The sequence below is a fragment of the Aegilops tauschii genome, chromosome 6 (genome assembly GCF_002575655.3).
Source record: "Aegilops tauschii subsp. strangulata cultivar AL8/78 chromosome 6, Aet v6.0, whole genome shotgun sequence".
NCBI classification, from domain to species: domain Eukaryota; kingdom Viridiplantae; phylum Streptophyta; class Magnoliopsida; order Poales; family Poaceae; genus Aegilops; species Aegilops tauschii.
The window spans coordinates 292,170,199-292,242,287 of NC_053040.3; positions in this window are offsets into that span (position 1 = coordinate 292,170,199).

The window sequence follows — 72,089 nt, forward strand, 5'->3', positions numbered from 1 at the left end:
AAACAAGGCATGGAAGTATTCTACTAAATGTATAAGACAAAAGTACCTTATTGACCAAAAGCCAAAAAGTACCAGAAGATATGATGGAAAGCATGTAAACATAGCAAGTTCCGTTATCAGGTTTCAGACTTAGCAGAAAACAGAGCATGGCAGAAACAATAATATGAGGGCAACTTTGTGAGCTTGATGCACTCATCACAAAGCAATGCATGACAAAACAAGCACACCCACAGCAAGATGGCATGTTTATGAAGCTATCCATGGCAAGAACAAAAGCATAGCATGTATGGATCAACTACAATAAGCTTGGCAAAATTGAATAACACGTAAACAATCTGCCAGAAATATTTTATAGCAAAAGTAGAGCAAGATTGAGTCATGCTATGGTTCTCCATAATTGCAAACAAGGGAAGGAATGGATCAATTACAACCATGTCTACAAAACACCCTTACTGAACATCTCCAAAATATGCACGGATCTCTCTGTAGCATCAAGCTTACATGGCAACAAAATAACAGCAGACAAAGACATGGAGAAATCACTGTCTCTGAAATCAGAAACATTACGGAGCCTAGTTTGCATGCTTGTGCTAGTCACCACAGAGAACACAAAAATACATGGCATACACCACTGGAAAGATGGCATGGCATATAACAAAACACATGTAGAGCTCATGCCCATAAGATGCACAGATTGAATGATACAAAAAATGACAAATCTCCAAGTTCTGTTAAGAACCAGCAGATAACAGCAACTAGCACTCTTGCAATAGATATTTGGGCATCCAGATGGCCTCTAATGAACATGGTGCAATTGAACAAAATGTAGAGCATCATGAGAAGAACAATTCGACATATTACACGCGCGAAACAAAGCTACGTGCAGAGAGTTATGCAATGTTGAACAGGGGCACATGCTGTAATAATGCAAAGACTTAGAAAATTCGGGGGGAGGGGGTCTCGGGTCAACCTCTAGCGTTGACCAGGTCCAGATCGAGGGAGCTCGGCTCCCGAGCGGCGGCGCGGGCGGCTCGCCGGAGAGGACGGTGCGGTGGCCGACGACGGAGGGGAGGAGGCGCGGCGGCGGCGGTGGCCGGCGACTGGCACGCGGGCGGCGGCGGAGAAGAGGGGCGGCGCCCGGGCGGCGGCGTGGCCGGACGGTGAGGTGCGGGCGGCGACGGGCGTGGCGCGCGGCGGCGGTGCGGCGACGAGGCGGCGCCGGCCGGCGGGGAGGCCGCGGCGGCGCGGGGGGAGGGCGCCGGCTCGGGCTCGCGGGCCGGGAGGGCTCCCCGCGGGCTCGGGCGGGCCGGCGGCGACGGCGAAGGCGGCGGTGACACGTGGCGGCGGCGGTGGGAACGGACGTGTCCGTCGGTGGACGTTTTTGTCCGGCGGCGCGGGGGGAACGAGGTTAGGGTTTCATCTGCGGATGTATTTCGGGAGAGATGCCTATATATAGGTAGAGGGAGCTAGGAGAGTCCAAATGAGGTGCGGTTTTCGCCCACACGATCGTGATCGAACGACCTAGAGCATGGAAGAGAGTTTGGTGGGTTTTGGGCTGGGTTTTAGGGGTGTTTTGCTGCAACACACAAATGGACTTTGCGGATGCCCGGTTAACCGTTGGAGTACCAAACGACCTCCAAATGGAACGAAACTTGACCGGTGGTCTCCGGGTGGTATACTAAGGCCACTTGACAAGCCTCGGTCCATTCCGAGAACGTTTGACACCCGCACACGAAATAAAACAAGAGGGGTGCACCGGAGGAGATGGGAGCGCCGGATTGCAAAACGGACAACGAGGAAAATGTTCGGATGCATGAGACGAACACGTATGCAAATGCAATGCACATGATGACATGATATGAAATGCATGACATGAAAAAAATACAAAACGAAAGACAAAACCTGACCACGGAAGGAATATCATATCACATAGCCGTAAATGGCAAGAGTTGGAGTTACAAATATGGAAAGTTACATGCGGGGTGTTACAGGAAAACACCATATGATCCGACTATATTAACAAAGCCCGCGATACATCAAGATCATGACATCTCACGAACATGAGAGAGAGAGATTAAACACATAGCTACTGGTACAAACCCTCAGCCCCGAGGGTGGACTACTCCCTCCTCATTGTGGTGGCCGCCGGGATGATGAAGATGGCCACCGGAGATGATTCCCCCCTCCGGCAGGGTGCCGGAACGGGGTCTAGGTTGGTTTTCGGTGGCTATAGAGGCCTACAGCGGCGGAACTTCTGATCTAGGTTAACCCTGAGGGTTTTTGGAATATTTGTGAATTTATAGGGTAAAGAGGGGGTGCGGGAGGCCACCGAGGTGGGCACAACCCACCTTGGCGCGCCTGGGCCCCCAGGCGCGCCCTGGTGGGTTGTGCCCCCCTCGGGGCACCCCCAGGTGCTGCTATGGCCCATTGGTGGTCTTCTTGTCCATAAAAAATCCACAAAAGTTTTGCGGTGTTTGGACTCCGTTTGATATTGATTTCCTGCGATGTAAAAAACATGCAAAAAACAACAATGGCACTTGGCACTATATCAATAGGTTAGTCCCAAAAAATGATATAAAATGATTATAAAACATCCAAGAATGATAACATAACAGCATGGAACAATCAAAAATTATAGATACGTTGGAGACGTATCAGCATCCCCAAGCTTAATTCCTGCTCGTCCTCGAGTAGGTAAATGATAAAAACAGAATTTTTGATGTGGAATGCTGCCTAACATGTCATCTCATAATGTTTTCTTTATAGCATGGACATTTGGACTTTTATATGGTTCAAAGCAATAGTCTAGTTTTAACATGAGACTTAAATACTCAAGCATATCAACAAGCAACCATGTTTGTCAAAATATCAACGCTAAAATAAGTTTTCCCTAGCCCATCATGCTCAATCATTGATCCATTCATGAAACACACTCGCATATTAGCTACACCCAATGCTCAAGTACGATCATAGTGGCTCCTAGTTGGTGCTTTATAAGAGAAGATGGAGTCTCAAATGAAAAATAAAAATTAAATAAAGTAAAAGAAAGGCCCTTCACAGAGGGAAGTAGGGATTTGTATAGGTGCCAGAGCTCAAAGCGAAAATTGAGAGATAAAAACATTTTGAGAGGCATTATTTTCCCACCAACGAAAACGACTTAGAGCTCCCAACACTTTCCATGCTAGATATATCATAGGCGGTTCACAAACAGAAAAGAAAGTTTATTCCCTTTTCCACCATACTTTCACTTTCCATGGCTAGCCGTATCCATGGGTGCCCTCCATACCAACACTTTCCAAGGAATTTATTATTTGACAACATAAAGTAAATTCATTTTTTCATTTCGGGACTGGGCATCCCTAATACCTTTGCCTTACTCTCTTGCAATGACAAGTGAATAAACACTCATCGTGAGAATAACACATCCAGCATGGAAAATATTGGCCACCCCTCACCGCCTCGTGAGCGGTACGAGCACACAAAAGAGAAATTTATTTTGAAAATTAGAGATGGCACATACAAATTTTCTTAGAACGGCAAAAGAATACCGCTAGGTAGGTATAGTGGACTCATGTGGCAAAACTGGTTTAAAGGATTTTGGATGCACAAGTAGTGATCATACTTAGTGCAAAAGAAAGGCTAGCAAAAGATTGGGAAGCGACCAACCAAGAAACGAATAATCTCATAAGCGAGCATTAAGCATAATTAACACCGAATAATGCACCACAAGTAGGATGTAATTTCATTGCATAACTATTGACTTTTGTGCTTGCATAGGGAATCACAAACCTTAACACAAATATTCTTAGTAAAGCATAATTACTCATCAACATGACTCACATATCACATCATCATATCTCAAAACTATTACAAGGAATCAAGTTTATTTTGTCCAATGATCTTCATGAAAGTTTTTATTATATCCTTCTTGGATATCTATCACTTTGGAACTAATTTTCAAGTGTTGCTTTTGATAAGCTCAAACAAATATAAGTGAAGATCATGAGCATAATATTTCTTTCTCTCAAATTAATTTAAGTGAAGCAAGAGAGAATTTCTTCAAAAATACTAGAGCACACCGTGCTCAAAAATATATAAGTGAAGCACTAGAGCAATTCCATAGAAAAGAGCTTCGTTGACGGGATGTGCGTGCCGCTTACCTAGCCTCCCTGTCAACTATTTGAGGACTCTATTTTACTTCAAAACTTTTAGATCTAAGTACTTTATTAAAACATCAAGCAAAACAAAATAAAATGGCATTCTAAGAATAGCACAACTCATGTGAAGAAGCAAAAACTTAGGCTCAAACGATACTAACTGATAATTGTTGATGAAGAAAGCTGGGATGCCTACCGGGGCATCCCCAAGCTTAGATGCTTGAGACTTCTTGAAATATTATCTTGGGGTGCCTTGGGCATCCCCAAGCTTGAGCTTTTGTGTCTCCTTAATTCCTCTCATATCGCAGTTTTCCTAAATCACAAAAGCTTCATCCACACAAAACTCAACAAGAACTCGTGAGATAAGTTAGTCTAAACCAATGCAAAAACCTTATCATTCTCTACTGTAGCAAATCACTATAATTATTCAACATTGCATACTAAATGCCTCTGCATATTTAATACTCCTATCCTAAAATAGAATCATTAAACAAGCAAACATATGCAAACAATGCAAACATAACAGCAATCTGCCAAAGCAGTACAGTCTGTATAGAATGCAAGAGAATCAATACTTATTCAACTCAAAAAATTATGAAAATTTTACCACACTGTAGAACTGTCGGATTCGGGGTTCCGCAGACCCTTGAGTGGTTTGAACTCTGGGGTGCGTGCGAAGAACTCTCTCTTCCCTATCTGCCTGCTCAACGATCCCACAGCCTAACTCGACGAACCCAAGGGACAAGGGACACATCAATTTATCCTGGTTCGGGCCGTGTAATACCCTACTCAAGCTTGGTGGTGGATTGCCTCGAGGGGCTGAGGATGAACTAGTACAGTGTTAGAACAGCCTCAGGAGGTGAGGTCTTCTTGAGCTCGATGAGCTGGTGAGGTGGTTTTGGGTGGAATCGATCCATCCTCGATGAACTGGTGAGGTGGTTTGGGTGGAATCGATCCGTCCTCGATGAGCTGGTGAGGTGGTTTGGGTGGAATCGATCCATCCCCCTCTATGGTGGTGGCTTAGTCCTATATATAGTGGCCTTGGTCCTCTTCCCAAATGTAGGCAGGAAGGGATCCTACAACAGCCAAATTTGAAGGGGGACAACTAGTACAAGCTATCCTGACAAAAGTAGTCTTTGCCTGCAAAAGGCTCTGGTGGTGACACTACAGTGGGCTCCATGATGACCTCCGTCCTGTCGTCCTCGCGTTCTTGGTATCGTTGCACCAATATGGAAACCTTTAGTTGATTCCTCGGGACCATGCGCCTGCGCTTGCCTCCTTGGCACCAAAGAGGGAACTGGTACACTGCACCCGCTGACGCCCGCCTGGCCTTGGTAGTCATGGCTCACATCATGTGAACCTCGCAAGGTGCACCTTGCATTGATATCTCCGCTCCTCGGGAGCCAGCCTAGTGAGGCCGCCCCTCAGGGAGGTCTTGGTGTCGTCCGCCTCGCGAGGCTTGGCCCCTCGCGAGGGTCTTGGGTTGTTGTTGCTGAAGCTGGGCCGTACCGGGCCGTCGACGGAGCCACGCCATTGGCCACAGGCAGGCAAGTCTGGGCACCCCCGTTCCCAGGACGCCGACAGTAGCCCCCGGGCCCAAGGCGCGCTCGAACTTGGCTTCGAGGCGAAGCCATAGGGCAAGGGCCGAGCGCCGCGGGCCCCAACCGCCTGCGGCCTCGGTCGATGCGTGGCGATTGATGGGACGTGGGAGCCCCCACTTCCCCATGCAGACTTGATATTAGCCATGCTTGGTGGTCACCGTCATTGACTCTGCTCTGTGTTCATTGCTTGCCGCGCGCTCCCTTGGCTCCTCCACTTTCTTGGCTCCGACGCTGAGCCCGGTCCTCCCCGGTCGACATGGCACCGAGGTTGACGAGGAAGAAGAAGGGGAAATCCCGCGCCGCGGCCGAATCCCCGCCGGCCTTCGAGCCCACCCTCGAGCGGTCGGTGGTGGTCAATAAGGAGATGCTAGACAAGATCCGTCCGCCGCTCACCGCCAATTCCAACGAGTGGAACACGACGGTGACTTGGCCTGCTTCTCGCGCCATGGTCAACATGGCGGTCACTGAGATCCCCATGGCAGTCTTGATTCCCCCCTTCTCCGGTTTCTTCAACGCCATAATCTCTCATTACCAAGTCCACGCGCTGCATCTGGATCCCCAATCCATCGTTCTCCTCGCGGTCTTCGCCTTTGTCTGCGAGGCCATGGTGGGCATTGCTCCCTCTGTGGCCCTGTTTCTCCATTTCTTCTCGCTTCACCTGCCCAACGCCCATCGGTGCTTGGGGTGCATGACCTTTCAGGCCGTGGCGGCTACGGGTGGCTCAAGGATCGACTTCGAGCTCTCACCAGCCGTGAGCGGATTCCGGAAGCGGTGGGTGTTCGTGGATGTCGGCGTGCTCAACTCCCTGCTCTTGCTTCCCCGGGCGCTGGTTGTACCCATCTCCATGTGGGGGCATGCGAAGCTTGTCAACCCTCGGCTGGCCCACGTTTGGCGCGGGCTGACCAGGTTGAAGGGGCTCGGGGTGAGGACACCCATGGTGGTGAATTAGTTCATCCAGCGCCGCATTGCTCCTCTCCAACGCCATTCTCGTCGGATGTGGTCCGCCGGTAGCAGGGACCCCATGACGCTCCATGTTCCTCCACTTCCTCCTGAGACACTACGCACGGTGCTCGAGCTTCTGACGGGCAACCCCATGCCAGCCACGCTTCCGAAGGAGGGCTGCCTCATGTACTGCTGCTCGAACACGGAGGGGTTCGTGAGGCAGATGCCCCTCTTTGACGAGTGGGGGTTGCGCCCCGCCGGACTTGAGGGGGCCCGTGAGAACCCTGCCCTTGTGGTCCCTCTGCCTTCCGTCCCCACGGCGCTCACCCCGAAGGTGGACGTAGGGGGGCGGGCGCTGTCGGGTGCTGTCGGGCGGCTGCTAACGAAGCAACGCAGCCTGGTGCTCCTGAGATGGCAGCCCCCGAGGCTCGGGCGAACCGTCCTGAAGGGGCGATCGAAGACCTGACGCGATCCGAGGCTCCCGGGGTCGCCGCCCCTGAAGCTCGGGGAAGCAGTCCTGAGGTGGTGGCCGGAGAGCTGACGTGGCCTAGGGCTATCGAGGTCGGCACTCCAGGGGGTACGCAGCCCGCCCCAGACGCCGCCGACCGCGCCCCGGGCTTCGGCCAGCTGCGCCTGAACTTCGAGGCACTTCACAAGAGAAAAGGGGCTCCCTGCTGCAGTGGTGACACCTGCCGGCCGCTGAAGCATAGGAAGTACATACCCATAGACGAGTAAGTACCTCTTCTTCGCGATTTCCTGCCTATTGCATCTTTTCCTGACAATGGCCCTTCAGGATCCCTTCATCTACAGCAGCGAGATCTCCTGAGGAGTGGCCTCCCCCTATCCTCGACTCACCCCTGGTCTCGAGCTCCCCCCACCGGTCCGCCGTGCGCGGTGCAGGGCCTGTCCTGGAGGCGGACGCACCGACGGGAGCCTTGATCCTGCATTCATGTTGTCGCTCCTTCGTGGTCTGCTCGGGGGTGAAGTAGGCGTGCCGAGGGCTCCTCCGTTTGTCGTCACCGGTGGTTGGGCGGTCCCAGCCTTGGCTTCATCTTCGAGTGGCAAGGTCATGCCACCTGGTGCCTCCGCCAAGGTCCATAGGGTGGTGAGGAAGGCGCCAGCCCCCGGCTCCCTGCCAGGGGCAGGCAGGCCGCCTCAAGCTTCCCCAATAACCTCCGGCGTGAGGGATGGGCTCGGCCATGAGCTGGAGCTCGCGCGTGGGCGCGGTGTTGTACGCCACGAGCTCTTCCGGGAGGCAATGGGTGTGCTGAGCCGGCTCGGAGAAGAGCTCGTCGACGTCGATGCCCGCCTCGAGACAGAGGACCTTCGGCTGGCGGACGAGTGGCATCAATTGAAGGTGGCCATCAACCTCGGGCATCTTCAGCACGAGTGCGCCAATGCAAAGGCCAAGGTATCCCTTGCGACTTCCCGTGAGGCCTGCGCCCGGGCCTTGGAAGAGGCCAGGGCAGCCGACCATCGCCGCGAGGCTGCCAAGGAGCGGGAACGAGAACTCCTGGCCTCGAACACTACCCTCGAGCAGCGGATCGAGGCGCGCAGGGCCGTCTTGGCGTCAATGAGGGGAACGCCTTCCGAAGAGAAGGAGATCCAGAAACACGAGGAGGCGCTGATGCTGGGGGCCTCGGAGCGCAGCCTTGAGCTCAAGCGGCTGGAGACGAGGGAGCGCCAGGTAACCATGGCTGAGTATGCTGTCACCATGCGTGAAGCCAAGATCCAGGAGGAGGATGACCGGAGGGTGGCGAAGGCTCGTGCAGATCTTGTCTACGAGCACCGCCTGGCGCTGGTGTTCTTGGAGGCTGAGGCTAAGGGTAGGATCACCGCCCTTAGGACAAAACTGGATGAGGCGGAGCAGCGCGAGAGGGCCACTGTGGCGGCTCAGACCTCTGCCCAGGTTGACCTGGCCTCCGCGTGCGCCGATTGCTCTCCCTCTAGCGTCAGATTGATGGCGTCGCGTCCCTTGCAAAGAAGAACATGGACGAGACATGCCGTCGGCGAACACTGCAGCGTGAGCATGCTTCTATGCTCCAGGACCTCAGGGTGAGAGCCAACCGTGCCCTAAGAACTATCTGCGACGAGAGCGACCCTCACCCGCGCGAGGAAGATTACGCCAGCCACCTCCGCTTCTTCACCAACATCGTGATGCACCTGGAGGACCGGGCCGTGAGGGCTCGTGAGCTCGTTGAGGAAAGGAGTCGAGGCCTCCTCGGGCGCGCATTCTCGCGCGTCTTCAGTCACCTTCAGAACCTCGATCCCCATTTTGACTTTGATGCTGCCATAGCCCCCGTGCCCAGGGTTATCCGAGACAACTTGTCGGACTGGGTGGACAACCACGTGGACGCCCTGGTTGAGGAGTTCACGCCTGAAGATGACGCGACCGTGGTGGTGGTCGGAGAAGGCGACTCGGACGACGACGACGTAGGCGACTCCAGCGATGACTCTGATGATGGGGACGAAGACAGCAAGGTCAGCGAAGGAGACGGCGCCTCCGGCTAACCCTGCGCTTTCTTTTCCCTAACCTTTGTAAGAAGGGGAAACTCCCGGGCGCGGCCCTGTGGGGTGTGATAGTATTTTTAAAATGGGCCCCCTTATTATGTATGAAACATAATGTACGGAATGATCGCGTGCCTTTTGTGGACAAGGCTTGAGGTATGCCGTCACGAGCCAGCAGGGCTCCTGAGCCCAGTAGTTGTCACCCCTTACCTTGGCTCTGCTGGTCTTGGGTGTACCTTCTTGTCCTGGCCGGACCTTCCTCCCGAGGCGAGCCCTTTGGGGCTCGCGAGATTGAGCCTCCTGAGAAGCCTGTGGATCCGCTTCGAGAAAGCCTCGTGAGGAGCATACGTCGGACCACGGCAGGATGCGTACGCGGCAATCTTGCAGCACGTGCACCTTTGGCCTCGAAGGGGTCCTATCCGGGTCACCCGGATGCACCTGGCGCTGTCTGCCGACCAGCCCCCGCTCGCGAGGGTCCCGCGAGGGGGGCCCGAAGGCGTGAGCCTCAAAAATAGAGCACGCAACCAGAACGCAATAAATGGCACAAACCAAAGAAAACTCCGCCCATTTTTAGATAACACAAAAGGACTTCAAATCTCAATCCAAAAAATGGTGAAATCGAGTTACAAAGAAAGAGGCGAAAGCCAATAGCCGCATTCGGCACCTAGCTAGTCTTCTTGTCTTCCCACTAGCGCGGAGCTAAGTGCTTTCACTGGATGTGATCATAGTCATTGGGGGACAGTGTCGACGGCCAGCGCGGAGCATGGTGCTTCCACTTAGACGTGGGCGGGAGCCCCCGAGGCCGAGGTGCGGCGCTATAGAGACTCCGGGGCGTGTACAGCCCCACTCATTATTACGTGAGAGTGTCACGAGCTGAGACCTTCATAGGCGCGAGCCTTGGTTCATATAGCCTGACGAGGGCCCCGCCCTGCGCCTTTCCCCGACCAGCGTTGGGGCGTCCGGAAACCAGGACGAGACCAAGGGGCAAGGGGGACGCTGGCGGTGCCCTCGGCGACCATGACTCCTCTCCCGGGGGAAAGGGCTCAGCGGCGCCTCCCCGGCAGTGGGCCTACCTCCGTGCGACGCATTGCTCCGTGCGGCATGAGAGGAGCCCTACCCTCGGTCTCCGCCCACGCTGGCCCCATTGCGCTGGTCCTGCCGGGGGCGGGGACACCGCCCTGGGGTCTCCTACCGCTGCTGTGGCCTGGTTCACCTGTGGTCCATGCTTAGCATAAGCATGCCCCTGGGGTATCGGCCGTACCCTGTGGTTGTCATCGTCGAAGGGTTCGGCGAAGCTTCCGGGCGGCCCATGGAAAGCCCCGGCCTCCAGCATACCTTCTACCCAACTCGGCTCGGGGAACGATCTTGGGTTTTCCTCAGGCGTGTACTCCAGGTCCATCATGCGGGGCACGTAAGCGTCTGGGACTGATGCGCCGGAGCCTTCGCCTGGGTGCCCCACACCTTGGGCCACCAGGCCTGCACCTGACCCCGGCGGCCGCAGGGTAGCGCGCTAGTGCGACCCCGCAGGGGACCGCCAGAGCTCGCTCGGCCGCAGGACGTGCGGACGCGACAGGACGAACGGCGTCGGGTCCGCGTTGTTGCTGTTGAATCCCTTGGGTGCTCCGGGGGTTGGACGGGCGCGTCGGGGCCCCGCACGCGCTTTTGCCACTACCTGAGGCGCGTACAGGGAGCAGAAAGGTGCTGCACCCCTGCAGGCGGTGTCGAGTAGTTCGGCGACCCGCTCTAGCAGGGTATCGCGATCACCCTCCGCCAACCTGCAGCGCAGTAGCTCTCGTGCCACGATGATCGCGGCCCGCATGTTCGCCTGCTCCTGACGAGTGTGCGGCGCCATCGCTGTGGCGTAGCCCAAGGACCACGCAGTGGCGCGCGTATGCCGAGGTGCGAGGGCGGGCGGCTCCGGCCCGCGCCGCCCGTGTCCGACGGGGTTGGGCGGTGCACGAGCTGCCTGGAGTGCGGAGTGGAGGTCTTCCTGGGTGGATAACATCGCCCAGGCGGGCCAAGCAGCCCAGTGCCCGGCATGAGCCCCCTGATCGTCGGCCATCGGGGCTGTTGGGTGATGACGGGCTGGCCGGAGTCAGCGACGGGGTGGCGGTGCGTCCGTCCCATCGCACGGAGGGGTGCAGTGATGAAGCTTGCTGCTCGTGCCCCGCCGGGCCGGTGGCGGCGTTGGCGGCGGGCGATGGAGAATGATGGGGAGGCCCGCCGACGGGCGCTGATAACGCACAAGTATAGGGGATCAATTGTAGCCTCTTTTGATAAGTAAGAGTGTCGAACCCAACGAGGAGCTAAAGGTAGAACAACTATTCCCTCAAGTTCTATCGACCACCGATACAACTCTACGCACGCTTGACGTTCGCTTTACCTAGAACAAGTAGGAAACTAGAAATACTTTGTAGGTGTTTTTGGATAGGTTAGCAAGAAAATAAAGAGAGCGTAAATAAAAGCTAGGGGCTGTTTAGATAAAGACACAACTAAATTAGTTTTAGTAAAGAGTTTGTTGTCACGAGAAAGTTATTTGTCCCTAGGCAATCGATAACTAGACCGGTAATCACTATTGCAATTTATTTGAGGTAGAGGCATAAGCTAACATACTTTCTCTACTTGGATCATATGCACTTATGATTGGAACTCTAGCAAGCATCCGCAACTACTAAAGATCATTAAGGTAAAACCCAACCATAGCATTAAAGTATCAAGTCCTGTTTATCCCATACGCAAACGACCTACTTACTCGGGTCTGTGCTTCTGTCACTCACGCCACCCACCATAAGCAAATCATGAACATATTGCAAACCCTACAGTGGGAATCCCTCACGCTTGCACGACACGGAGATCACCAATAATAAAACATGCAACTCAAACCAATCTTGATCATCAAATAACCCATAGGACAAAACGGATCTACTCAAACATCATAGGATAGCCATACATCATTGGGAAATAATATATAGCGTTGAGCACCAAGTTTAAGTAGAGATTACAGCGGTTAAGAGAGAGGTTAGACCACTGCATAGAGGGGGGAAGAGTTGGTGACGATGGCAGTGAAGTTGATGGTGAAGATTGCGGTGATGATGATGGCCATGGCGGCGTTCCGGCGCCACCGGAAGAGAAGGGGAGAGGGGGCCCCTTCGTCTTCTTCTTCCTTGACCTCCTCCCTAGATGGGAGAAGGGTTTCCCCTCTGGTCCTTGGCCTCCATTGCGTGGGAGGGACGAGAGCCCCTCCGAGATTGGATCTGTCTCTCTGTCTCTCTCTGTTTCTGCATTCTCTGCTGGTGCCCTTTCACCGTTTCATATATATATGGAGATCCGTAACTCCGATTGGGCTAAAACCTTCGCCGTGATTTTTTACCAAAAATTAGCTTTGTTGCGGCCGAAGGAGGGCATCAACCGCCTTACTGGTGGCCCACGATGGTCAGGGGCGCGCCCAGGGGGGCAGGCGCGCCCCCTGCCTCGTGGCCACCTCGGGCACCGTCTCGCATTGATTCTTCTTCCGGAATTTTCCAAATATTCCAAAAATAAGCTCCATCCGTTTTTATCCCGTTTGGATTCCGTTTGATATGGATATTCTGCGAAACATAAAACATGCAACAGACAGGAACTGGCACTGGGCACTGGATCAATATGTTAGTCCCAAAAATAATATAAAAAGTTGCCAAAAGTATATGAAAGTTGAATAATATTGGCATGGAACAATAAAAATTATAGATATGACGAAGACGTATCGGCATCCCCAAGCTTAATTCCTGCTGGTCCTCGAGTAGGTAAATGATGAAAAAGATAATTTTTGATGTGGAATGCTACCTAGCATAATCTTGATCATATGTCTAATCACGGCATGAATATTAAGATACGAGTGATTCAAAGCAATAGTCTATCATTTGACATAAAAACAATAATACTTCAAGCCACTAATAAAGCAATCATGTCTTTTCAAAATAACATGGGCAAAGAAAGTTATCCCTACAAAATCATATAGTCTGGCTATGCTCCATCTTCACCACACAAAATATTCACATCATGCACAACCCCGATGACAAGCCAAGCAATTGTTTCATACTTTTGATGTTCTCAAACCTTTTCAACTTACACGCAATACATGAGCGTCAGCCATGGACATAGCACTATAGGTGGAATAGAACATGATGATGGGGGTTATGTGGAGAAGACAAAAAGGAAGAAAGTCTCACATCGACGCGGCTAATCAACGGGCTATGGAGATGCCCATCAATTGATGTCAATGTGAGGAGTAGGGATTGCCATGCAACAGATGCACTAGAGCTATAAGTGTATGAAAGCTCAAACTGAAACTAAGTGGGTGTGCATCCAACTTGCTTGCTCATGAAGACCTAGGGCATTTGAGGAAGCCCATCGTTGGAATATACAAGCCAAGTTCTATAATGAAAATTCCCACTAGTATATGAAAGTGATAACTCAAGAGACTCTCTATATGAAGAACATGGTGCTACTTTCAAGCACAAGTGTGGTAAAAGGATAGTAACATTGCCCCTTCTCTCTTTTTCTCTCATTTTTTTGTTTTCTTTTGTTTTCTTTTTTTGGGCCTTCTCTTTTTTGGCCTTTCTCTCTTTTTTTATTTTATTTATTTTTATTTTTATTTTATTTTTTCGTCCGGAGTCTCATCCTGACTTGTGGGGGAATCATAGTCTCCATCATCCTTTCCACACTAGGGCAATGCTCTAATAATGATGATCATCACACTTTTATTTACTTGCAACTCAATATTACTACTCGATATCTAGAACAAAGATATGACTCTATATGAATGCCTCCGGCGGTGTACCGGGATGTGCAATGATCTAGCGTAGCAATGCCATCAAAAGACGGACAAGCCATGAAAACATCATGCTAGCTATCTTACGATCATGCAAAGCAATATGACAATAATTGCTCAAGTCGTGTATATGATGATGATGGAAGTTGCATGGCAATATATCTCGGAATGGCTATGGAAATGCCATGATAGGTAGGTATGGTGGCTGTTTTGAGGAAGATATAATGAGGCTTATGTGTGACAGAGCGTATCGTATCACGGGGTTTGGATGCACCGGCGAAGTTTGCACCAACTCTTGAGGTGAGAAAGGGCAATGCATGGTACCGAAGAGGCTAGGAATGATGGAAGGGTGAGAGTGCGTATAATCCATGGACTCAACATTAGTCATAAAGAACTCACATACTTATTGCAAAAATCAACAAGTCATTGAAACAAAGTACTACGCGCATGCTCCTAGGGGGATAGATTGGTAGGAAAAGACCATCGCTCGTCCCCAACCGCCACTCATAAGGAAGACAATCAATAAATACCTCATGCTCCAACTTCGTTACATAACGGTTCACCATACGTGCATGCTACGGGAATCACAAACTTCAACACAAGTATTTCTATGATCCACAACTACCCACTAGCATGACTCTAATATCACCATATTTATATCACAAAACTATTGCAAGGAATTAAACATATCATATTCAGTGATCTACAAGTTTTATGTAGGATTTTATGACTAACCATGTGAATGACCAGTTCCTGTCATCTCTCTAAATAGATATAAGTGAAGCAAAAGAGTTTAATTCTTTCTACAAAAGATATGCCAACGCTCTAACAAATATAAGTGAAGAAAAAGAGCATTCTACAAATGGCGGTTGTCTAAGTGAAGAGAAACACGCAATCCAAACTTCAAATGATATAAGTGAAGCACATGAAGCATTCTATAAAGCCATACTCAAAAGATATAAGTGAAGTGCAAAGAGCATTCTATAAATCAATCAAGGACCATCTCATACCAGCATGGCGCATAAAAGAAAAATGAAAACTAAATGCAAAAGACGCTCCAAGATTGCACATATCACATGAATGAAACGGATCCGGAAACATACCGATACTTGTTGAAGAAAGAGGGGATGCCTTCCGGGGCATCCCCAAGCTTAGACGCTTGAGTCTCCTTGAATATTTACTTGGGGTGCCTCGAGCATCCCCAAGCTTGAGCTCTTGCCTCTCTTCCTTCTTCTCACATCGAGACCTTCTCAATCATCGAACACTTCATCCACACAAAACTTCAACAGAAAACTCGGTAAGATCCGTTAGTATAATAAAGCAAATCACTACTCTAAGTACTGTTGCAAACCAATTCATATTTTGTTTTGGCATTGTAGATACTGTAATATAACTTATTCATGGCTTAATCCACTGATATAAATCGATAGTTTCATCAAAACAAGCAAACTATGCATCAAAAACAGAATCTGTCTAAAACAGAACAATCTGTAATAATCTGAACATTCACCATACTTCTCATACTTGAAAAATTCTGCCAAAATTAGGAAAAATAAAAATTTGTATAGAAGGACAGTGCAAAAGAATCAGAACCATTTGACGTTCCAGCAAAGAATGTAAAATCGTGCACTACAGCCAAAGTTTCTGTCCTGCACCGTACAAACCAACAAGCATTGTAAACATCCTAAAGGCAAACCTTGGCACATTATTTTTATAATACAATGGAATTGTACAAGGGGATAATTATTTTTGTTTAAAAGTTTCTGTAATCAAGATTCACAAAGTTTCCGTGAGCATGAACAAAGTTCAAGGCTAGCTACCACTTTAACAATGCTTGTCTTTCTCACTTTCGCTTTTGTTTTTGAAAAAGTTTTGAGTTCCCCTCATTATTTTTGTGTTTTTAAACTATATAAAAGCACTCAACAGAAATAAATGACTCTCTAAAACTTCCGGGTTGTCTCCCTGGCAGCGCTTTCTTTAAAGCCATTAAGCTAGGCATATAGTGCTCGAGTAATGAATCCACCCGGATCCCAAGGTATATCAAAGCCAATTTTAATTAGCAATGATTTGGCATTTAGTAGTGAGCACAAGCCAACATATATCAAGCAACAACGAAGTCTAACTCTCTTCCTATGCATCGGCATGTCGCAAAAGAACAATTCATGCACACATAGTAAAGGCCAATGCATAGTATAAACAGTTTCTTGCATTTTTTTCGTGTTGGAAACATAAAGAGGCGGAGATGTAGTTCCTCTCTCATAATAATTGCAAGTAGGAGCAGCAAGCACATGCATATTATACTCATCAAAATCATCATGTGTAGTAGTAAAAGGCAACCCATCAATATAATCCTTAATAAGCACAAACTTCTCTGATATAGTGTAGTTTGGAGAATTCAAAAAGATAATAGGACTATCATGTGTGGGTGCAATAGCAACAATTTCATGTTTAACATAAGGAACTATAGCAAGTTCATCTCCATAAGCATAATTCATATTGGCATCTTGGCCACAAGCATAGCAAGCATCATCAAAAAGGGATATTTCAAGAGAATCAACGGGATCATAATAGTCATCATAGCAATCATCCTTCGGTAAGCACGAAGGGAAATTAAACAATGTATGAGTTGAAGAGTTACTCTCATTAGAAGGTGGGCACGGGTAGCTAATCCGCTCTTCCTCCTTTTGTTCTTCGCTCTCCTCATCATCTTTTTCATCCAATGAGCTCACAGTGTCATCAACTTCTTCTTCCATAGATTCCTGCAAAATATTAGTCTCTTCTTGGACAGCGGAGACTTTCTCAATAAGTGCATTAATATCTGAATTGTATTCATAATTCTCATAGCAATATTTGAGGATAGCTAAATTTTCAGGTCTATAAACAACATCATCAAACTCTTCAAACTCTTTAAACATAGATTCAATTTCATAAGCACCCATAAAAGCAACAAATTCTTCTATTTGTTCCACATCATAGTAATCATATATACCATTAGCATAAGAAGCTAAGGTTTTATTATCATTAAATTTGCATGAAAAGGGAAGGTGTGGAGCCTTCATCCTAGAGCAACAAGTATAATCATAACTTAAGCATAGTTGCCTAGCATACCACTTCAATATATGAATTTGATCCCATAATAGTTTCCCTTTTTATGTCAAACGGTAATCCCTAAAGTATTCACGTTGAACCAAGTTTACTCCCATTACATAATTGAATGGGGTTTTCTCAGGATTATTAAAGTAGTACATAATATCTTTCACATAAACAGCATCGAGGGTTTTAGGAGGTTCCCCATCTCCATGAGCAGAAAGTACACCTAATTTTTTGGTATTTCGTGTTCCATATCCATAACTAAAGATAAAGAACAACAAATAAAAATTACTTAGTGATAAAGCAAACAAGCACACACGAGAATATTCACCTCGCGCTATTGCTCCCCAGCAACGGCGCCAGAAAAAGGTCTTGATAACCCACAAGTATAGGGGACCAATTGTAGCCTCTTTCGATAAGTAAGAGTGTCGAACCCAACGAGGAGCTAAAGGTAGAACAAATATTCCCTCAAGTTCTATCGACCACCGATACAACTCTACGCACGCTTGACGTTCGCTTTACCTAGAAGAAGTATGAAACTAGAAATACTTTGTAGGTGTTTTTGGATAGGTTAGCAAGAAAATAAAGAGAGCGTAAATAAAAGCTAGGGGCTGTTTAGATAAAGACACAACTAAATTAGTTTTAGTAAATAGTTTGTTGTCATGAGAAAGTTATTTGTCCCTAGGCAATCGATAACTAGACCGGTAATCACTATTGCAATTTTATTTGAGGGAGAGGCATAAGCTAACATACTTTCTCTACTTGGATCATATGCACTTATGATTGGAACTCTAGCAAGCATCCGCAACTACTAAAGATCATTAAGGTAAAACCAAACCATAGCATTAAAGTATCAAGTCCTCTTTATCCCATACGCAAATAACCTACTTACTCGGGTCTGTGCTTCTGTCACTCACGCCACCCACCATAAGCAAATCATGAACATATTGCAAACCCTACAGCGGGAATCCCTCACGCTTGCGCGACACGGGGAGCACCATAGGACAGCACCAATAATAAAACATGCAACTCAAATAAATCTTGATCATCAAATAACCCATAGGACAAAACGGATCTACTCAAACATCATAGGATAGCCATACATCATTGTGAAATAATATATAGCGTTGAGCACCATGTTTAAGTAGAGATTACAGCGGGTAAGAGAGAGGTTACACCGCTGCATAGAGGGGGGAAGAGTTGGTGATGATGGCGGTGAAGTTGTTGGTGAAGATTGCGGTGATGATGATGGCCACGGCGGCGTTCCGGCGCCACCGGAAGAGAAGGGGAGAGGGGGCCCCTTCGTCTTCTTCTTCCTTGACCTCCTCCCTAGATGGGAGAAGGGCGTCCCCTCTGGTCCTTGGCCTCCATGGCGTGGGAGGGACGAGAGCCCCTTCAAGATTGGATCTGTCTCTCTGTCTCTCTCTGTTTCTGCGTTCTCTTCTGGTGCCCTTTCACCGTTTCGTGTATATATGGAGATCCGTAACTCCGATTGGGCTGAAACCTTCGCCGTGATTTTTTACCAAAAAATAGCTTTCTTTCAGCCGAAGGAGGGTATCAAACGCCTTACTGGTGGCCCACGAGGGTTAGGGGCCCGCCCCCCTGCCTCGTGGCCACCTCGGGCACCGTCTCGCGTTGATTCTTCTTCCGGAATTTTCCAAATATTCCAAAAATAAGCTCCGTCCGTTTTTATCCCGTTTGGATTCCGTTTGATATGGATATTCTGCAAAACATAAAACATGCAACAGACAGGAACTGGCACTGGGCACTGGATCAATATGTTAGTCCCAAAAATAATATAAAAAGTTGCCAAAAGTATATGAAAGTTGAATAATATTGGCATGGAACAATCGAAAATTATAGATACGACGGAGACGTATCAGGCGCCGTCTGGGCGGCACGAGCGTCTCGACGCTCAGCACGGGCTCGACGAGCATCAGCCATGGAGACAGTGGAGCAGCGGCGAGTCAATCGACGGAAGAGAGGCTTCAACGCACCCCTACCTGGCGCGCCAAATGTCGGATTCGGGGTTCCGCAGACCCTTGAGAGGTTCGAACTCTGGGGTGCATGCGAAGAACTCTCTCTTCCCTATCTGCCAGCTCAACGATCCCATAGCCTAACTCGACGAACCCAAGGGACAAGGGACACATCAATTTATCCTGGTTCGGGCCACCTTGCGGTGCAATACCCTACTCCAGCTTGATGGTGGATTGCTTCGAGGGGCTGAGGATGAACTAGTACAGTGTTAGAACAGCCTCAGGAGGTGCGGTGTTCTTGAGCTCGATGAGCTGGTGAGGTGGTTTTGGGTGGAATCGATCCGTCCTCGATGAGCTGGTGAGGTGGTTTGGGTGGAATCGATCCGTCCTCGATGAGCCGGTGAGGTGGTTTGGGTGGAATCGATCCGTCCTCGATGAGCTGGTGAGGTGGTTTGGGTGGAATCGATCCGTCCCCCCTATGGTGTTGGCTAAGTCCTATATATAGTGGCCTTGGTCCTCTTCCCAAATGTAGGCAGGAAGGGATCCTACAACAGCCAAATTTGAAGGGGGACAACTATTACAAGCTATCCTGACAAAAGTAGTCTTCGCCTGCAATAGGCTCTGGTGGTGACGCTGTAGTGGGCTCGGTGGTGACCTCTGTCCTGTCGTCTTGGCGGTCTTGGTCTCGTTGCACCAATATGGAAACCATTAGTTGATTCCTCGGCACCCTGCGCCTGCATGTCAGGGTTCAAGAACGACACCTATGGGATCACAAAGAATCCCTACTACGGTTGGTGGGGCGCGGGGCTGTGCATAGAGCGGGTTTAGAAGATCAACACGGGGGAATTTTATCCAGGTTCGGGCCGCAAACGATGCGTAATACCCTAGTACTACTTTGGTGTATATTTGTTGTTCTTGAGCTCTTGAACTAGCTGCGGTGCATGCCTAGCCCAAAAAGTCGGAATCCTTCCTCAATACGCCTCGGGCCTCCTTTTATATGTCAAAGGGATCGCCACAGTGGCACACAGAAGGTGGAAAGTATGTATAGTGTACAAGTTTATCGCCTGGCACCGTACGACAAACGCATTTAATGCGCTGCTGACATGCCCTCTTGCTTTATCGGGGATGACAAGGAAGCTCGTCTCGTCTGTCGCCGCCTCGCCTCGCTTCGACGAGTGTCCAAGCTGACGAGGCATGCAGCGCCACGCTGGCTGGCTGGCTGCTGCGCTGGTGCGGTGGGAGGGTCTTCACGAATATCTGCATGCCACCACGCAGGTGCTTGGCTGGTTGGCCTAGAAGCTGCATGCTGCCACGTAGGCGCGTGCCTAGTTGGCAGGCTGGCTGCTGCATCAGAACGGCCATGGGGCAGCGAAACCTTGGTAAGTGCGGGCCTGGTTGTGGCCCCGCAGATGTCCCCAGCAAGGGCCTTGCCGGGGCCCCGGAAAAGGCCTTGCGGGGTCTTTGTGGGCGTCCCCGGCAAGGGTCTTGCCGGGGGTTTTCGTCTTCTGGTTCTCCTCTAGTCTTGCAGGCCTTCGATCTTCACAAAGATCTGCATGCCACCATGCTGGCGCCTCTCGAGCCTTGGTTCCAATATTGTCGATGGTGTCAGAACTCTCAGGCTCAAGGGTGGCGGTCTTGCTAGTGTTGGGTAAGTTGCCCCGGCAAGGTCCTTGCCGGGGCCACGTAGGCCGCCCCGGCAAGGCTCTTGCCGGGGCAAGCCCACCTTGTCCCTTTGCTCTTCGCGCCCCTGGCTTGAGCGATGCTTTGATAGTCTTGTATCTTTGCTTCATCTGCCCTGCCAAGCGTGGCCGCAGGTGTGGCTACAACTGCCCGTGCACAAGTAAAGGGGTACAGAAGGCCCCAACATTTGTACACCGACAGGAGCCCCCGGGCCTGGGCCACACATAAGCGTAGAGCGTTGTTGGGCCAAGCCCAGAACAGTGTGCGGGCACGCGTGGCAGAGTTTTTAACCGCGCTAACTCCGTCGCCAGTTGTGCTTCCCCACGACCCGCATTGAGCGCGTGACGTGTGGGTCTTGCGTGGGGCGGTTGCTGCACGCTTGTGTCACGTCGTGGTAAATAGTAAAGAGGCGGCCCGCGTCTTCCCCATAAAAAGGAAAAACCGTAGGGGCGCTGCTCATTTACCCTCTGTGCCTTTTCCAATCTTGGAAACCGACGTTCCCCTCTTCTTCTCCAAACGCAAGTCGAAGCTCTCGCCCCCGCTTGCCGCCTCCGCGCCCCCATTGCCTTCGATCCCTCACCCCCTCTCAATCGCCATGGCACCCAAGACGAGCAAGGGCAAGGGAGCGACCAAGGACGCTGGGCGGAAGGAGGCGCCGGAGAGCGAGCTGGTGGAGATGCGGACGCAGCGCGCCCTCTTCCCCTCGACGGTCCATGCGCTCACCTCAGGGATATGTTCAGGCCCCTGTGGGGAAGGGAGACGCCGGGGCACCTTGCTACCCGCATCATCCCCGCCGCCTTTGCCGAGCCCGATCCAAACCGGTACCCCTTCTTCGTCGATTACTTCTCCTGCGGGTTGTGCCCCCCTTTCTCTGATTTCTTCAACAACATCATGCACACCTATGGCCTCCACCTCCTGGACCTTACGCTGAATGCCGTGGCGTGTATGGCCTTCTTCGCCCATCTCTGCGAGGGCTTTACCGGAGTGCACCCTAGCACGGCGCTCTTCCGCCACTACTTCTATCCTCGCATCCAGCCAGGGGGTGCCATCTCTGGCTGCATCACCTGGATCCCGAGGACCCAGGGCAGGGGCACGTACCCGGAGGGTGCCCAGAAGGAGAGGTGGGAAGAGTGGCGGGGCCGGTGGTACTGGATTGAGGAGGCAGATCCGCAGGAGTTCTGTCGGGTCCGTCGGGCGCCGCCGGTCCGCAGAAAAGACTGGGGCGATGTCGACGCCAAAGATGAAAATCTCACGGTGGCCACCACCAGGATCCATCACCTCACTTCGGCCGGGATCACCCTCGAGATGATTGGGGCTGACTTCATCCGTCGCCGGATTGCCCCACTGCACAACAAGGGGAGGCCGGCCTGGGACTTCGGGAAGGCGGCCGGCGTCATGAGGCTCCACCCTGGCTTGAAGCACAATTTGACGATGCTGCAGCATGCCCATCTTTACCAGATGCTTTTCTAGCTCAAGGTCGATGAGGCCGGCAGGGTCGAAAGGACCGGCATGGCCGAGAAGGCCGAGAAGGCTGGCAAGGCCGTGAAGGCCCGCAAGGCCGTCAGGGCTGGCGGGTCTCTGTTTGGGTTGCCAGCGGGAGTGGTCCCGTTGAGCAACAACTCTTGCCAGACCGCCATCATCGCCATGATGCCGGACATCAACGCGCATGGCCTGGATCCAAGCTGGGCTGAGCTGGAAGCGGAGCGGGTGCAGGCCTTCTTCAACAACCTGTCGGAGAGGTACATTCGTGACGAGCCATTGCTCATCCACGACACCACTCGGGAGGAGCTGGCATATATTGCCACCAGGGTGGAGGAGGCGGCACTCGCCAAGGAGGCCGGCAGCGTCGGCACCATGGAGGACGAGGCCGACACGGCCGCAGAGGGGAAAGAGCTCGCCGAGTGGGTGGGGTCTGCCGGGGAAGCCAACGACGTCGGCGCCGGGGCTCCCCTTGTTGAAGACATGGTCGAGGAGTCGACCGAAGAGGAGACCGAGGCAGACGACTCCTCAGCCCCGGGGAGGAAACGCGTCCTGCGGCGGGCTAGCTCTAGCGAGCTGGTTCGGCCCGGCAGGGCCACGCAGCGGCAACAGGCCCAGGCGTAGCCTGTGCGCCAGACGAGGGCCGCGGCAGCGAAGAAGAAGGCGGCGGCCGCCGCTTCTTCCTCATCCAAGCGGCGCAGGATGCCTTCGCCTTCTCCTCCCCCCGCGGACGCCTCCCCGGAGGTGGACTTCGATCTTGGGTCCTTCAGCCCAAAGAGGAAGAGGAGGCCAGCGGAGGAGGATGAGTAAGTATCTTGCCCCTCGTCATTTCTGACTCTCAACCCGTGCCATTTTCCCTGACTTAGTCTTGTCTTTGCGGCGACACGGAGACGCTGGCCCAGAGGGTGGTGAAGAGAGCCAAAGCTTCAACGGGTGATAAGCCCCCGGCGAGCACCCCGCGCACGCCGGCACTGGTGGTGATTATCCAGGACAACAGCCCCCAGCACAGCCCCCGCTCTAGCCCCCAGCGTGAGTCCGTTACTCACTCCCCATCGATGGGCGTTGGGGCACGAATCCTTGGTGCTGACCTTGTCGGGTTTGTAGGAGGAGAGCGGCAGCAGGAGGAGCCGCTGAGGGCCACCCCCAACACGCCGCCCCCATCGACCATGCCACCCAGAGGGGCGTCCCCGGCAAGGGCATCCACCGCCGAGCCCACGCACATGGAGGAGGAGGAGGCGAGCTTGGGTGCTGGTGGCTCCGTCCCGGCAACGAATGTTGGCGGGGAGGGAATCGCTTCTCAGCTTGGCACGGGTAAGTGGCCTGCCTCTCATCCCTGTCTTTTTTCTTTTGTTCTGGACCTTGTCCTTGGCCTCGTTTCATTCTCCTTTCTGGCTTCCAGACCCTCCCTCGATGGACCATGAGGACATCGACACTGTCATCGAGGAGGTCGCCAAGGATGCCGAGTCAGAGGCCGCCAGGATCGCGGCTGAGGAAGCCGCCAAGTCCGCCACCGGGGAGGCCGGCAAGGCCACTGCCGAGGAGGCCGACAAGGCCGCTGCCGAGGAGGCTGCCAAGGCTGCTTCCGGGGAAGCCGCCAAGAAGCCTGCCAAGGAGGAGGTGGCCAACGACCAACCTTCCTCCCCCGCAGCCCCCACGCCTCCCAAGTACCTGAAGGTGGGCGATGACTTGTTCGTCCGTCTCCCAGGGACGGCGGACACCAGAGCGCCTACCGAGGGGGAGGTCTTCTATGACGAGGCGCTCGCCACTGCTGGGCTCCAGGTTGTCCATGAACCGAGCGCCAGGGGCAGCGGGTCCCAGGAGGAGCAGCTCCTCCGGGCCATGAACGCCAACTTCCAGAAGCCCTGGCACTCCACCGTGCCCGCGAAGACAAAGTGAAATCCAGGATGGCGGCGGTGGACAAGGCGGGGGCGGATTTTGAGGAGCGCGTCGCTCAGACGCGAGTCTGGTTTGGCGAGGCCCGGGATGAACTGAGGGCCGCCCAGGGGTGAGCTGGATGAGCGCAAGCGCGAGCTCATCCTGAAGTAGGCCGATATCGAGAAGGCCCAGGAGGTGGCGAAGGATCAGGCCGCCAAGGACAAAGCTGCTCGGCAGCAGCAGCAGGCCCTGCTGAACAGCCAAGAGGAGGACCTCGTTGCCCATGAGCAGGCGCTTGCCGCCACGCTCCACAGCAAGGACAAAGAAATCGGGAAGATCATCGCGCAGCGAACCCACGAGCTGGAGCAGAGGCACAAGGAGGCACTCGATGCCTTGGCCCTGGACCACGCCGGCAAGGTGGAGAAGCTGGAGCCGTAGCTGGGGCAGCCGAGGAAGGAGATCTTGATGCTGACGGTGGAGAGGGACACAGCCAACCGCACTCTGGCGGATTCGCAGGTCGCCATCTCCGACAAGGCCAAGCTGCTCTTCGAGGCCAACGACTCCATCAATGACCTGAAGCTGAAACTGGACGGCTTGGAGGGGACGCTCTCGGAGGTCAGGGCCCGTGAGGAGACCCTGAACAAGACCCTTGAGATTGAGAGGCAGCTGCGGAAGGATGATGTCGCTGCCCACAACGAATATGTGGATCAGCCGCCTTGTCGACGTCGCAGGGAGGCTCACCGCGTAGCTAGCCGTCATGGGCATGCCGGGTGTCAGGTACTCCCAGGAGCCGAACGTGAGCCCCAATGCCAGGCTGACCTTGTTTTTCGAGCGCGTCCTCGACGCCCTGGAGCAGCTCCGCTCCAATCTAGCGACTCATCTGGCCAACGAGTCCCGAAGGCTCTGCCGGGGCGCCCTGACCAAGGTGCTCACCAAGGTGGCGTTCTGGAACCCCAGCGTCGACTTCGCCGATGCACTGGAGAGTTTGCCGGAGGGGACGGACCTCGCGGCGCTCGAAGAGCGTATCGAGCCCATCATCAGTTGCGTCGACGGAGTCCATGAAGGAAATATGCCCTAGAGGCAATAATAAAGTTATTATTTATTCCCTTATATCATGATAAATTTTTATTATTCATGCTAGAATTGTATTAACCGGAAACATGATACATGTGTGAATACAGAGACAAACATAGTGTCACTAGTATGCCTCTACTAGACTAGCTCGTTGATCAAAGATGGTTATGTTTCCTAGCCATAGACATGAGTTGTCATTTGATTAACGAGATCGCATCATTTGGAGAATGATGTGATTGACTTGACCCATTCCGTTAGCTTAGCACTTGATCGTTTAGTATGTTGCTATTGCTTTCTTCATGACTTATACATGTTCCTATGACTATGAGATTATGCAACTCCCGTTTACCGGAGGAACACTTTGTGTGCTACCAAACGTCACAATGTAACTGGGTGATTATAAAGGTGCTCTACAGGTGTCTCCGAAGGTACTTGTTGGGTTGGCGTATTTCGAGATTAGGATTTGTCACTCCGATTGTCGGAGAGGTGTCTCTGGGCCCACTCGGTAATGCACATCACTATAAGCCTTGCAAGCATTGTAACTAATGAGTTAGTTACGGGATGATGTATTACGGAACGAGTAAAGAGACTTGCCGGTAACGAGATTGAACTAGGTATTGAGATACCGACGATCGAATCTCGGGCAAGTAACATACCGATGACAAACGGAACAACGTATGTTGTTATGCAGTTTGACCGGTAAAGATCTTCGTAGAATATGTATGAGCCAATATGAGCATCCAGGTTCTGCTATTGGTTATTGACCGGAGACATGTCTCGGTCATGTCTACATAGTTCTCGAACCCGTAGGGTCCGCACGCTTAAAGTTCGGTGACGATCGGTATTATGAGTTTTTGTGTTCTGATGAACCGAATGTAATTCGGAGTCCCGGATGAGATCGGAGACATGACGAGAAGTCTCGAAATGGTCGAGACGTAAAGATCGATATATTGGACGACTATATTCGGACATCGGAAAGGTTCCGAGTGATTCGGGTATTTTTCGGAGTACCGGAGAGTTACGGGAATTCGCCGGGGAGTAGATGGGCCTTATTGGGCTTTAGGGGAAAGAGAGAGGAGAGGCTGCGCGCCCCCAAGGCCTATTCCGAATTGGACTAGGGGGAGGGGCGGCGCCCCCTCCTTCCTTCTCTTCCCTTTTCCCTTTCCTTCTCTCCTACTCCTACTACTTGGAAGGGCTCCTAGTTCTACTAGGAAAAGGGGAATCCTACTCCCGGTGGGAGTAGGACTCCCCTAGGACGCGCCATAGAGAGGGCCGGCCCTCTCCCTCCTCCACTCCTTTATATACGGGGAGAGGGGCACCCCTTGGAGACACACCAATTAATCTCTTGATCTCTTAACCGTGTGCGGTGCCCCCCTCCACCATATTCCACCTCGATCATATCGTAGCGGTGCTTAGGCGAAGCCCTGCGTCGGTAGCAACATCATCACCGTCATCACGCCGTCGTGCTGACGGAACTCTCCCGTGAAGCTCTGCTGGATCGGAGTTCGCGGGATGTCATCGAGCGGAACGTGTGCTGAACTCGGAGGTGCCGTACGTTCGGTACTTGGATCGGTCGGATCGTGAAGACGTACGACTACATCAACCGTGTTGTGCTAACGCTTCCGCTTTCAGTCTACGAGGGTACGTGGACAACATTCTCCCCTCTCGTTGCTATGCATCACCATGATCCTGTGTGTGCGTAGGAATTTTTTTGAAATTACTACGTTCCCCAACAGTCCAGAGGGTGGAGGGCCAGCGCTGGGACTAGCCACCCCGTTTCTCCTTGCCGCTGCGAGTTCATGCCCAAGAAAATTTATCTTAAGTTAGAACCACAGCAATTATTGATGTAATATAACTCTATAGTACTTTGAAATGAAGCATGCTATCTTCCTGTTCGACCTTTCCTTGTATGTACACACCCTACGCCTAGTTGGATAGGTTTGCCGGCGCGTAAACCCATGCGATGGTGCTTTGAAGGACGGATCCTTAGCAGCCTGCCGAGGGGCACTTGCTGCCGGGCAAGCCACCTTGCCATTCTCAGCGCAGCTGCTTGAACTGTTGAGCAGACTTGAAACAGAACAAGGGCGTTGCCAATAGCGAAAGGGTTCCATTGCGCACAGGTTTCCATACAATGGGGCAAGATTTTTTGAGGAGAATAACCTTATAAAAAGAAGAAATTGCTCAAGGTTTTGCGTGACTTAGCTTTTCTGTTGGCATGAGGCTGGTTATTGCGGCTACGGATGGTACTAGAGTGTGGCTGATCGACGTCGCCTTCTTCTCTCGAGCCATTCGACGAAGGAGTCGATGAGCCGACTTAAAAACCGAATTTTCACAACTTGTGCCCCCTACCTGGCGCGCCAAAGATGTCGGGGTTCAAGAACGACACCTATGGGATCACAGAGAATCCCTACTACGGTTGGCGGGGCATGGGGTTGTGCAAAGAGCGGGTTTAGAAGATCAACACGGGGGAATTTTATCCAGGTTCGGCCCGCAAACGATGTGTAATACCCTAGTCCTGCTTTGGTGTATATTTGGTGTTCTTGAGCTCTTGAACTAGCTGTGGTGCATGCCTAGCCCAAAAAGTCTGAATCCTTCCTCAGTACGCCTTGGGCCGAACCTGGCACACAAGGGTTGCCACAGTGGCACACAAGAGGTGGAAAGTATGTACAGTGTACAAGTTTATCGCCTCGCACCGTACGACAAACGCATTTAATGCGCTGCCGACGTGCCCTCTTGCTTTATCGGGGACGACAAGGAAGCTCGTCTCGTCTGTCGCCGTCTCGCCTCGCTTCGACGCGCGTCCAAGCTGACGAGGCATGGAGCACCACGCTGGTTGGCTGGCTGCTGTGCTGGTGCGGTGGCAGGGTCTTCACGAAGATCTGCATGCCACCACGCAGGTGCTTGCCTGGTTGACCTAGAAGTTGCATGCTGCCACGTAGGTGTGTGCCTAGTTGGCAGGCTGGCTCACTACTAGGAAAAGGCTGATACATAGAAGTTTACCAGTAGCGTGTGTTATGGACCCCACGCTACTGATAATTACCAGTAGCGTCTGTTATAAAGCGCGCTACTGGTACAACATAGTAGCAGCGTGGGTTTCTGGAGGCCATGCTACTGGTAAGTTTGCCACAACACACCACCCGACCAAAAAATATTAGCAGCGTTTGTAGTCTAACTAGCGCTACTGTTAAGAAAGTAGTTGTAGCGCATGTGCAGCTAGACGCACTACTGCTATTTCTTCTATGGGTAAACTTATACCAGTAGCGTTGTTTTTGTACAAGCGCTATAGCTAGTTTTACGTACCAGTAGATATTTTGGCTGGCACTCATAGCAGTAGCGTGCTTTGGCACCCCGCGCTACTGCTATGGTCGCCAGCCACCTACCACCTTTCCCCTCCTTCCTCCCCTTTCTTCTTCCTCTCCCCCTTCCTTTCTCCCCCTTTCCTTGCACCTTGCTTGTTCCTTTGAATGCTCCCCCTCCACCACCCCTCCATTAGAGCCCTCCCTCCCCCTCTTCTTTTCCCTCCACCACCCCCCTCTTCTTTGCCCTCCACCACCCCCTCTTCTTTGTGCCCTCCACCACCACCCCCTCCATTAATGCCCTCCCTCCCCCTCTTCTTTGCCCTCCACCCCCTCCATTAATGCCCTCCCTCCCCCTCTTATTTTCCCTCCACCCCCTTCCATTAATGCCTTCCCTCTCCTCTCCCACTATCTCCCTAGCTAGCTCTCTATCTCTCTCCCTAGCTAGCTAGCTAGCTAGTTAGAGCTATATATCTAGAGCTACTAGGTAATTAAGAAGAAAGGTGCTTGATATCCCTCTCAACACATAGGTGAGCAAAAAAGGTGTTTGTGTGGATAGGACTGCAACTATATATATATGGGCGATATGAGAATATATATATATATATATACCGAATTGTGTGTGGCATAATTTGAGTTGCCTACATTGTGTATTTGATGAAATAATGTGGGTGACATGAGTTGCCTATGTTTTGCCGAAATGTCGATTCAATTCCGTTTCGGCGAATTTCGGGCAAACTCAATATGTCCTATGTTTAGGGAAGGTCATGCCGAATTTTTGTATCAATTTGATCCATGCATGCATATATACGTGGTTGTAATATTTGCTCCGCGCGCAGGTGATCATGAAGGTCAATGGAAGGATGGTGGAAAGATACTGGCAATCCGCTGTGGACGACATGTATAAAAGAGACTGAAGGATGTTTTATGTCCGTGTCGAAAATGCAAAGGAATAGTCAGGCTCGACCCCTTTGAGGGTGGCACATTCAAGGTGCACCTGCTCATGCATGGTTTCATGCATGGCCACACTCGGTGGATAAGTGAAGATGATGATGATGAGGATGTCGACGGGACAGGAAATAACGATATGGGGCCACCAGATGAAGAGATGACCGATTATGTGCCCGAAGAGGAAGATGGCCTCGGAAATGTCGATGGCGAAGAGGCAGTTCAAGGCGGAGAAGACGCGGACACGCCGCCGTCTTCGTTGCTACTAAGTTCAGCCATGCGGGACCCGCATGTTCGAGACCTGCTTCGCAAGAAGATGACTAGCGACAGAGCTGCTTCTAGAGAGGAGGCCAAACTGGCGCGACTGGAGGTAGACTCGATGACTCCTTTGTATGATGGTTGCAATCCCGAGGTGACCCGCTTGAGTTTCACACTAGAACTTCTAAAGACGAAGGCAACAAACAAATGGACAGATACAAGCCTGGATGAGCTTCTGAAGTATCTAAAGAAGGTTCTTCCCGCGGGAAGCCTGTGTCCTACTAGTGTCGAGGAGGCAAAGAAAACCGTGTGCCCTCTTGATCTGCCACACATTAGATATCACACATGCATCAATGATTGCATCATATATCGGAACGAGCACGCGGAAAAAACCATCTGTCCAAAGTGCAATGCTTCACGATATAAAAAGGCCGGAAAGAAAGCTCCACAGAAAGTTGTATGGTACTTTCCGATCACTCCGCGTCTACAGCGGTATTTCGTAGATCCTAAGGAAGTAAAGCTTATGCGCTGGCACGCGGAGAGGGTGAAGCCAGATGACAGAGATGAGCCGAAGCTGAGACACCTCGCAGATGCTAGCCAGTGGAGAGCATTAAATGCTAAATTTGATTTTTTCGCAAATGATCCAAGGAACGTCGTGCTTGGCGCTAGTAGTGATGGCATGAATCCATTTGGCAACCAGAACACCAATCATAGCACATGGCCCGTGTTTGTATGGATGTACAACCTCCCCCCTGGTTGTGCATGAAGGAAAAATACATACACATGGCTATGCTTATTCAAGGGCCGAGACAACCGGGAAATGATATAAATTTGTATCTCGGGTTACTGAAAGAGGAGCTACATACCTTATGGACAACGCCGGCCAAGACATGGGATGCAAGCAAAGGAGAGTATTTCTACATGAGAGCCGCGCTGATCACGACGGTGCAGGACTATCTCGGTTACGGCTATCTCTCCGGCCAGGTGTGCCACGGATATTGCGGATGCACGAGGTGCATGGATGATACAACTTCTCTGCAGCTATCGAAAGATGGCGAGTCTTCGAAAATCGTTTACATGGGGCATCGAAGATGGCTCGAGAAGGATGTCCCATGGAGAAAGTGTGGAGATCTATTCAACGGTAAGGCTGAGCATCGAGGTCCTCCACGTAAGCGTAGCGGTGCAGAAATATATAAGTTATTGAAGAACTGGGAAGAGTGCCCCTCGCCAGGAAAGACGAAGAAAAAGGCATCGGAGCCCCTGCTGAAGGTATGGAAGACGAGATCTGTTTTCTGGGACTTGGAATACTGGCCCATACTCGACACGCCTCATAGGCTTGATCAAATGCATATCACAAAAAATATCCTTGAGAGTTTTCTTGGAACATTGATGAACATGCCGGAGAGGACCAAGGATGGGCCGAAGGCAAGAAAAGACTTGGAATTTTTGAATATCAGGAAAGATCTCCAAATGCCCGGTAAAAGGTCGTCAGAGGAGACCGAGACGGAGACAAAGACGGAAGATAGGGGCAAAAAGTAAACAAGAAGGAAGAACAATATTGCCCCCCCTCTTGCTTCACCTTAGATCTGAAGGAGGTCGATCAATTGTTCAAGTGCCTTGCCGGAATCAAAGTTAGTTCTGGAAACTATGGGAAGATAAGCAGATATCTAGACACTAAGAAAAAAAGGTTTAGTGGGATGAAGTCTCACGACTGTCATGTGATGATGACGCAGTTACTCCCGGTTGCACTTAGAGGGATTATGGACACACATGTGCGTGAGACGCTTACTGACCTATGCCACTTTTTATGCTATCTCTCGAAAGTCGATCAGTGTGAAGCAACTCCATAGGCTACAGGAATAGATCGTTGTCATACTGAATGAGCTAGAGATGTACTTCCCGCCCGCGTTCTTTGATGTCATGGTGCATCTATGTATCCACATCGTGGACGACATCATCGACCTAGGGCCAACATTCCTGCACAACATGATGCCGTTCGAGAGGATGAATGGCGTCATCAAAGGATTCGTTCGTAACATGTCCCGACCAGATGGAAGCATAGCCCAGGGATATCTGACCAAAGAGTGCATCTCTTTCTGTGACAGTTATCTAGTAGGCACCAGAGACCCTGTTGTTGGTTTGCCCGTCAACAAGCACTGTGGAAGGCTTGAAGGCGAAGGTCACACCAACGGTCATAGGGATGTGAATGTGTTACGCTCCAGCCGACAAAATGACCTTGACAGGGCAAACATAGTAGTGCTACAACACCTAGATGTGCTAGAAGATTTCGTGATACTGCAAAAGAGACCATCGGAAAGAAGTACCGTGACTGTGGGGTGCACAGGACAGACGCTGAAGTTATTAGAGAGCACAACTCCACTTTCTTGCGTTGGTTCAAAGAGCGAGTTCTGGGTAATCCCCCGGAAGAGGGTTGTCTCATATACGCCTTAGCACATGGCCCCTCGACCAACCTCATGACTTATCAAGCATACGATATCAACGGATACACGTTCTACACGGAGGAGAAAGATATAAACAGTCATGACCAAAACTCAGGGGTGACGATGGAAGCCATGACCGGGAATGTAATTGAAAGATATTACGGAAGGGTCGAAGAGATATGGGAGCTTAGCTACTCTGGATTGCATAGCGCGACGATGTTCCGTGTCAGATGGGCTAAGAATGTACAGAGAGAAAACCGACATTTCCCTACCATGTGTATACCCGACTCTGATAGCGGTACCGTCAACGCCATCGCCAAAAATGAGCCATGGGTACACGCTAAACACGTGACACAATGTTTCTTCATAACTGATCCGATCAATCCCAGCCGTGTTGTTGTGAGGAGAAGCAAAAGGAGCACCGCCGGAATGGATGGAGTCGCCAACGAGGAAGACTACGACCAGTACGGTGATCCGATGAGGGAAGATGATGCTGATGACGATGAAACATACGTCAAAAGAAGAATGAAGACTACATTACCTACGGAAGATCGTAATCCCTGGAGAAGGAAAAGTCACGACCATGGGCTCAATTATTCGACAACGAACAAAAGAGGGAAGAAGATCAGTCTGAAGCGTCGTCGTCGCCCAAGCTGACAAACTAATCCACAAATTTTGTGTGTGTCTAGCTATTTTGTATACCGCCGATAGCGGCCGGTCAAATGATGTAATATATATCATACTAATTATTATCCGGAGGGTAACAGTGGTATTGCTCCAACGACAGACCAAATTAAACCCTAGCTAGCTAGAGCTATATATAAATAAAATAAAAAGGAAGAACGTTTGTGGAATATGAAAAAGAACAAGAAAAATAAAAAGAAAAAGAAAAGTGAAAAAGAAAAAGAATAATAAAAGTAAAAAGAGAAATAAGAATAAAATAAAAAGGAAGGAAGTTTGTGGAATATGAAAAAGAAAAAGAAAAAGAAAAAAAGAAAAAGTTAGCAGTAGCGCGTTTTGGCTTGGCAAACGCTATAGCTAAGAAAAAGAAAAAGAAAAAATTAGCAGTAGCGCGTTTTGGCTTGGCAAGCGCTATAGCTACGCGCTATAGCTAAGTTGTGTATACAGAGCCACTGCACCCATCTCTTTCCTCTGTCTCACTCTCGCTCGATCCGATCGATCCCCTTTCTCTGTGCCGCCCCTCCCCCGCCGCTGACGCCGCACCGCCCACGCCACCGCCGACGCGGCACCACCCCCGACCTCAGCCCCGACCCTGACGCCGGCCTCAACCCCGACCTAGACGCTGTCCTCAGCCCTGACCCCGACGCCGCCCTCACCCCGACCCTGACGCCGGCCACTCCCCCGACCCCGACGCCGGCCACTGCCCTGACCCCGACGCCGGCCACTGACCCCCTCCCGCTCTGGTACGACCCCCCTCCCCCTCTTCCTCCCGCTCATGTTCAAGTAAACCAGAGCCAGAGAGGAAGCTAGGTGTCTTGCTGCTGCTAGGTGTCTGTTCTTACAAAATCTTTAGGTGGTATACACTGATAGATCATCATCATAGAACAGAATGTGATAGCTGCAGTGCTACTGCAATTTTGAAAATAAACTTCTGATCCCTCTCTAAGAGGGAATTTTTCTAGGTTTGATAAGTACAGTGAACTTTGGTCATATTGCTATAGGTAGTGAAGCTAAACTAATGCTTTGGCTAGCTAACTAAACTAAACTTATTACTTGATCTAAGGTTGTGAAACATAGCAACCATATTTTATGTTTTGGCATGTGGCAGCCATTCCTGGTATCTCCATTGCATTCTCCTATGGGCCAACCAGTTGGTAACCATCAGGGCTCTTTTTGTGGCAGCCATATTTTTTGTTTTTTGGTGGCTTTTGTTCATGGACTGCAATAATGTAAGTTGCAGTGCAGGGCTCATTTTGTTAGTACCTGAAGTTTACTTGCATTGTCCATGACAATGACATAACTAGTGGCTGTGTGGTACCTAGATTGGCCAAAGACAAGTGTGGATGATCATGCTGCTTTGATTATGACTGCTCTGTTGCTACCATGACAGCGATAAATTTGGTTGTTGATTCATTTCCCGATTGCGAGTGACCTATGTTTTCCCAGAAATGTTGATTCATTTCCATTTCGGCAAATTTCAGGTGCTCTATATGTGCACTTTCTAGCAAAGGTCATGCCGAAATTTTCCGTGAATTTCAGCATGACTTGTGCTAGAAAGTTGGACATATCGAGTGCTCGAGATTTGTTGCGACGAGAATGAAAAGACATTTCCGGCAAAACAAAGGTCACTTTTTTTCATTATTCACTTTATTATATAAAGCTCAATAATTAAACAACTACGACATTGAACCCTAGGAAACATGACCGACACTGATGAGGCCGGAGGTTCTCAGTCCCCATTAGGTCGAGCACACGCCTACCTTGACTTTATGGCGGATCAGGAGAGACATCAAGCTGGGTGTCCGGACCCCCTTGTCATGACAGATGATGATGGTGGTGGTGCCGGCGCCGACACTGATGCCACCAACGACACCGGCACTGAGACTGGCGCTGATGATGTTCCTAACTACAACACGGAAGGTGGGACCTCCCAAGCCAGTGAGGGAAAGAAGGAAAAGAGGACACGACACCCAAATGAGCTCGGCACCGAAAGACTGGTGGTCACGGCGGTGCACCCTGGCGAGTTCGAGCCAATAGAGCCGCGGGAAGTGCCAGCGTGTTACGGCAACCAACTAGCCTGCATCCTACGGGATACAACTAACATCAACACCACGAAAATACGGAAGAATAAAAATTTGAAGAAGCTGCTCCTAACTAGGTTGCACCCAAGATTCCTGTTCCCCGGTCGGAATGACGATGTCGACCCATGGGATGATGATGCCATGAAAAAAATCGACAACAAAGCCCTAGGGAAGTTCAGCAACGCATTGAGCGCTTGGAAAACTAGGGTGAAAAAGGCGATTGAAGTAGACCATGAAACCTACGCCGAGATTGTTGCAGACAATCAGAAAATTACGATAGAGAACTTTGAAAAGTTCAAGGAGACTTGCAATGAAGAAGCTGCCAAGGCCAGGTCGGAGAGAGATAAGCAGCTGCAGGCAAAGAACATGGGGAACCACCGCCTTGGAAGTCGTGGTTACACGGGAAAGAGGCCCATGTGGGCTAAGGAGGACGCAGAACATGAACGGCAGGGGATCCCAGACCCATTGGCTGAGTTCACCGACCAGCAGGAGCACGACTTCATCACGGCCCGATTCTCTTGGGACCCAAAAAAAAGATTTTCTTCATCGACGGGCCGACTAGGAAATTCATGAGAATACTGGTAATTATCCTTTTACCACATTACATATTAGCTTATAATCAATGAAGTCTAATACATTCTAGTCGCATTCGTAAATGATTCACGGTCCATTTTGCAGAGAGAGCAACACAAGCTTGCGGTCGAAAGCGACTCGTCGACTCAGTCGTCGGCGAAGTACAAGTGGGACACTCCTTTCAACCGGGCCATGAACATAATGATGGGACACCCGCCCGGCCAGCGGCCGCAATATGGATGTGTGCACGGCGCCGGGGATGGCGCCACGTGGAAGTACTATTATAACGAGGACCCCGAGGCCAAAAGACAGAGAAAGAAGTTCAGTCAAGTGACTATCGACGAGAAGGTGGCGCGGGCGATGGATAAAGCAAAAGCTGAGACCAAAGCTGAGATAATCGCTACCTGTAGACATGACATGGTGGCTGCCTTTACAAGCTTGATTCCAACAGTGGTCTGCTACCTCTTGAGCACTGCGTTAGTTTTCCCATGAAGAGGAAAGGGTGATGCAGCAAAGTAGCGTAAGTATTTCCCTCAGTTTTTGAGAACCAAGGTATCAATCCAGTAGGAGGCCACGCACGAGTCCCTCGCACCTACACAAACAAATAAATCCTCGCAACCAACGCGATAAGGGGTTGTCAATCCCTACACGGTCACTTACGAGAGTGAGATCTGATAGATATGATAGGATAATATTTTTGGTATTTTTATGATAAAGATGCAAAGTAGAATAAAAACGGCGACAGAAATAGCTTGTTGTCGAGAGATTAATATGATGGAAAATAGACCCGGGGGCCATAGGTTTCACTAGTGGCTTCTCTCAAGAGCATAAGTATTTTACGGTGGGTGAACAAATTACCGTTGAGCAATTGACAGAATTGAGCATAGTTATGAGAATATCTAGGTATGATCATGTATATAGGCATCACGTCCGAGACAAGTAGACCGACTCCTGCCTGCATCTACTACTATTACTCCACACATCGACCGCTATCCAGCATGCATCTAGAGTATTAAGTTCATAAGAACAGAGTAACGCTTTAAGCAAGATGACATGATGTAGAGGGATAAACTCATGCAATATGATATAAACCCCATCTTGTTATCCTCGATGGCAACAATACAATACGTGCCTTGCTGCCCCTACTGTCACTTGGAAAGGACACCGCAAGATTGAACCCAAAGCTAAGCACTTCTCCCATTGCAAGAAGGATCAATCTAGTAGGCCAAACCAAACTGATAATTCGAAGAGACTTGCAAAGATAACCAATCATACATAAAAGAATTCAGAGAAGATTCAAATATTGTTCATAGATAAACTTGATCATAAACCCACAATTCATCGGTCTCAACAAACACACCGCAAAAGAAGAGTACATGGAATAGATCTCCACGAGAGAGGGGGAGAACATTCTATTGATATCCAAAAAGATAGAAGAAGTCATATAGCTAATAACTATGGACCCAAAGGTCTGAGGTAAACTACTCACACATCATCGGAGAGGCTATGATGTTGATGTAGAAGCCCTCCGTGATCGATGCCCCCTCCGACGGAGCTCCGGAACAGGCCCCAAGATGGGATCTCATGGGTACAGAAGGTTGCGGCGGTGGAATTAGGTTTTTGGCTCCGTATCTGGTAGTTTGGGGTACGTAGGTATATATAGGAGGAAGGAGTACGTCGGTGGAGCAACGTGGGGCCCACAAGGGTCGAGGGCGCGCCTGGGGGGGTAGGCGTGCCCCCTACCTCGTGGCTTCCCGGTTGATGTCTTGACGTAGGGTCCAAGTCCTCTGGATCACGTTCGTTCCGAAAATCACGTTCCCGAAGGTTTCATTCCGTTTGGAGTCCGTTTGATATTATTTTTCTACGAAACTCTGAAATAGGCAAAAAACAGCAATTCTTGGCTGGGCCTCCGGTTAATAGGTTAGTCCCAAAAATAATATAGAAGTGTAAAATAAAGCCCAATAATGTCCAGAACAGAAGATAATATAGCATGGAGCAATCAAAAATTATAGATACGTTGGAGACGTATCAAGCATCCCCAAGCTTAATTCCTGCTCGTCCTCGAGTAGGTAAATGATAAAACCAGAATTTTTGATGTGGAATGCTACTTGGCATAATTTCAATGTAATTCTTCTTAATTGTGGTATGAATATTCAGATCCGAAAGATTCAAGATAAAATTTCAATATTGACATAAAAATAATAATACTTCAAGCATACTAACTAAGCAATTATGTCTTCTCAAAATAACATGGCCAAAGAAAGTTCATCCCTACAAAATCATATAGTTTATTCATGCTCCATTTTCATCACACAAGAATGCTCTCATCATGCACAACCCCAATGCAAGCCAAGCAATTGTTTCATTCTTTAGTAATCTCAAACGTTTTCAACCTTCACGCAATACATGAGCGTGAGCCATGGATATAGCACTATGGGTGGAATAGAATATAATGATGGGGGTTATGTGGAGAAGACAAAAAAGGAGAAAGTCTCACATCAATGAGGCTAATCAATGAGCTATGGAGATGCCCATAGATTGATGTTAATGCAAGGAGTAGGGATTGCCATGCAGCGGATTCACTAGAGCTATAAATATATGAAAGCTCAACAAAAGAAACTAAATGGGTGTGCATCCAACTTGCTTGCTCACGAAGACCTAGGGCACTTGAGGAGGCCCATTGTTGGAATATACAAGCCAAGTTCTATAATGAAAAATTCCCACTAGTATATGAAAGTGACATAACAAGAGACTCTCTATCATGAAGATTATGGGGCTACTTTGAAGCACAAGTGTGGTAAAAGGATAATAGCATTGTCCCTTCTCTCTTTTTCTCTCATTTTTTGGGCCTTCTTATTTTTTATGGCCTTTCTCTTTTTTTATGTTTTTTATTCCTCACTTGGGACAATGCTCTAGAAAATGATGATCATCACACTTCTATTTATTTACAACTCAATGATTACAACTCGATACTAGAACAAAGTATGACTCTATATGAATGCCTCCGGCGGTGTACCGGGATATGCAATGAACCAAGAGTGACATGTATGAAAGAACTATGAATGGTGGCTTTGACACAAATACTATGTCAACTACATGATCATGCAAAGCAATATGACAATGATGAACGTGTCATGATAAACGGAACGGTGGAAAGTTGCATGGCAATATATCTCGGAATGGCTATGGAAATGCCATAATAGCTAGGTATGGTGGCTGTTTTGAGGAAGATATAAGGAGGTTTATGTGTGAAAGAGCGTATCATGTCACGGGGTTTGGATGCACCGGCATAGTTCGCACCAACTCTCAATGTGAGAAAGGGCAATGCACGATACCGAAGAGGCTAGCAATGATGGGAAGGTGAGAGTGCGTATAATCCATGGACTCTACATTAGTCATAAAGAACTCATATACTTATTGCAAAAATCTAGAAGTCATCAAAAACCAAGCATTACGCGCATGCTCATAGGGGGATAGATTGGTAGGAAAAGACCATCGCTCGTCCCCGACCGCCACTCATAAGGAGGACACTCAAAGAACACCTCATGTTTTAAATTTGTTACATAACTTTTACCATACGTGCATGCTATGGGACTTGCAAACTTCAACACAAGTATTTCTCAAATTCACAACTAATCAACTAGCACAACTTTGATATCACTACCTCCATGTCTCAAAACAATCATCAAGCATCAAACTTCTCTTAGTATTCAACACACTCATAAGAAAGTTTTTACTAGTCTTGAATACCTAGCATATTAGGATTATTTAAGCAAATTACCATGCTGTTTAAGACTCTCAAAATAATATAAGTGAAGCATGAGAGATCAATAGTTTCTATAAAACAAATCCACCACCGTGCTATAAAAGATATAAGTGAAGTACTAGAGCAAAAACTATATAGCTCAAAAGATATAAGTGAAGCACAAAGAGTATTCTAATAATTTCCAAATCATGTGTGACTCTCTCAAAAGGTGTGTACAGCAAGGATGATTGTGGCAAACTAAAAAAATAAAGACTCAAATAATACAAGACGCTCCAAGCAAAACACATATCATGTGGTGAATAAAAATATAGCTCCAAGTAAAGTTACCGATGGAAGTAGACGAAAGAGGGAATGCCTTCCAGGGAATCCCCAAGCTTTGGCTTTTGGGTGTCCTTAGATTATCTTGGGGGTGCCATGGGCATCCCCAAACTTAGGCTCTTGCCACTCCTTGTTCCATAATCCATCAAATCTTTTACCCAAAACTTGAAAACTTCACAACACAAAAGTCAGCAGAAAATCTCGTGAGCTCTGTTAGGGAAAGAAAACAAAAGACCACTTCAAGGTACTGTAATGAACTCATTCTTTATTTATATTGGTGTTAAACCTACTGTATTCCAACTTCTCTATGGTTTATAAACTATTTTACTAGCCATAGATTCATCAAAATAAGCAAACAACACACGAAAAACAGAATCTGTCAAAAACAGAACAGTCTGTAGTAATCTGTAACTAACGCAAACTTCTGGAACTCCAAAAATTCAGCCAAAATAGGAAGACCTAGATAATTTGTTTGTTGATCAGAAGAAATTGGAATCAATATTTTATCACGTTCTGGTGATTTTTAACAATTATGTTGGTGAACAGAAAGTTTCTGGAATTTTCTGCAAGATCAAATAACTATCATCCAAGAAGATCCTATAGGTTAAACTTGGCACAAACACTAATTAAAACATAAAAACACATCTAAACAGAGGCTAGAACAAATATTTATTCCTAAACAGAAGCAAAAAGCAAAAAACTAAAAATAAAATTGGGTTGCCTCCCAACAAGCGCTATCGTTTAACGCCCCTAGCTAGGCATAAAAGCAAGGATAGATCTAGGTATTGCCATCTTTGGTAGGCAATACATAAGTGGCTCTCATAATAGATTCATATGGTAATTTTAATTTCTTTCTAGGGAAGTGTTCCATGCCTTTCTTTAATGGAAATTGGAATCTAATATTCCCTTCCTTCATATCAATAATTGCACCAATCGTTCTAAGGAAAGGTCTACCAAGAATAATAGGGCATGAAGGATTGCAATCTATGTCAAGAACAATAAAATCTACGGGCACATAGTTCCTATTTGCAACAATAAGAACATCATTGATTCTTCCCATAGGTTTCTTAATGGTGGAATCCGCAAGGTGCAAGTTTAAAGAACAATCATCAAAATCACGGAAACCTAGCAAATCGCACAAAGTCTTTGGAATCGTGGAAACACTAGCACCCAAATCACACAAAGCATATCATTCCTGATCTTTAATTTTAATTTTAATAGTAGGTTCCCACTCATCATAAAGTTTTCTAGGGATAGAAACTTCCAAATCAAGTTTTTCTTCATAAGATTGCATCAAAGCATCAACGATATGTTTGGTAAAAGCTTTATTTTTACTATAAGCATGAGGAGAATTTAGCACGGATTGCAACAAGGAAATACAATCTATCAAAGAGCAATTATCATAATTAAATTCCTTGAAATCCAAAATAGTGGGTTCATTAATATCTAATGTTTTGATCTCTTCAATCCCACTTTTATCAATTTTAGCATCAAGATCTAAAAACTCCGAATTTTTGGAATGCCTTCTAGGTAAAGGTGAATCATATTTAGTCCCATCATTATCAAGATTAATATTGCAAAACAAATATTTAATAGGGGACACATCAATAACTTTTAGATCTTCATCTTTATTTTCAAAGAAACTAGAAGAACACGCTTATTTCATAAAGCAATCTTTCTTAGCACGCATCCTAGCGGTTCTTTCTTTGCACTCATCAATGGAAATTCTCATGGCTTTGAGAGACTCATTGATATCATGCTGAGGAGGAATAGATCTAAGTTTTAAAGAATCAACATCAAGAGAAATTCTATCAACGTTCCTAGCCAATTCATCAACTTTAAGCAATTTTTCTTCAAGCAAAGCATTGAAATTCTTTTGCGAATTCTTAAATTCCTTAACACTAGTCTCAAATTCAGAGGGCATCTTATTAAAAGTTCCATAAGAATTGTTGTAGGAATTACCATAATTATTAGAGGAATTACTAGGATAAGGCCTAGGATTAAAGTTTCCTCTATACGCGTTGTTACCAAAATTATTCCTACCAACAAAATTCACATCCATAGGTTCATTTTATTCTCAATCAAAGTAGACAAAGGCATATCATTAGGATCAGAAGAAACATTCTCAGTAGCAAATAATTTCATAAGTTCATCCATCTTTCCACTCAAAACATTAATTTCTTCTATCGCATGCACTTTTTTATTAGTAGATCTTTCAGTGTGCCATTGAGAATAATTAACCATACTATTATCTAGGAGTTAGTAGCTTCTCCTAAAGTGATTTCTATAAAAGTGCCTCCTGCGGCCGAATCTAAAAGATTTCTAGAAGCAAAATTCAATCCGGCATAAAAAATTTGTATGATCATCCATAAATTCAAACCATGCATAGGGCAATTACATATCAATAATTTCATCCTCTCCCAAGCTTGTGCAACATGTTCATGATCAAGTTGCTTAAAATTCATAATATCATTTCTAAGAGAGATGATCTTAGCGGGAGGAAAATACTTAGAGATAAAAGCATCTTTGCACTTATTCCAAGAATCAATACTATTTTTAGGCAAAGATGAAAACCAAGCTTTAGCACGATCTCTAAGAGAAAAAGGAAATAGGTTCAATTTAACAATATCATTGTCCACATCTTTCTTCTTTTTCATATCACACAAATCAACGAAGCTATTTAGATGAGTAGCAGCATCTTCACTAGGAAGGCCGTCGAATTGATCTTTCATGACAAGATTCAACAAAGCAGTATTGATTTCACAAGATTCAGTATCGGTAAGAGGAGCAATCGGAGTGCTAAGGAAATCATTGTTGTTGGTATTGGTAAAGTCACATAATTTGGTATTATCTTGAGCCATCGTGACAAGCAAGAAATCCAACACACGAGCAAACAAGAAGCAACCGGAAAAAGAGGCGAACGGCAAAGAGAGGGTGAATAAAACGGTAAGGGTGAAGTGGGGGAGAGGAAAACGAGAGGCAAATGGCAAATAATGTAATGCGGGAGATAAGGGTTTGTGATGGGTACTTGGTATGTTGACTTTTGCGTAGACTCCCCGGCAACGGCGCCAGAAATCCTTCTTGCTACCTCTTGAGCACTGTGTTGGTTTTCCCTTGAAGAGGAAAGGGTGATGCAGCAAAGTAGCGTAAGTATTTTCCTCAGTTTTTTAGAACCAAGGTATCAATCCAGTAGGAGGCCATGCACGAGTCCCTCGCACCTACACAAACAAATAAATCCTCGCAACCAACGCGATAAGGGGTTGTCAGTCCCTACACGGTCACTTATGAGAGTGAGATCTGATAGATATGATAGGATAATATTTTTGGTATTTTTATGATAAAGATGCAAAGTAAAATAAAAACGGCGACAGAAATAGCTTGTTGTCGGGAGATTAATATGATGGAAAATAGACCCGGGGGCCATAGGTTTCACTAGTGGCTTCTCTCAAGAGTATAAGAATTTTACGGTGGGTGAACAAATTACTTTTGAGCAATTGACAGAATTGAGCATAGTTATGAGAATATCTAGGTATGATCATGTATATAGGCATCACCTCCGAGACAAGTAGACCGACTCCTGCCTGCAGCTACTACTATTACACCACACATCGACCGCTATCCAGCATGCATCTAGAGTATTAAGTTCATAAGAATAGAGTAACTCTTTAAGCAAGATGACATGATGTAGAGGGATAAACTCATGCAATATGATATAAACCCCATCTTGTTATCCTCGATGGCAATAATACAATACGTGCCTTGCTGCCCCTACTATCACTGGGAAAGGACACCGCAAGGTTGAACCCAAAGCTAAGCACTTCTCCCATTGCAAGAAAGATCAATCTAGTAGGCCAAACCAAACTGATAATTCGAAGAGACTTGCAAAGATAACCAATCATACATAAAAGAATTCATAGAAGATTCAAATATTTTTCATAGATAAACTTGATCATAAACCCACAATTCATCGGTCTCAACAAACACACCGCAAAAGAAGATTACATCGAATAGATCTGCACAAGGGAGGGGGAGAACATTGTATTGAGATCCAAAAAGAGAGAAGAAGCCATCTAGCTAATAACTATGGACCCGAAGGTCTGAGGTAAACTACTCACACATCATCGGAGAGGCTATGGTGTTGATGTAGAAGCCCTCCGTGATCAATGCCCCCTCCGGTCGAGCTCCGGAAGAGGCCCCAAGATGGGATCTCACGGGTACAGAAGGTTGCGGCGGTGGAATTAGGTTTTTGGCTCCGTATCTGGTAGTTTGGGGGTACGTAGGTATATATAGGAGGAAGGAGTACGTCGGTGGAGCAACGTGGGGCCCACGAGGGTGGAGGGCGCGCCTGGGGGGGGGGGGGGGGTAGGCGTGCCCCCTACCTCGTGGCTTCCTGGTTGATGTCTTGACATAGGGTCCAAGTCCTCTGGATCATGTTCGTTCCAAAAATCACGTTCCCGAAGGTTTCATTCCGTTTGGATTCCGTTTGATATTCTTTTTTTGCGAAACTCCGAAATAGGCAAAAAACATCAATTCTGGGCTGCGCCTCCGGTTAATAGGTTAGTCCCAAAAATAATATAAAAGTGTAAAATAAAGCCCAATAATGTCCAAAACAGAAGATAATATAGCATGGAGCAATCAAAAATTATAGATACATTGGAGACGTATCATGATCACATGGGTGCAACAAAATCCAAACGCGGCACCAAGTGATTTTCCCATGCGCAGCTTCACCGGGAGCAACTCAATGAACACCGCACCCATACTCGTACCTACTATGGCAACCGCACCCGCACCTCCTCCAGCAGTTGCTCCTGCACCCAGCTCTCACAGCAGCCCTAGCTCCGTCCCTGGCTTGAATGTCGGGCCGTCGACATTGGCTGAGCTCGACGCCCTCACGGTAAATACGCGTCGCACCTTCATCAACTCAACTAATTAATTAATCTTCAGTTACCGTTCTTTTTGGATCTCTGACGCCGCACGTATATGTCTTTGTAGGTCGACTCCACTCCGTGCACCCTCCTTTACCACATGAAGGGCGGGTTGGTGGATGTGGGGAAGGGTACTATAGTCAAGCCTAAGGATCAATTTTTTCACTGCCGGCAGATGCCTGATAACGCCTTAAGGGTCTCCGTGGCGAGTGTGAAAGCGGGCTACGAGGGTTTCCCTCGTCCGATGCAAACCGATGGAGAGGATGACGGTACCCCGACGCAGCTTGGCCAATGCAAAAATTGGCCGATCCTATGGAAAAAATCTTCTTCGTGTCGAGGTGGCCGGGAGCACACCAACAGGACCTCAGGAAAGTATGACCACAACACCACCTACACAAGTACAACCATCGTCTGTGCTGCTTGCTGAGATCGAGAGACATGAGGAAGGAGGGCCAACCGTTCCGGCAGATGATGCCATCTGCCCCATGGAAGAGGATAGGGATCATGACATGGAGGAGGCCGATGACCCTAACCAGTATTTCAATACTGCCTTTGACAACGAAGTAACAATGAGTCAACCATATGAATATGAGATGCATGTACCAGAGCCGGAACGTCCTCGGGAGTGCAAGAAGTCTTTGTTCATGCAATCCTCGCAGGACACACCTCCAGATGCTGGCTCCTCCCGAGCTCAACTAATTAGCCAGATTCATCCAATGCTGAGCCCGACAACACTAGGGGTGGTGCTCAGGGAGGGTCTGACAGACCCACCAGCACCTGAGCCCACCAAGAAGAAGCAGAGGAAGAGACCGGCGGCGAGAAAATCCAATAAAGCTGGCAATGTTGGTTCTAGCAGCCAGCCGCCTTCGACCAAGGTTGACCGTGTGCCGATGAAACATGCGCCATTAATCCATGTCGCGGGAGAGCCAATGGTACCAACGAATGCACTAGCTGCCATAGTAGGGGATCTCAGGAGACTCCATGACCATGTGCTTTCGACTGAGAGAAGCCTCCTCGCCTCGGATGATCCAGGATACCCACTTTATACGGTTCCTGTGTCGAGAAGTTGCAAGATGTATGTCCACACATGCCCCGCGGACCTCTTCTTCCTGAGGTTTGATTACATCCTCCAGATGTTTCAAATGAGGACACTCAATTTTACGTTCGTCCGCCTGTATGCGCTGCACATGAACTACATCATCAGGAGAGAGCAAGTTACCGGTCTTGCGGTCGCGGACCCATACTACATGCATGAGGGTTTCTTGTCAATCAACGACGCCAACTGTCAATATGCGAGTCAGTACATCGAAGAATTCTTGGTCAGCAATAAGGACAAAGAAACGATTCTCCTACCTTATCATCCCAGATAAGTCATCCGCGGATAGCACTATAACACATACGTGCATTTCAATAGTTACTTTGCACGCATGGAGGCTAACTTGATCATGTATTTTGTGCAGCGGGGGGTGTCGTGCCGTTCTCATCGTTCTTTACCCGCGTTACTCCCGTGCTCTATATTTGGACCCGTCAAAGAACATACAGAAGAAAGATTACACACACATAAAGTATGTTCTGGACAGAGCTATGCTGGGCTTCAGCATGTGGGGTGGCTACATCCAATGCAAAAAAACAAATAAGGCCGGGCTTTGTTTCGGCCACAAGACTGACTTCTGTTGCATCCAGCAACCGGCAAGAAGTGGGAATGATGGATTCTACGTCATCCATCTAATGATGGAGTACATAAGGGATGTGCAATCACTTTGCATGAAATCTTCATCCGATACCCATATCCAGACATGGGCCGAAGCCTTTGGAGCCGTGCCGGATAATCGACTTCAAAATGATTTCTACCGGATCCAGCAGGAAATTGCGTCCATCATCATGAAAGATGTCCTCGAAGAGAATGGGATGTTCTACAGCGGCCCAATATCGCGAGCTGATGTCCGAACCCGCATTGCCCTACAACGTCAGGACATGACGCCTTTCACTAAGCTTGGGTGCACCCTTCCAGATATGGACAGATGGGAAGAGTGCACTGCTTAAAAACAATGTGTCTGTTTAGTTACTTGTTACTTTCTGTACGACGAAACTATTAGATGTATGGTGCCGCGCTCTAGTTAATTACTTTTGGTACAATGAAATTTGTTAACTATGTTTACTATATATGTTGCTTTTATTTCATAACTGTTTCATTGAATTCGCTTCATGATATATATATATATATATATATATATAGGGAAAATCCATCCTACCACCCGGTGGTAGTTACCCCACATGTCTCATATACTACCATGTGGTACTATATATACTATTCTATTATTTTAAATATGTTCATATACTATATCTAAGATATTTCAAAGCAAGTTACATGAAAAAATTGCATATGAGCCCATAGTTTTTGTTATATTTGTGAAATACGTACATATTTGTACATAAAAAAGAGCATATTAAAAAAATGGTACATACTACCTAAAACTTAGTATATATACTAGCTAATCATTGTTATATACTACATACTACACGTACATACTCTCGGTTTCGACAGATACTACATACAACATACAAAACGCAAGTGGTGGTAACTACCACTGCTTGTAGGAAACATTTGTCCTATATATATATATATGTGTGTGTGTGTGTGTGTGTGCATCTCTGACATGTATATAGATCAACGATAGCGAGGAAGTGGTATGCCGTGTATGTAGGGCATGTTCCGGGTGTGTATGATGAGTGGCCAGAGTGTCAGGCCCAAGTCTCTGGCTTCTCCAGCAGAAGCCAGGAAGGGTTTGATAGCAGAGCGGAAGCCGAAGCTAGTTACTTGAGATTCATAGCACAACAGGGGATTCAGAACCAGCCCCGCTGCAAAAACTACTACATAATACCGCTTTTGATCATCGTGATCGCTCTTATCTCGTATGTCATAGTTTAGGTAGATGATGAAACATGTGTCTACGGTGACAATGTAAGAGACATGTGATCATTAACTTGTATCGCTATTTCGAGATGATGATGAGATCAACATCATTTGTGTTGAGACTATGTTGATATGATGAGACTATGTTGTACCACTTCGATGATGATGATGAGACATTCCTTTTTCATATAGTTTCAGTGTATGTGTATGTTGTAATTGTATAAAACCTGTGAAAATACGAATACAGCAACATAAAAAAAAGAAAATTCTAGCAGTAGTGTGGGGTTGGTTACCCATAGCGTTGGTTGTAGGGGCACGCTACTAGTATTAGCAGTAGCGATGGACAGAGGCGCGCTACTGCTAGATATAGATAGCAGTAGCGCTAGTTCAAACAAGCGCTACTACTAAAAATAGCTATAGCATTGTAGCAGTAGCGCGCCTGCCCGCGCTACTAATAGCCAAAAAACCAACGCTACTGGTAAGGGTTTTCCTAGTAGTGGCTGCTGCGTCGGAACGTCCATGGGGCAGCGAAACCTTGGTAAGTGCGGGCCTGGTTGTGGCCCCGCAGATGTCCCCGGCAAGGGCCTTGCCGGGGTCTTTGTGGGCATCCCCGGCAAGGGTCTTGCCGGGGGTCTTCGTCTTCTGGTTCTCCTCTAGTCTTGCAGGCCTTCGGTCTTCACAAAGATCTGCATGCCACCATGCAGGCGCCTCCCGAGCCTTGGTTCCAATGTTGTCGATGGTGTCGGAACTCTCAGGCTCAAGGGTGGCGGTCTTGCTGGTGTTGGGTAAGTTGCCCCGGCAAGCTCCTTGCCGGGGCCACGTAGGCCGTCCCAGCAAGGCTCTTGCCGGGGCAAGCCCACCTTGTCCCTTTGCTCTTCGCGCCCCTGGCTTGAGCGTTGCTCTGATAGTCTTGTATCTTTGCTTCCTCTGCCCCGCCAAGCGTGGCCGCAGGTGTGGCTACAACTGCCCGTGCACAAGTAAAGGGGTACAGAAGGCCCCTACTTTTGTACACCGACACTATGCTTGCCTCCTTGGCACCAAAGAGGGAACTGGTACACTGCGCCCGCTGGCGCCCGCCTGGCCCTGGTCGGCATGGCTCGCGTCATGTGAACCTCGTGAGGTGCACCTTGCATTGATATCTCCGCTCCTCAGGAGCCAGCCTAGTGAGGCCACCCCTGGGGTAGGTCTTGGTGTAGTCCGCCTCGCGGGGGTCTAGGATTGTTGTTGCTGTAGCTAGGCCGTACCGGGCCGTAGGCAGGCAAGTCTGGGCACCCCGTTCCTAGGACCCCGACAAGAACATTTATTAAAGCTTATTTTGCAAAAAGTTTCAACATTTTATCACATTCTGACTTTTCTAGGGAATTTTTGCAACATCGATAAACTTTCTGTTTTGAAACAGCAACATGTAGACATGTAAAATAAGCATATTAAAGGCTATCAATGCAACTTTTATTGAAATAAAAGATGCAAAACATTATTATCAATAACAGCAAGAAAATCCAAACAAAATAAATTTACGCTCCAAGCAAAACACATATCATGTGACGAATGAAAACATAGCTCCAAGTGAGGTTACCGATAATGTTGGAGACGAAAGAGGGGATGCCTTCCGGGGCATCCCCAAGCTTCGATGCTTGGATCTTCCTTGAATATCACCTTGGGGTGCCTTCAGCATCCCCAAGCTTAGGGTCTTGTCACTCCTTATTCTCCTCATATAGACATCTCACCCAAAACTTGAAAACATCAATCACACAAAACTTAATGGAACTTCGTGAGATAGGTTAGTATGAGAAAGAGCAAACCGTTTCACTTTGGTACTGTCAAAGACAAGATTTATAATTGTTTCCACACAATGCCTACTGTAGAATATCATTTCCACAATTTATATTGAGCAATATAAGCCATAGAAACTAGAAAACAAGCAAACTATGCATTCAAAACAGAATCTGTCAAAAACAGAACAGTGTGTAATGATCTGGATAACTACCATACTTATGCTACTCCAAAATTTATGAAAAATAGGAAAACCTGGGTAATTTGTATATCTACAACCTTTAAAAAATTCAGAATTTTATCACGCGCCAGTGAATTTTCAAAATTCCTGGACTGAGCGCAATAGTTTCTGTTTTTGGACAGAATCAAGTCAACTATCATCCACACTATCCCAAAGGCTTTACTTGGCACTTTATTGAAATAAAAGCTATAAAACATTATTACTACAGTATCTTAATCATGTGAACACATAAAAATAGTAGGTAAAAGTGTTGGGTTGTCTCCCAACAAGCGCTTTTCTTTTATGCCTTTTAAGCTAGGCATGATGATTTCAATGATGCTCACATAAAAGATAAGAATTAAAACACAAAGAGAGCATCATGAAGCATATGACTAGCACATTTAAGTCTAACCCACTTCCTATGCATAGGGATTTTGTGAGCAAACAACTTATGGGAGCAAGAATCAACTAGCATAGGAAGGCAAAACATGCATAACTTCAAAACGTTCAACACATAGAGAGGAAACTTGATATTATTGCAATTCCTACAAGCATAAGTTCCTCCCTCATAATAATTTTCAGTAGAATCATGAAGAAATTCAACAATATAACCATCACATAAAGCATTCTTTTCATGACACAAAAGCATAGAAAACTTATTACTCTCCACACAAGCAAATTTCTTCTCATCAATAGTAGTGGGAGCAAACTCAACAAAATAACTATCATGAGATTGAAAACTAAAATCATGATGACAAGTTTCATGGTTATGATTATTCAATATAGCATTCATGTCATCACCATAATCATCATAGATAGCAACTTTGTTTTCATATTAAATCGAAACCTCTTCCAAAATAGTGGATTCATCACTAAATAAAGTCATGACCTCTCCAAATCCACTTTCATAATTATTACAATAAGATTCAACACACTCCAAAATAGTGGGATCATTAGTACCTAGAGTTGACACTCTTCCAACCCCACTTTCATCAATATAATCATCATAAATAGGAGGCATGCTTTCATCATAATAAATTTTCTCATCAAAATTTGGGGGAGTAAAAATATCATCTTCATCAAATATAGCTTCCCTAAGCTTATGGCTTTGTGTATCATTAGCATCATCAATATTCAAAGAATTCATACTAACAACATTGCAATCATGCTCATCATTCAAACATTTTGTGCCAAACATTTTATTGACTTCTTCTTCTAACAATTGAGCACAATTTTCCGAACCATCATTTTCAAGAAAGATATTATAAAGATCATCAATAATTTGATGCAACCTCAATTCCATTTTTATGTAGTTTTTTTTTATAAACAATACTAGTGATAAAACAAGAAACTAAAAGATTCAATTGAAAGATCTCAAGATATACCTTCAAGCACTCACCTCCCCGGCAACGGCGCTAGAAAAGAGCTTGATATCTACTACACAACTTTATTCTTGTAGACACGTATTGGGACTCCAAGCGCAGAGTTTTGTAGGACAGTAGCACTTTTCCCTCAAGTGGATGACCTAAGGTTTATCAATCCGTGCGAGGCGTAGGATGAGGATGGTCTCTCTCAAACGATCCTGCAACCAAATACAAGAAATCTCTTGTGTCCCCAACACACCCAATACAATGGCAAATTGTATAGGTGCACTAGTTCACCGAAGAGAGGGTGATATAAGTGTAATACTGATGGTAGAAATATTTTTTTATAATCAGAATAAATAAAAACAACAAGGTAGCCATCGATAAAAGTGAGCACAAATAGTATTGCAATGCTTGAAAATGAGGCCTAGGGTTTGTACTTTCGCTAGTGCAATCTCTCAACAAAGCTAATATAATTGGATCATATAACCACCCCTCAAAGTGCGATGAAGAATCACTCCAAAGTTCCTATCTAGCGGAGAACATAAGAATTGTTTGTAGGGTACAAAACCACCTCAAATCTATTCTTTCCGTTCGATCTATCCTAGAGTTCATACTAAAACAACACCAAAGCAAATTCATATTCATAATACTCAATCCAACACAAAGGACTTCAAAGAGTGCCCCAAGATTTCTACCGGAGAAACAAAGACAAGAACGTTCATCAACCCCTATGCATAGATTACCCCAATGTTACCTCGGGAATCCGTGAGTTGAGTGCCAAAACATATATCAAGTGAATCAATACGATGCCCCATTGTCACCATGAGTATTCAATTGCAAGACATATGTCAAGTGCTCTCAAATCCATAAAAGTATTCAATCCGATAACAACGAAATCTCAAAGGGAAAACTAAATTCATCACAACAAGTTAGAGAGGGGAAAACACCATATGATCTGACTATATTAACAAAGCCCGCGATACATCAAGATCGTGACATCTCAAGAACACGAGAGAGAGAGAGAGATTAAACACATAGCTACTGGTACAAACCCTCAGCCCCGAGGGTGGACTACTCCCTCCTCATTGTGGTGGCCGTCGGGATGATGAAGATGGCCACCGGAGATGATTCCCCCCTACTGCAGGGTGCCGGAACGAGGTCTAGATTGGTTTTCGGTGGCTACAGAGGCCGGCGGTGGCGGAACTTCTAATCTAGGTTAACCCCGAGGGTTTTGGAATATTTGTGAATTTATAGGGTAAAGAGGGGGTGCGGGAGGCCACTGAGGTGGGCACAACCCACCTGGGCGCGCCTGGGCCCCCAGGCGCGCCCTGGAGAGTTGTGCCCCCCTCGGGGCACCCCCAGGTGCTGCTCTGGCCCATTGGTGGTCTTCTGGTCCATAAAAAACCCACACAAAGTTTCACGGTGTTTAGACTCCGTTTGATATTGATTTCCTGCGATGTAAAAAACATGCAAAAGACAGCAACTGGCACTTGGCACTATGTCAATAGGTTAGTCCCAAAAAATGATATAAAATGACTATAAAATGATTGTAGAACATCCAAGAATGATAATATAACAGCATGGAACAATCAAAAATTATAGATACGTTGGAGACGTATCAGGAGGCAACCCAAATTTATTTTTGTTCTGTTTTTTTCAATAAATTTTTCATCTAGCCTCTGGTTAGATGTTTTTTTGTTTTAGTTAGTGTTTGAGCCAAGTAAGACCTTTGGGATGGCTTACGGTGATAGTTGATTTGATCTTGCTGAAAAATAGAAACTTTTGCACCCAGTCACAGAATTATTTAAAATCACAGAAGCACGATAAAATTCTGAATTTTCTACACAAGATTGATATACAAATTGCCCAGGTTGTCCTAATTTTTCACGATTTTTGGAGTAACGGAAGTATTCGAAGTTTTAAGATTGCTACAGACTATTCTGGTTTTTACAAATTCTGTTTTCTTTGTGTTGTTTGCTTATTTTGATGAATCTATGGGTAGCATCGGGGGGTATGAACCATGGAGAAGTTGGTATACAGTAGATATTACACCAATATAAATAAAAAATGAGTTCACAACAGTACCAAAAAGTGATGATTTATTTTCTTATACTAACGGATCTTATGAGTTTTCTGTTGAGTTTTGTGTTATGAAGTTTTCAAGTTTTGTGTAAAAATTTGATGGACTACGGAATAAGGAGTGGCAAGAGCATAAGCTTGGGTATGCCCAAGGCACCCCAAGGTAATATTCAAGTACAACCAAGCATCTACGCTTGGGGATGCCCCGGATGGCATCCCCTCTTTCGTCTTTATCTATCGATAAATTTACTTGAGGCTATATTTTAGTTCACCACATGATATGTGTTTTGCTTGGAGCTTCTTGTATGATATGAGTCTTTGCCTTTTAGTTTTCCATAATCATCCCTGCTGTACATACCTTTTGAGAGGGACACGCATGAATAGTGAATTTATTAGAATACTCTATGTGCTTCACCTATATCTTTTGAGCTAGGCAATTTTGCTCTAGTGCTTCACTTATATCTTTTTAGAGCACGCCGGTGGCTTTATTTTATAGAAATAGTTGAACTCTCATGCTTCACTTATATCATTTTGAGAGTCTCTCTAAACAGCATGGTAATTTTCTTTGGTTATGAATTTAGTCCTAATATGATGGGCATCCAAGAGGGATATAATAAAAACTTTCAGATAAAGTGCATTGAATACTATGTGAAGTTTGATTCTTTATGATTGATTTGAGATATAGAGATGGTGATATTAGAGTCATGCTAGTGAGTAATTGTGGATTGTAGAAATACTTGTGTTATAGTTTTTGATTCCCGTAGCATGCACGTATGGTGAACCGTTATGTGATGAACTCGGAGCATGATTTATGAATTGACTGTCTTCCTTATGTGTGGTGGTCGGGGACGAGCGATGGTCTTTTCCTACCAATCTATCCCCCTAGGAGCATGCGCGTAGTGCTTTGTTTCAATGACTAATAGATTTTTGCAATAAGTATGTGAGTTCTTTATAACTAATGTTGAGTCACTCGTGCAGAGGCCTGCTACACAAACGGTTTTTAACCCCTTTCCGAGATGGCGTTTGGAACCGTCGCCAAGTGAGTGTGGGTGATAGGGGGGTCCTTCCCACACGACCCAGAAACCGTCGGGGATAGGCCCTCCTGGCACACAGGCTGGGGCAAAATGAGCTCGTGTGCGGTATCGCGAGGCATCGAAACCCAATCGTTTCAGTTTGTATGTACATCCCACACGGCGAATTCCAGAAAAACATTTCCGTTCATATGTATATCACACACAATTTTTTGTGTGGAAACGTTTGTGCAAGGTGGCCTAACGCAAACAACTCTCTGCCGGAAGCCGAGTGTGATTGTTAGTTAATCGAACACGCCTACTTTCTAGAAACCATGTGGGTTGTTTGAGTTCATCGCCCATGATGATGTCTGAGTAACCGTTTGCAATAGAAAACCCCAATAAGCAGGGTAATTAGCCTATTATTGATAATCCATGTACTGATCAAATTGATATTTCTTATAAAACACACCCGATATTTCATACCGTATAACGGCAACCAGGATTTCATAATCGAATTACATGAGATAGCTTCGGTACTCAGTTACGCCATTACACAACAGCACCAAGTTTCACATGCAACATCAAAAACCTTTGGAAAGTAGCATCATACATGGTAAATAGACAGATGAATCTCATCCGGGAAACTGCAGAAGTGGAAGGCAAATATTGAGCCTTCAGTGATGTTGATTGTCCTTGCAACTTTAGGCCAGTGGCTATGGATAATTGCCCGTCCAACCTTTGTCCTCTTCAGGAAGACTTCAATATTGTGTCGTGGGTGTTGAATGAATACCTTCCTCGCCTCTTGACCATGCAGGTGGTTTGAGAGGTAATCATCGGTGAACTAATTTGAAAAGTACTAAAAACAAAGATATGCATAAATCGCTGTTATAAATTTTGAAATGGCGCAAGGGGTAAAAACTAGGTAAAAGAGTTAGTACCATCCTATAGTTGACTGATGTCTTCTTCATTGTGCAAACAAAGATCTTGCTGTTATTCCTCGCAAGTTTCTTCATCCTAACAATCTTTCCGAGTTTCTTGACTTGACTGATATTCATGGACATCTCATTTCCCCATATGCAAAATGGGTCGAACAGTGGGTCTAAGCCTCTGACAGCAGCACCTACATGTGCAAGACCAAATTGTAAGAAACCTAAATATTAGAATGATTCCTGCAACTGCACAATAATGTGCTATTAGCAAAGGACCATGCATGATCAAACCTTGATGGTAAACCACAGTGTCTCCCATTGTTTCTCTGCAACCCACATAAGGAAGATCATGATCAGGTTAACTGAGAGTTGCCATACTATCAGTACAATATGTATTGAGTACAGCCAAATTCGATTTATTTCACAAGAATAATAATACAAAATTGTACCCACAACAAATGAAAATCAAATTGCAGAATTGAACCAAACAGTTAAATGGACAGCAGACCAAATGAACCAAAACATTTAACTGAGCACGACATTGCAGAATAGAAACATGTACTAGAAGATAAGACAGTTAACAAAACAAATAATGCTTGAGAAGAGTACTACTAAATGTAGCAATTGTTGGACCAAACTGTTAACTAAACATTACATTTCAGAGGACCAAACTGTTAACTGAACATCAGATTGCATATTAACATTACATAGGACAAATCACTAGAAGGCACTGGCGGTGGCCTCGGGAAAATAGCACGAACTGTATTTTAAAGTAGACAACCGCGTGGCGGTGTCGACGGTGGCCTCGAAGACGAGATGCTCCTCCAAGATCTGGTGGTCGGCATGCATGGCAGCCATAGCGACTTCGTGCGCGCGTGCGGCCGCGATTTGCTTCTCCACTGCCAGATGCTAACGAGCACCATGTTATACTGTGTGCAAAATGGCTGTGGGCGGCGCTTAATTGGAGGAGGGGGACAGTGATTTTGGCGGAAGGTGTCGCGCCATCGGTCGGGGCATGTGGGACGGGGAAGGAGGAGGATGGTGTGGGTGGGGTGTGGATTACCTGACCATATCAATGAGGCCGCGCAGCAAGAAGAAGGGTCGGCGTCGAGGAGGCCGCGCAACAAGAAGAAGGATCGCCGGCGAGGAGGCGGCGCTGCAAGAAGAAGGGTCGACGGCGAGGAGGCTGAGCCGCCATTAAGCAGCAGTGAAGGTTTAAACTTGGAAAGCAAGGAGGAACAGTGGAAATGTGGCTTTTGGTGGGAGGAAGGGGGCGGGGAGATAGATATTTCTGCGGTGGCAGAAAAATTTCGCTCGGTGCCGCGAGAAACTGGCGCGCAACTGTGGTTCAAGCGGGGCGGTGGACTATAGACGACGAAGCTTCTTGCGTAAGCCAGACAAGACGGTGCGCCAAGATATTTTATATCGCATCCCACACGATTCTTTCTAGTAAACTGTTTGTGGTATACCTGATTTTTTCATTATGTTTTGAAAGACAAAATGGTGTTACAGAGGGAAAGGATGGTGTTTGAGTTGCTAGAACATTTATGTAGAGTGAACATGCAACTACATGAGTGTTGTGTTTAAATTTAGAATTATTCCGGGTTCGTTTGGCATTTTTATGCATTAATTGAGTTTCTAGGCATTTAATGTGCATAATTCAAATTTGAACTACAATCACATGCTCTAGTGCACCAAAGTTGGTTGAAAAATCACATGTGTGTCTTTCAATGAATTCATAGGTCCCATGCAAGAAATGGGAATGAAATTCAAACATCTGGGCATCGTGGCTCGGCCGGGAACATTGAGAAACTTGGTTTTTAAATTCATGGAAATTCAAAACTCGCCTGAAAATCATGAAACTTGGCGTGGTGTCATTTCATGGCACCAACATGCTGTGGTAAAAAATTGGCCACATTTGGACAAGTTTTTGGTATAAGCTTCTTGCAAACCGGAGCTTCTCTCGAGAAGACCCGTGGTTCCCGAGGGGGGCGTGTCACCTTTGTGTGCGAAACGATATACGCTGCCTCCCCCCCTTGATTTTTTTACAGAGGCAACATAGAACTATATGAGTGTCGTGTTAAAATTCGGAATTATTCCGGGTTTGTTTGGACTTTCTTATACATTAATTGAATTTTTGGTCATTTAATGTGCATCGTTCAAATTTGAACTACAAGCACATGCTCTAGTGCACCAAAGTTGGTTGAAAAATCACATGTGTGTCCTTGGGTGAATTTCTAGGTTCCATGCAAGAAATGGGAATGAAATTCAAACACCTGGGTGTCGTGGCTCGACCAGAAAGATTGAGAAACTTGGTTTTTTAATTCATGTAAATCCAAAACACGCCTAAAAATCATGAAACTTGGCATGGTGTCATGACATGGCACCAGCATGCCGTGGTAATTTTTTTGGCCGAATTGGGACAAGCTTTGGTACAAGCTTCTTGCAAACCGGAGCTTCTCTCAAGAAGGCTTGTGGTTCCGAGAGGGAATGTAGCGACCAGACCTCAAATGGTATGTGCTGCTGTGCACCAGTGTCATCCCTGGATCAGTAATGCTGACATGCACAGTACAAATGGAGGATTTATAACAGAGTAGCAATCACACACTTATTACATCGAATATATCCAAAGAGAATAAGTATGATAAATATGGCTTAAGGCCATCTAAATACGATAACAGCGGAAGACTTGGAAGATAAGTGAGTCCATCAACTCCAGCGGCATCACTGAGTATAAGACCACGACTTAAGGCACCTTACTCGTCGTCTGAAAAGTCTGCAACATGAAACGTTGCAGCCCGAAAACGGGTCAGCACATAGAATATGCTGGCAATGTAACACATAGAGAATAATGAACATAGTGATGCTATACTACATGCATATTTGGCTGGTGGAAAGCTCTATGGTTATGGTTTTGCGAAAAGCCAATTTTTCCCTACTGCAAAGGAATAAATTTTATTTAACTATCATGGTGGTTGTTAAACATTGAGATGGTTGACAGCATCTCAATCCCAATTAAGAATCATCATTAACCCAGCAAAATTAATTAAAAGTAACATGGTGATGAGATTCAAATGATAATCCAGGTACTAGATACTCAAGTTGTCCATAACCGGGGACACGGCTAACCATGATTAGTTTGTACACTCTGCAGAGGTTTGCGCACTTTTCCCCACAAGACTCGATCGCCTCCGCTTGATTCTCGCACTACATGATGTTTGAGAAACGGATGACCGAGACACAGTCTTTCAGAAACAATCACTCTTTACTCCGGATGGACAGTTACACCTACTTTCCCCTACATATGCTAGCCCGCCTCTTCAAGAGATCATGTAACCTACTGAACTATGCTAGAGCCCATAATAGCTTTTGGCTGCACACGGAAGTTTCTAGCATGAATGATCTTATGATCCCTTTGTGCCTGGGTGGCGGTCCTTATACAAACAGACAACACTGGATTCTCCAGGTGCCTCAATCCACCCAGATGTGATTTTTAGTTGCCACCTTAGGTAAACCATTATTAACAATCTCACAACTGTCATGAATTTCACTCAAACCCAATCCATGTCTACGAGCATAGCATGGCAATATAATAGCAACGTAGAAGTAACTCCCAAGGGTTTGATAAATAAAACAGGTAATGGGTACTACCTCAACTACTTCCCAATTCCCACAATTTAATTAGATCCTAATCATGCAATGTTTGAGGAAATAGATCTAATGCAATAAAAACTGGGTATGGAAGGTATGATCAAAGTGTTACTTGCCTTGCTGATGATCCGCGAAACCTAGCGATTCGAAGTAACAAGCGGCACACTCCGGGTACTCTATCGCAAACAAACAAGCAAACAATAAGTACTCATCTAATGCACAGGTAAAACTCGAATGAAGAATCCAACCAGAAAGTTCAACTTAAGAACTCCGGTTTGCAAAAAGAATCAACTCGAACGAAGCAACGAAAGTCAAACGGCGAAAGAAACAAGCTTCGTTTACTAATCTGAATCTAGGTCAAATTTTACAGTAGCAAAAACTTGTTTGAGTAGGTTAAACGGAAAGAGAATTTCGAGACGAAATTCTAGGCGCTTGAATCACCTGATTCCGATAAATGAGCGAAAAGTTAAACAAAAACGAAGATTCGATCAGAAATCGAGATCTGAGAAAATCGCGGAAAAATCTGACGGAAAAGAAAAACGGACGAACGGTTAAAGAACGGACGTTCGTTAATAGAGAAAATCCGACGAACGCGTTCGTTAAAACGAACGAGTCGGTGAACGCTCACAAAATAACAAAACCGAAGAAATAAACCGATCTAGGGTTTTTTTTAAACGAACGGTTTTTTTTTTAAAAACCGGCAAACGGCATCGGATCGGTACCTCGTCGGAACGGAACTCCGGCGGGGTCGGCGGGCTCCGGCGGGGCTCGGCGAGGGGCGGCGGGGTGTGGCGGGGCTCGGGCGGCGAGGTGTGGCGGGCGGCGGCGCTAGGCGGCAGCGGTGCGGGCTCCCAGCGGCGGCGGCTCGGGCGGGCTCGGGGTGAGAGGGAGGGCGGCGGCGGCGGGGTATTTATGAGGGGGGCGCTGGTGGCGTGGGGGAGGGGCAAGGCGGCGGCGGCCGTGCTCGAGGCGGACTCGGGCGCGGTGGCGGTGGCGGCTGCGTGAGGGAGACGCGGGGGTGGGCCGCCGCTCGGCTGGGCCTCGGCCCGGTCGGGCGCGGCGCGGTTTTTTTTTAAACGTTCCGCCGAAAAATTTGTAGAAAAATAAATAAAAATCCAAAAAAAATCAAACAAATTTTCCCCGTCTAGTTAGAATATTTAGAACAGGGTGAACATTGTTTTGACACAAAATAAAATTTTGAAAACATGCTATATTTTTAATGCAATTAAAATTGCAAATAAACTCCGAATAAAATCCAATAAATGATTTTAACACTTTTCCTCCAATATTTCAATTATTTTGGAGAAGTCATATTTTCTCCTCTCATTTATTTTTAATGAAATATTTTTCCGGAGAGAAAATAATTAAAACCAAAAATCCTCGTTTTATGATTTGATGAAAATCAAATATGAAAATTCGAGAAAATCCCCAACTCTCTCCGAGGGTCCTTGAGTTGCTTAGGATTTATCGAGGATTTGTCAAAATGCAATAAAATATGATATGCAAGATGATCTATGTATAACATACCAAATTGAAAATTTGGGATGTTACAAACCTACCCCCCTTAAGATGAATCTCGCCCTCGAGATTCGGGTTGGCTAGAAAACAGGTGGGAGTGGTCCTTCCGTAGATCTTCCTCTCGCTCCCAGGTGGCTTCATCCTCCGTGTGGTGACTCCACTGGACTTTGCAAAACTTGATAACCTTACTGCGGGTAACTCGGCTGGCATACTCAAGAATCTTAACTGGTTTCTCCTCATAGGTCAAATCACTTTCCAGCTGAATCGCTTCCAGCGGCACAGTATCTCTCAGTGGTATCTCAGCCATTTCTGCGTGGCGCTTCTTCAACTGGGAAACATGAAATACATCATGAACTCCAGACAATCCTTCGGCCAATTCCAGCTTGTAGGCAACCTCTCCCATACGTTCCAAAACTCTGTATGGTCCGATAAAACGGGGTGCTAACTTTCCCTTAACTCCAAAACGCTTCACTCCTCGAAGTGGTGATACTCGAAGATAAACTATGTCTCCGACTTTGTGAACTGTCTCCTTTCGTTTAGAATCAGCATAACTCTTCTGCCTGGACTGGGCTACTTTGAGCCTATCGCGAATCAACCTCACTTTCTGTTCAGACTCCTTAATCAAATCTGGTCCAAACAACTGACGGTCTCCAACTTCGTCCCATAACAACGGTGTTCTACACCTCCTTCCGTACAAAGCTTCGAAAGGGGCCATCTTCAAACTGGTTTGATAACTGTTGTTATAAGAAAACTCCGCATATGGCAAATTTTCGTCCCAACTAGATCCATAATCTAGTGCACAAGCTCTCAACATGTCCTCCAGAATCTGGTTGACTCTCTCGGTCTGTCCATCTGTCTATGGGTGAAAAGCTGTACTAAATTCTAGCCTGGTTCCCAAGTTTCATGTAACTGCTTCCAAAACTTCGAGGTAAACTGGGTTCCTCTGTCGGATACAATGGTCCTCGGAACTCCATGCAAACATACGATCCTGGTCATGTATATCTTTGCCAACTTAGCACTGGTGTAAGTGGTCTTCACTAGAATGAAATGAGCCACTTTCGTCAAACGGTCGACTACAACCCATATTGAGTCATAGCCTGAACGAGTCCTGGGTAATCCTGTGATAAAATCCATGCCTATTTTATCCCACTTCCATTCGGGTATCGGCAATGGTTGTAGCAATCCTGCTGGCTTCTGATGCTCTGCCTTCACTCTCTGACATACATCACAAACTGCTACATATTCAGCAATATCCTTCTTCATTCCGGTCCACCAGAAAGTATTTTTCAGATCCAAATACATCTTGGTATTTCCTGGGTGAATCGAGTACGGTGAATCATGGGCTTCTTGCAAAATCAACTTCCTGATCTCCGGATCTTTTGGCACATACACGCGGTCCTCAAACCATAAGGTATCGTGCTCATCCTCACGAAATCCCTTGGCTTTTCCTTTGCTCATCTTCTCCTTTATCATCTCAATCTCCTTGTCTGTCTTCTGAGCTTCTCTGATCCTTTCCATCAAGGTAGACTGAATCTCCAGTGTCGCTAAATAGCCTCTGGGGACTATTTCCAAACATAGTTCACGAAGGTCCTCGGCTAACTCCTGAGGTAACTCTCCTGTCATGAGGGTGTTGACATGACTCTTGCGGCTCAACGCGTCTGCTACTATGTTCGCCTTCCCTGGGTGATAATGCAATCTCATATCATAGTCCTTTATGAGCTCCAACCATCTCCTCTGTCTGAGATTTAACTCCTTCTGCGTGAAAATATACTTCAAACTCTTGTGATTCGTATACACCTCACAATGGTTTCTGATGAGGAAATGTCTCCATGTCTTCAACGCATGCACCACGGCTGCTAACTCCAAATCATGTGTAGCATAATTTTTCTCATGGGGTTTAAGTTGTCGTGAAGCATATGACACAACTCTTCCTTCCTGCATAAGCACTGCTCCCAGTCCTCGACGAGAAGCGTCGCAATAAACTTCATAATCCTTGCGTTGATCTGGTAGAATCAACACGGGTGATGTAACCAATCGTTTCTTCAACTCCTGGAAACTAGCTTCACAATCCTCAGTCCAATTGAATTTGGTGTCCTTCTTTAATAGCTCAGTCATGGGCTTAGCAATCTTCGAGAAATTCTCGATGAATCTCCGGTAGTATCCCGCAAGTCCAAGAAAACTCCGGATTTCTCCAACTGTCGTGGGTGATTCCCAACTTGTCACTGTGTCAACCTTGGCAGGGTCTACTGCTATTCCTTCTCCAGAAATAACATGTCCAAGAAATCCCACTTCCTTCAGCCAAAATTCACACTTGCTGAACTTGGCGTATAACTGATGTTCTCTGAGCTTCTCAAGTACCAATCGCAAATGCTCCTCATGCCCTTCCTCATTCTAGGAAAAGACTAAAATATCATCAATGAACACCACGACGAACTTATCCAAAAACTCCATAAACACTTTGTTCATCAGGTTCATGAAATAGGCAGGTGCGTTAGTCAGACCAAATGACATAACGGTATACTCATATAATCCATATCTGGTGGTAAAAGCCGCCTTAGGTATATCCTGCTCTCGAATCTTTAACTGATGGTATCCTGATCGTAGATCGATCTTGGAAAATACTTTAGCTCCTTGTAGGCGGTCAAACAAATCATTGATCATCGGCAGTGGGTACTTGTTTTTGATGGTTTCTTCATTCAATCCACGGTAATCAACAACCATCCTCAATGATCCATCTTTCTTCTCCACTAGAAGTATTGGTGATCCCCAAGGTGACGAACTTGGGCGAATATAGCCTTTATCCAGTAACTCCTTGATCTGCTTCTTAATTTCCTCCAAATCTTTTGTGGGCATCCTGTACGGTCTCTTAGATATTGGCCCTGTGCCTGGCAAAAGTTCAATCAAGAACTCAATGTCTCTATCTGGTGGCATGCCTGGCAACTCTTCTGGGAATACATCCGGGTAATCCTTCACCACTGGTACTTCCTCCTGTACAACTCCTGATAAGGAATTTACTTGGGTCCTCTTCGCCATATGCCTGGATACATACTTGATCCTTTTTCCTGCTGGGGTGGTAAGCAAAATCGACTTGCTGGCGCAATCGATGTTTCCTCCATACAACGATAGCCAATCCATTCCCAAAATCACATCCAAACCTTGCGACTCCAAAACTATGAGGTCTGAGGGGAAAACATGCCTACCAATGGACAATGGCATCTGAAAACATCCTTGGCATGCCATATACTCTGCTCCTGGCGAGGTTACTAACATAGGTGTTCTGAGAACTTTGGTGGGCAACTTAAACTTATCCACAAATCCCCTTGATATGAATGAATGCGATGCACCAGTATCAAAAAGAACGGTTGCAGTAAATGACTTAACCAAAAACTTACCTATTACTGCATCAGGCTGAGCTTCAACCTCCTCCACGCTCACGTGGTTCATGTGTCCTTTGTTGAACGGGTTCGGCTTCTTCCCAGAGCTTCCATTACCATTTCCATTCTGGGCTTCAGGACAATCAGTTGCATAATGTCCAGTCTTCTGGCACTTGAAACAGGTAACGTGACTTAGATCCCTCTTGGCTGGGGTAGATGGGTTGGTGCGGTTCTGTCCGTTGGTTCCTCCATTTCCATTACCATTCTTGGAGCCATTATGGTTGTGCGAACTACCTCCTCCATGGGTATGCTGAAACTGTCCTCCCAGCTTCGGGGCAAAACGAGGCTTCTGTTGAGCTCCAGAGTTATACTTCCCTTGTCCATACTTCCTCTTACGGTTTTCAATCTGCTGTTGCTTCCCTTCAATCATGAGAGCTCTATCTACCAGCTCCTGGTAGTTGTTGAAAGTTGCTACCATCAACTGCATACTCAGTTCATCATTCAGTCCTTCCAAAAATTTCTCCTGCTTGGCAGCATCTGTAGCAACGTCATCTGGTGCATAACGTGCTAACTTCCTGAAATCCTCCACATACTGGCCTACGGTGCGTCCTCCTTGGCGTAGGTTGCGAAACTCACGCTTCTTCATAGCCATAGCTCCTGCTGAAACATGAGCTGTACGGAAAGCTTGCCGAAACTGGTCCCATGTGACAGTGTCAATAGGGTGTGTGGCTGTGTAATTCTCCCACCATGATGCTGCGGGTCCATCAAGCTGGTGTGCGGCAAAACGCACTCTTTCCGCATCTGTGCATCCTGCAGTGGTCAACTCCCTTCCAACTTTGCGGAGCCAATCATCTGCAACAATCGGCTCGGTGCTACTGGAGAACACCGGCGGGTTTAGCCTTAAGAAACGGGCTAAGTGATCAACAGGTGGTGGTGGCGGTGGGTTGTTGTTGTTATTGTTGTTGCCTTGGTTCTGCACTAACACTTGCATCAGGGCATTCTGTTGCTGAATCAACTGGGTGATCTCTGGTGGGAAAACAAATCCGGTGTCGCGTCTCGGAGGCATCTGATGGGTTAGAAAAGATGAGAGTTAAGAATAGAATGAGGTCTAGAGGGAAAAACACTACCCATATGCTCATGAGACAAATACAATCAATATCACTCAATCAATTCAAACAAGGCATAACAATCGATCTAACTAGCGTTACAAAGTGCTTGAACTATACTATTAAATGGGGGAAAACTACTACTGATATGGTGGTCTACTAGAAATTCTGATCCGTTGAAGACTCCATGATGTCTGCTCCAGCTTCGTCAACAAAGTCATCTTCACTTGGTTCCGAGTCGGTGTCGTCGATGATGATGTAGTTATCCGGACAAGTGCATTCGTCATCTTTTGCTTTTGGCACTGGATTTCCCATGAATACTCCAATCTTCTTCTCCAGGTCGTCATTCTTCCCTACTAGTGCGATGATTTCCTCCATATAATCCTCGCGTGTAGCCTTGAGTTCTTCCTCCAGCTCCTTGATCTTGGTTAATGCCTTCTTCAGTTCTTCCTTGTCCGTGCATATCTGGTTCTCCTGGCGACGAATGTGTTGGTTTTGCTCCTGGATGAAAGCTGCAATTGATCCATCCTTCTTGGTTCTGATCATCTCCCATTGCTCGTCTCGGCGTCCACAAATCTGATAAATAGTATCCTTAAGCTCCTTGTGGTAGACTTCTCCAATGCGTCCCATAGCGATGTGGGCGGCCATGCTCTTCCCTAAACTCCAGGTTGGTGCTTTGAAAACCAATCTTATGGGTTCAGTAATTGGCACAAACGTCCTTCCTGGAATGTGAACTTGAATCTTCCAGCGCTCCTCTTCGGGTAATGTGGAGTTGTAGGTTCCGGTGATGCTTGGTATTCCTATGTTCAAATACTTAGTGACTTCCTTCAAGTGTCGTCCAAAAGGCGTGTCTTCATCTGGTTGCATGAACTTGCTCCTTGCATCCGCCATTCCAAAAGAGTAGAAAGTGGAGAGGGGTCAGAAATGAGAAGAGAGAAGTGTTCTAGGGCTTAGGCTTAGTGGTCGTGTCCTACAGTCAGCGTGTGCTCTGATACCACCTTTGTAGCGACCAGACCTCAAATGGTCTGTGCTGCTGTGCACCAGTGTCATCCTTGGATCAGTAATGCTGACACGCACAGTACAAATGGAGGATTTATAACAGAGTAGCAATCACACACTTATTACATCGAATATCTCCAAAGAGAATAAGTATGATAAATATGGCTTAAGGCCATCTAAATACGATAACAGCGGAAGACTTGGAAGATAAGTGAGTCCATCAACTCCAGCGGCATCATTGAGTATAAGACCACGCCCTAAGGCACCTTACTCGTCGTCTGAAAAGTCTGCAACATGAAACGTTGCAGCCCGAAAACGGGTCAGCACATAGAATATGCTGGCAATGTAACACATAGAGAATAATGAACATAGTGATGCTATACTACATGCATATTTGGCTGGTGGAAAGCTCTATGGTTATGGTTTTGCGAAAAGCCAATTTTTCCCTACTGCAAAGGAATAAATTTTATTTAACTATCATGGTGGTTGTTAAACATTGAGATGGTTGACAGCATCTCAATCCCAATTAAGAATCATCATTAACCCAGCAAAATTAATTAAAAGTAACATGGTGATGAGATTCAAATGATAATCCAGGTACTAGATACTCAAGTTGTCCATAACCGGGGACACGGCTAACCATGATTAGTTTGTACACTCTGCAGAGGTTTGCGCACTTTTCCCCACAAAACTCGATCGCCTCCGCTTGATTCTCGCACTACATGATGTTTGAGAAACGGATGACCGAGACACAGTCTTTCAGAAACAATCACTCTTTACTCCGGATGGACAGTTACACCTACTTTCCCCTACATCTGCTAGCCCACCTCTTCAAGAGATCATGTAACCTACTGAACTATGCTAGAGCCCATAATAGCTTGTGGCTGCACACGGAAGTTTCTAGCATGAATGATCTTATGATCCCTTTGAGCCTTGGTGGCGGTCCTTATACAAACAGACAACACTGGATTCTCCAGGTGCCTCAATCCACCCAGATGTGATTTTTAGTTGCCACCTTAGGTAAACCATTATTAACAATCTCACAACTGTCATGAATTTCACTCAAACCCAATCCACGTCTACGAGCATAGCATGGCAATATAATAGCAACGTAGAAGTAACTCCCAAGGGTTTGATAAATAAAACAGGTAATGGGTACTACCTCAACTACTTCCCAATTCCCACAATTTAATTAGATCCTAATCATGCAATGTTTGAGGAAATAGATCTAATGCAATAAAAACTGGGTATGGAAGGTATGATCAAAGTGTTACTTGCCTTGCTGATGATCCGCGAAACCTAGCGATTCGAAGTAACAAGCGGCACACTCCGGGTACTCTATCGCAAACAAACAAACAAACAATAAGTACTCATCTAATGCACAGGTAAAACTCGAATGAAGAATCCAACCAGAAAGTTCAACTTAAGAACTCCGGTTTGCAAAAAGAATCAACTCGAATGAAGCAACGAAAGTCAAACGGCGAAAGAAACAAGCTTCGTTTACTAATCTGAATCTAGGTCAAATTTTACAGTAGAAAAAACTTGTTTGAGTAGGTTAAACGGAAAGAGAATTTCGAGACGAAATTCTAGGCGCTTGAATCGCCTGATTCCGATATACGAGCGAAAAGTTAAACAGAAACGAAGATTCGATCAGAAATCGAGATCTGAGAAAATCGCGGAAAAATCCGACGAAAAAGAAAAACGGACGAACGGTTAAAGAACGGACGTTCGTTAACAGAGAAAATCCGACGAACGCGTTCGTTAAAACGAACGAGTCGGTGAACGCTCACAAAATAACAAAACCGAAGAAATAAACCGATCTAGCATTTTTTTTAAACGAACGGTTTTTTTAAACCGGCAAACGACATCGGATCGGTACCTCGTCGGAACGGAACTCCGGCGGGGTCGGCGGGCTCCGGCGGGGCTCGGTGAGGGGCGGCGGGGTGTGGCGGGGCTCGGGCGGCGAGGTGTGGCGGGCGGCGGTGAACGGCGAGCGGGGGCGGTGGCGCTAGGCGGCGGCGGTGCGGGCTCCCAGCGGCGACGGCTCGGGCGGGCTCTGGGTGAGAGGGAGGGCGGCGGCGGCGGGGTATTTATGAGGGGGGCTGGTGGCGTGGGGGAGGGGCAAGGCAGCGGCGGCCGTGCTTAAGGCAGACTCGGGCGCGGTGGCGGTGGCGGCTGCGCGAGGGAGACGCGGGGGTGGGCCGCCGCTCGGCTGGGCCTCGGCCCGGCGGGCGCGGCGCGGTTTTTTTTTTAAATTCCGCCGAAAAATTTGTAGAAAAATAAATAAAAAACCAAAAAAAATAAAAAAAAATTTCCCCGTCTAGTTAGAATATTTAGAAAAGGGTGAACATTTTTTTGACACAAAATAAATTTTTGAAAACATGCTATATTTTTAATGCAATTAAAATTGCAAATAAACTCCGAATAAAATCCAATAAATGATTTTAACACTTTTCCTCGAATATTTCAATTATTTTGGAGAAGTCATATTTTCTCCTCTCATTTATTTTTAATGAAATATTTTTCCGGAGAGAAAATAATTAAAACCAAAAATCCTCGTTTTATTATTTGATGAAAATCAAATATGAAAATTCGAGAAAATCCCCAACTCTCTCCGAGGGTCCTTGAGTTGCTTAGGATTTATCGAGGATTTGTCAAAATGCAATAAAATATGATATGCAAGATGATCTATGTATAACATACCAAATTGAAAATTTGGGATGTTACAGGGAACGTGTCACCTCCGTGTGCGAAACGAGATATGTACACTGCCTTCTCCCGCCTTAATTTTTTTTACACAAGAAGATTAGACCAAATAGAAGTATCGTGCTAAATTTTGGGATTATTTTGGGTTTGTTTGGACTTTTTGATACATTAATTGAATTTCTGGGCATTTAATGTGCATAATTAAAATTTGAACTACAAGCACATGCTCTAGTGCACCAAAGTTGGTTGAAAAATCATATGTGTGTCCTTGGGTTAATTTCCAGGTCCCATGCAAGAAATGGGAATGAAATTCAAACATCTCGGCATCATGGCTCGGCCGGAAAGGTTGAGAAACTTGGTTTTTTAATTCCTGTAAATCCAAAACACGCGTGAAAATCATGAAAATTGACATGGTGTCATGACATGGCACCAACATGTTGTGGTAATTTTTTTGGCCAAATTGGGACATGCTTGGTATAAGCTTCTTGCAAACCGGAGCTTCTCTCAAGAAGGCTTGTGGTTCCGAGAGGGAACGTGTCACCTCCGTGTGCGAAACGACATACACTGCCTTCTCCCGCCTTAATTTTTTTACATAGGTAGATTATACCAAATAGAAGTATCGTGCTAAATTTTGCAATTATTCCGAGTTCGTTTGGCCTTTTTTATACATTAATTGAATTTCTGGGCATTTAATGTGCATACTTCAAATTTGAACTACAAGCACATGCTCAAGTGCACCAAAGTTGGTTGAAAAATCACATGTGTGTCCTTGGGTGAATTTTTAGGTCCCATGCAAGAAATGGGAATGGAATTCAAACATCTGGGCGTCGTGCCTCGGCTAGAAATATTGAGAAACTTGGTTTTTTTAATTCCTGTAAATCCAAAACACGCCTGAAAATCATGAAAATTGGCATGGTGTCATGACATGGCACCAACATGTTGTGGTAATTTTTTTGGCCGAATTGGGACAAGCTTTGGTATAAGCTTCTTGCATGCCGGAGCTTCTCTCAAGAAGGCTTATGGTTCCGAGAGGGAACGTGTCACCTCCGTGTGCGAAATGACATACACTGCCTTCTCCCGCCTCGATTTTTTTACGCAGGCAGCTTAGACCAAATAGGAGTTTCGTGCTAAATTTTGAAATTATTCCGGGTTCATTTGGCCTTTTTATACATTAATTCATTTTCCAGGCATTTAATGCACATAGTTCAAATTTGAAGTACAAGCGCATGCTCCAGTGCACAAAAGTTAGTTGGAAAATCATGTATGTGTACTTGGGCAAACTTCTAGGTCCCATGGAAGAAGTGGGAATGGAATTCAAACATCACGACGTCTTGCCTCGGCCGGAAACATCGAGAAACATGGTTTTAAAATCCCCGTAAATCCAAAACTCGCCTGAAAATCATGAAACTTGGCATGGTGTCATGACATGGCACCAACAAGCTGTGGTAATTTTTCTGTCCGATTTGCGAAGGCGCACACATTAACAATCAACAAAGTCATTTTGGAACAAGTGCCGTCACGTTACAAATCGGAAACACAAGTATTATTGAAACCGTGGGCGTTCTACTTACCAATTACGTGCCGCCACGTGTCCCCTTTTTTATTGGCTAGGAGGTGCCGTGTGGGGTAGCTATTTGAGTATGGGAGGCGTGCGATCAGACCCCGCTCATCGGGAGGAGAGCCCTTTGACCTCTATCCATCGCGCACCTCCCTCCCAACGTCTCCATTAATGGTGCCCGAGCCCCTGTTTCACGGCGTGGCTATGTCTCATTGGACTGAGATTTAAGAGAGAAATAAGAAAATCTGAAAAGAAAGCTTTGCATGGATCTTGATGTAAGATCCGACGGACCTATATAGCATCGACTGTGACTTATAGCAAGACTGATGAAAGGACGATGACAGTGGATAATAATTGTCTTACATATTTAGGAACATAATTAAAAAAGCCACATGCGGCAACGCCTAAAATACACAAGGGCAAAAGAAGAAGGAAGACAACGATCTGGCTCGCCGATCTCTACTTTTTGATGCGTTGCTGCAGGCCACGGGAACTAGTCTCCGCGGCGAGCGGCGATGAGCTCTTTCGTGTCCTCAAGATGCTGCTTGAGAGCATCCACGGATTCCTCCACCAGCCTTTTGCACTTGATGCGCAGCATGGCATTCTCGTCCATAAGTTTCTCGACGATGACGTCGGTCCTCTTCAACAAGGCAGTGGTCTCCTCCTGCTGCTCTGCACTTTCGACGATATTCGCCCTCAGCAGCTCGAGCTTGGCCTGGAGCTTCACATTGCTCTCCCTTAGTTGCCGGATGACGCTAGTAGCCTGTTCAAACGAGGCTTTCATGTTGTCCTGCAACCTCACCCAGCCAGAGATCTGATCCATCTGGCTATGGACGATCGCATGCATGCGCCTGTAAGAGTCCTCGCGTGTCAGCAAGACATTTTCCCAGGCCGCCGCTGCGCGGGAGGACATCTCTGCTGCATTCGCGATGCGGCGGGACATCTCTACTGCTTTCACGGCACGTCCGGACCAGTCTGCTGCATCGACGGCGCAGCGGGACCTTCGTGCTGCTTCGGCGGTGTGGCGGGACCTCTGTGCTGCTACGGCCGTGTGGCGGGACATGTAAGCTGCTTTTGCAGCGTGGCGGGACATCTCCTGTGCTTCCGCTTTCATGCTCGCCTCTCCCTGGTGGCAATCTCTCAACCCAGAACTCACGCTGGCCATGGCAGACGCAAGGGAACGATGATGAATGACTTGTTTGTTTTTGTGGATGAGGAGTTGAGGAGGAATGTGCAGTCATCTTGGAGTAGTAGTATTTATAACCGAGTACTAATATGCTCCTAAGTGGGAAACCGTTTAGGTTTTGATCAGTGTGAATAGGTTTGCAATTAAATATAGCGTCGTAGTGATTTGGAATGTGACGGGACGGTTCTATAATTTCTAAGTGCGGCACTATTCTCAGACGGAGTAACGTGGGCACGCTTTCTCAGCCGCGTACGTGGCGTTTGCACACGTCTTGTTCCAACAACCGTGCGCGCTCATTATTACCTTTGCACATGCTTCTTTTAATTAGAATGTGTGCCCGTCTAGTGCACACACGTTGATATGTCTAACTGTTTCTGTTTGTTGTGGCTAATCACAAACAGTTCATCCGTGTGAAGTGTATGCCATCAATCGCGGACACTTTGATCTGGCTGACCATTTCTGTTCGGTTGCCTAATCGCAAACAGTTAATCCTTCTGAAGTGTATGCCCTCAATCGCACACACCTTTATCTAGCTGCATGTTTCGGTTGTTCCTCTCATCACAAACAGTTAATCCGAGTGAACTATATGTCGCATATCGCACACGCCTTCATCTGGCTGCCCGTTTCTGTTCTTCTTCCTCATCGCAAACAGTTCATTGAACTGAACCGTGTGTCTTCCATCGCACATGCAACTAAAATCGGAACCGTGTTTGATGCATCCGTCATCGCAAACCTTTTGCACCTTTTTGACGGGTTTTTTACATCGGCGTTTGTGATTAATGCATCGCACACAGTTTCGTCAAAGGGTCTTTGATCGTAGTGTCTCGTTAGCAGCATCTTGCAGTAGTGAGTCCATGGATTATATGCACTCTCACCCTCCACCACTGCTAGCCTCTCTAGTACCACGCAACTTCATTGGTGCATTACACCCACCATATACCTTCCTCAAAACAGCCACCATACCTACCTATTATGGCATTTCCATAGCCATTCCGAGATATATTGCCACGCAACTTCCACTGTTCCGTTTTATTATGACATGCTCCATCATTGTCATATTGCTTTGCATGATCGTAAGATAGCTAGCATGATGTTTACATGGCTTGTCCGTGTTTTTGATGTCATTTGCTACGCTAGATCATTGCACATCCCGGTACACCGCCGGAGGCATTCATATAGAGTCATATTTTGTTCTAAGTATCGAGTTTTAATTC